Source organism: Nicotiana sylvestris, chromosome 9, assembly GCF_000393655.2.
Source record: "Nicotiana sylvestris chromosome 9, ASM39365v2, whole genome shotgun sequence".
Lineage (NCBI taxonomy): Eukaryota > Viridiplantae > Streptophyta > Magnoliopsida > Solanales > Solanaceae > Nicotiana > Nicotiana sylvestris.
In genome coordinates, this window is record NC_091065.1 from 184,944,831 (window position 1) to 185,016,919 (window position 72,089).

The 72,089-nt window shown below is 36.9% G+C and overlaps 2 protein-coding genes and 1 long non-coding RNA gene across 8 annotated transcripts; all 3 read right to left on the reverse strand.

Annotated features, from left to right (window-relative positions):
• Positions 1-19,968: 19,968 nt before the first annotated feature.
• On the reverse strand, positions 19,969-21,403 carry LOC104219022 (uncharacterized). The gene is made up of 2 exons (XR_709143.2): positions 20,914-21,403; positions 19,969-20,120 (listed from the first exon to the last, which is right to left on the reverse strand). It is a non-coding gene; the product is annotated as an uncharacterized lncRNA (long non-coding RNA).
• Positions 21,404-24,091: 2,688 nt separating this feature from the next.
• Positions 24,092-27,422, reverse strand: LOC104219024 (dormancy-associated protein 1-like). Of its 2 annotated transcripts, none has more exons than XM_009769655.2 (3): positions 27,289-27,422; positions 25,389-25,629; positions 24,092-24,433 (listed from the first exon to the last, which is right to left on the reverse strand). In XM_009769655.2, exons 1-3 carry the CDS (start codon positions 27,371-27,373, stop codon positions 24,397-24,399), a joined length of 363 nt encoding a protein of 120 aa, XP_009767957.1. In that variant the 5' UTR covers positions 27,374-27,422; the 3' UTR covers positions 24,092-24,396. The 2 variants fall into 2 exon arrangements, with proteins under 2 accessions (XP_009767957.1, XP_009767956.1); XM_009769654.2 differs by lacking the exon at positions 27,289-27,422 and adding an exon at positions 26,461-26,692.
• Positions 27,423-32,477: 5,055 nt separating this feature from the next.
• Positions 32,478-48,776, reverse strand: LOC104219027 (protein FRIGIDA-ESSENTIAL 1-like). Of its 5 annotated transcripts, none has more exons than XM_070156545.1 (8): positions 48,251-48,776; positions 47,388-47,594; positions 39,151-39,318; positions 38,843-39,044; positions 38,473-38,693; positions 37,027-38,366; positions 36,870-36,931; positions 32,478-33,521 (listed from the first exon to the last, which is right to left on the reverse strand). In XM_070156545.1, exons 1-7 carry the CDS (start codon positions 48,609-48,611, stop codon positions 36,902-36,904), a joined length of 2,529 nt encoding a protein of 842 aa, XP_070012646.1. In that variant the 5' UTR covers positions 48,612-48,776; the 3' UTR covers positions 32,478-33,521; positions 36,870-36,901. The 5 variants fall into 5 exon arrangements, with proteins under 5 accessions (XP_070012646.1, XP_070012647.1, XP_070012648.1 ...); XM_070156546.1 differs by having other exon boundaries at positions 32,478-33,527; XM_070156547.1 differs by lacking the exon at positions 32,478-33,521 and adding an exon at positions 34,765-34,975.
• Between the last annotated feature and the right edge of the window lie 23,313 nt (positions 48,777-72,089).

Below are 72,089 nucleotides of genomic sequence, written 5' to 3' on the forward strand. Positions count from 1 at the left end.
AAGGTACTATTTTTTTGTGTTTTTCAAGTTTATGAAAAATACATAAACTAAAAATTTATATATATATTTTTTGTAATTTTCTTTTTGCAACGAAATAAAGCAAAAAATAGTCAAAATAGCTATCCTAAATTACATATTTATGCTAAAAATGTGAAAATTCTCGGGGAGGGTCAAAAATCAGGTGTCTACAGCTGCCCCTCTTTGACTGGAAACACGAAGAGTTTTCCGACAAAGAACGACTAGACATGTTTTTGACCCGACCATTACTTGGATGGACTACACTAAGGAAAGGGAGGGAATGTGACCGAGCCCTGGTATCTGAGCTGCCTACATATCCTTGGTTTTACAGGAATCAGGCCACGTGTAGTTCGGAAATGAGAGAGAGATGGTAGAGTGTACCGAAGTGAAGAGCCGATCGAGGTGCCGTTCCGTTGAGGTTCCGGTCCGCGGTCCTGTCATTACATCAAAATGATAACTGAAAAAGACTAACTAAGCCTATCAGCTACTAGTTACAAGGATTCCTATCTTTAAGTCTTCTGAAACTTGATCTTGACTCTTGAATAGTGCTTCATACAGACTTTGGATTTGAACCTTGATACTTGCTAGTTGTAGGTGCTAGTTCTTGAGCAGACCACATCTGTTCTCCACTTCCGTGCTTTGGATTCGTTTTTTCCTCTCTTTTTTTTCTTTTCTTGTTTTTTTTGTTTTTGTTTTTGTGACCAGCTTTTGTTGACCATCTCAGCTTGTTGACTCGCATTCTTGAGGCGAGCTTCTGCTATTTATAACTTGGTTGAATGCTGGGGATTTTTGTTGTAGCCTTCTGCTTCCCGGTGCTAGGGATCCTTATTGTTTCCTGCTGGGGATTCCTGTTGTAACCTTCTAACTTCCGGTGGGGTTACTGATTTCCAAAATCTGCAGTATAAGACTAAAAAGTATTCCTCTTGTTATACAGGTGGGCGCCTGAAACATGAAATGTAAAGACTGAAATGTATTCCTCTCGTTATACAGGTGGGCGCCTGATTTCAACACTAGAAAGTAAAGACTGAATGTATTCCTCTCGTTATACAGGTGGGCGCCTGGTTTCAACACTTGAAATGAAAAAGACTGAAATGTATTCCTCTCGTTATACAGGTGGGCGCCTGGGATGAAAAAGACTGAAAAGTATTCCTCTCGTTATACAGGTGGGCGCCTGGCTTCAACACTAGAAATCTAAAGACTGAATGTATGCCTCTGTTATCTGGGCGGGCTCCCAACTTCAACTCTGGAAATATAAAGACTGGAATGTATTCCTCTATTATTATGGGCGGGCTCCCAATTTCAACACTTGAAAAGTAAAGATTGGAATGTATTCCTCTCGTTATACAGGTGGGCGCCTGGATTTAACAACAACTTTTAAAATAAACGCCATTCCTCTCTTCAGGCGGGCTCCTGATTTTAACAACAACCTTTAAAATAAACGCCATTCCTCTCTTCAGGCGGGCTCCTAATTTCAACAACTTTTAAAATAAACGCCATTCCTCTCTTCAGGCGGGCTCCTGATTTTAACAACTTTGAAAATAAAATGTCATTCCTCTCTTCAGGCGGGCTCCTGATTTCAACAACAACTTTTAAAATAAACGCCACTCCTCTCTTCAGGCGGGCTCGTGATTTTCACAACAACTTTAAAAATAAACGCCACTCCTCTCTTCAGGCGGGCTCCTGATTTCAACAACTTTGAAAATAAAATGTCATTCCTTTCTTTAGGTTGGCGAGATTTAAACAACTTTAAAAATAAACGCCACTCCTCTCTTCAGGCGGGCTCCTGATTTCAACAACAACTTTTAAAATAAACGCCACTCCTCTCTTCAGGCGGGCTCCTGATTTTCACAACAACTTTAAAAATAAACGTCATTCCTCTCTTCAGGCGGGCTCCTGATTTCAACAACTTTGAAAATAAAATGTCATTCCTTTCTTTAGGTTGGCGAGATTTAAACAACTTTAAAAATAAACGCCATTCCTCTCTTCAGGCGGGCTCCTGATTTCAACAATAACTTTTAAAATAAACGCCACTCCTCTCTTCAGGCGGGCTCCTGATTTCAACAACAACTTTTAAAATAAACGCCACTCCTCTCTTCAGGCGGGCTCCTGATTTTCACAACAACTTTAAAAATAAACGCCACTCCTCTCTTCAGGCGGGCTCCTGATTTCAACAACTTTGAAAATAAAATGCCATTCCTTTCTTTAGGTTGGCGAGATTTAAACAACTTTAAAAATAAACGTCACTCCTCTCTTCAGGCGGGCTCCTGATTTCAACAACTTTTAAAATAAACGACACTCCTCTCTTCAGGCGGGCTCCTGATTTCAACAACAACTTTTAAAATAAACGCCACTCCTCTCTTCAGGCGGGCTCCTGATTTCAACAACTTTGAAAATAAAATGTCATTCCTCTCTTCAGACGGGCTCCTGATTTCAACAACAACTTTTAAAATAAACGCCACTCCTCTCTTCAGGCGGGCTCCTGATTTTCACAACAACTTTAAAAATAAACGCCACTCCTCTCTTCAGGCGGGCTCCTGATTTCAACAACTTTGAAAATAAAATGTCATTCCTTTCTTTAGGTTGGAGAGATTTAAACAACTTTAAAAATAAACGCCACTCCTCTCTTCAGGCGGGCTCCTGATTTCAACAACAACTTTTAAAATAAACGTCATTCCTTTCTTCAAGCGGGCTCCTGATTTCAACAACAACTTTAAAAATAAACGTCACTCCTCTCTTCAGGCGGGCTCCTGATTTCAACAATTTTAAAAATAAAATGCCATTCCTCTTTTTAGGCGGGCTCCTGATTTCAACTTAGGAGGAAATGCCTCTCCTATGGGTAAAACTAAACTTAGGAGGAAATGCGTCTCCTATGGGTAAAATAGACTTTAGGAGGAAGTGCGTCTCCTATGGGTAAAATAGACTTTAGGAGGAAATGCGTCTCCTATGGGTGAAACTAACTTAGGAAGTGCGTTTCCTATTGGCAAAACTAGACTTAGGAAGTGCGTCTCCTATTGGTAAAACTAGACTTAGGAAGTGCGTCTCTTATTGGTAAAACTAGACTTAGGAAGTGCGTCTCCTATTGGAAAAGACGTGAAATGTATTCCTTTGTTATACAGGTGGGCGCCTAAAATGTGAAATGAACAGACAAAAAGTATTCCTCTGGTTATTCAGGTGGGCGCTTGTCTTCAACAACAATTTAGAAAATAATATCCTATTCGAGGGCGGATGAACCCAAAATATCCTATTCGAGGGCGGATGAACCCAAAATATCCTATTCGAGGGCGGATGAACCCAAAATATCCTATTCGAGGGCGGATGAACCCAAAATATCCTATTCGAGGGCGGATGAACCCAAAATATCCTATTCGAGGGCGGATGAACCCAAAATATCCCATTCGAGGGCGGATGAACCCAAACTATCCCATTCGAGGGCGGATGAACCCAAAATATCCTATTCGAGGGCGGATGAACCCAAAATATCCTATTCGAGGGCGGATGAACCCAAAATATCCTATTCGAGGGCGGATGAACCCAAAATATCCTATTCGAGGGCGGATGAACCCAACATATCCTATTCGAGGGCGGATGAACCCAAAATATCCTATTTCGAGGGCGGATGAACCCAAAATATCCTTAAGACTTGAAAATGTCTTACCTGGAAAACTTGGTGGGGATTATTTACTTACCTGTTGGGGGGTAAAATGTTATCAGCTGGGGGTACCTGACTTCCAGAAAATTTTCTAAATGGAAGGAAAATTTTCTGCCCCAGTTTGATAATATCCCTTGTGGCATGCGTTTCTGCATCAATGCCATTTCCTTTACCTGTTTCAAATCAAACAAAATTGTTAGTTTAAAACATGGTGGTTGGTTGTGATACTCCCAACGGGATGGCTTTTCCTTTTTTCCTTCCTTGCTTTGCGTTGCACAACTTGTTGGGGACGATTTTATTTGCTGGGTACAATCCCTTTCTGCTGGGGATATCCCTCTTCTTTTGTGGCATAGCTCGAAAACTGGCATTTCCCGACCTTTTAGTCTAGTATGGATTTCGCCAAATCATGCTCACTGCTTTCCTTGCTTTGTTCATGGGCCTTGGCCTTGAGGTTTATAACTTTTGATAAAGGCAACGGTATCCCTCTTGACGCTTGTCAATCCTTCTGTCAATTCCCTTTTGCTGGGGATATCTTTTTGACACTGGCCTCGCGTTTGTTCCCTGCTGACTATACCACTTGGATGTACTAGTCAGATCTCATTTTGGAAAGCTGATGGCCTATTTTGAAGTCAATTCACACTTGTTCTGACCAAACAGACTCTATTGGGGATTTTTCTATGAAAGGAAAAAAGATAAAAGGGAACAAAATAAAAGGACAAAAGGAAAAAGATGACCTTTTAACAAAAGAAACTATAAATAAAAATCTATCAAACGCAGATACCGACTCTAATGGTCATGACATGCATATGTGGCCTATCCTCCGCCGTTAGTCATCTTTCGAGACCTTAAATTGGCCATTCCCCATCTGATTCCCAATCCTATTCGACTTGTAGTGCCCGCAGGGTTTTCACTATCAAGCCTCTCTCATTTTTGGGTTTTCTCTCAGCTTTCATCGCCTTATGGTGCCTGTGAAGGTTTTCACCGATAAGACTCTCTCATTTGTATCACTTTCCAGCTGGGGATTTGGAGTGTCGCCGGTATGACTCTTTCTGCTGGAGATTAGAGTCCTTTCTGCTGTGGAACAGAATGTTATGTTCGCCGGTAAGACTCTTCATTTGTCTGACTTGGCATCTTTTGAAGACTGATCGGAAGGTCTTTCTTTGGACCGTAATGTGGGTTTTGGATAGGGCTAGAAAGAAAGGGTATTAAAGGCTCAAAAAATGCATTAATTTTGGGTTATTAGTTACAACCTTCGAAATTAGATTTATTCACAATAAACGCAACCTTTGCCCCAGTTTCTTGCTTGGGGATATCCTAACTGATTTTTTTCATTTTTCAAAACTATGACCGAGCCGTGAAGCGCCTACGTATCCTCTTTGAGGAATCAGGTCAAACGTAAATTTCCAATTCCTCTTTTTCATTTGACTTTCTTTTTTTTCTTTGTTATCATTTTCTTTTCTTTTTTTTTCTTTTGCTTTTTTTTTCTTGCTTTTTTTTTTGTTTGTTGTTGTTTTGCTATTCTTTTTTTTTATCTTCCATGTTCGCATCTTCTAGTCGTTGCTACTGATTCCGAACGAGGGGTATGAAAGAAAAGTAAGTAAGGCTCAAAAGGGGTAACGAAGGATAAAGTGTTTAGGTAGCGGAACAAAATGCCTTCGTCATTCTAGTTTTCAAAACAAACCAAGTGCAAACAACACAATTTAAATTTATAGTCTCTTCTGATGGTGCTTGACTCGACAACTATATTCAACATTTGTTTGTTCATTTGTCACTTCTAAAGCACCGTTGGGCGACACTCTCATTCTCATTATTATGAACGACCCTCATGCCAATTTGGCGAATCTTTGCTTTTTAACGGTTTTCTTTGTGTTTAACTTGCCCCAGTTCCATATGACTCGAGCTCTGAATAATCTCAACCGTCCTTATTTCCTTTAAATGCTTTGATCACCTTCCCAGGGTTTCATGATTAACTTTTAAGATTAGACCCGAAGTGTGTGCATGTCAGGTCACTAGAATCGGTAGTGAACAAAAATGATAAAATGACTAAACAAAAAGATGGCTGGGAATAATCAAAGACCGGATTTTGCATTAGACTACCGGCGAAATGGTTTGAATAAAAAACAAAACAAACCGGAATAAAATCCTAAACAACCTGGACAAAACTTGAACAAACCGCTATGACGAAAAAATGGAAAGATAAGAAGGTTTGACACAGGACAAAATCCGAATTACAATCCTAATAATCCGAACAACAGAAATGACAACCAAATAAGCCACCAAATGCCTCTTTCTTGCTAACCAAGGAACGGAGCGTCCTCCCACTTTATCAAAACTGGCATCTTAGCCACTAAGCTTTGCATTAGTATTGTCAAGACCATTGCCAACTTCAATATCATTACCCTTAGTCAACAGGTTCCCAATAGGACTCGAATGCTTCTGTCACCAGGCCTGATCCCCGCAGAGTGTGCATCATGAGGTGCAAGTAAAGGATTCCAGGTGTCATTGTCCGGCTTACCACAAACCAACCACCTTAACTTATTTGCAAAACAAACAGGTTAGAATGGACTCAGTCGGTCCTCATTATTGACAACATCTTTTCTTTTTCTTTTTTTTTCATTCTTCTTTTTTTCCTTTTCATTTTTCATTTTTTTCATTTCGTTTTTTTTTCATTCTTTTTTTCCATTCTCTTTTTTTCATTTTTTTTTGCTTTTCTTTTTGTTGTGGTCGAATCTTATGGAGATTGCCTACGTATCATGACCCCGCATGAATCAGACCTTGCGTAGTTCGGGCCGATAAAAGATAAACAACAATGAACATTTTTCAATTTTCATATTAAAACAAACTGGGTTTCGAGGATTTAAAGATGACCCACAAACTTGAAAATCAAACAACCCGCATATTCTAATCAAAAGATTTATGAAATCAAAAAACAAAAGGCTAGCTCCCTATGTTCGACAAATGCAACCAAATGGTTATTTTTTTGCAAATGTGGCCCCTTCTAAATTTCACATGAATTTTTGAGGCTGGTGAGGATTATTTTATGACACTTTACACACTTGTCCATTCTTTTACGAAAATAACCTTTCGACAACTGAAAGATACTCTAAGGCTATTTCGGCAAGAACGGTTTAAGATGCGGCCGAAGCTGGCTCGGCTTATTATGACAAAATTCATACGGTATTCACCTGACCGCCGACTCTTTGTTTTTTTCAAATTATAATAAAATCTGGTGTTGCAAACACGGCCCTTCAGCGCTTCGGGGACGAAGGTTATAAGGCTGTGTGGGTCCACTGGACCAAATCATAAAAATGACCCGAAGGTGGCTGTTTATGCAAAGTCAGCCTTCCGGCGTCCCTTTCGGGAACATTCGGCTATTTATGACAAAACAGCATCACGTGACTTCTTTATTAAAACTTGACATATATATTTTCCGTTATTTATTTGTTTTTGGTTATTTTAGCAAAATGGTGGGGTTGGACCCGATGAGGGTTGCCTACGTATCTCACATCCGGTGAGAATCAAACCCGCGTAGTTCGGGCCAATAAAAGATAAACAATAATAAACATTTTTTCAATTTTCATATTAGAACAAACTGGGTTTCAAAGGTTTGAAGATGACCTACAAACTCGAAAATCAAACAACCCGCATATTCTAATCAAAAGATTTACAAACTTAAAAACAAACGGCCAGCTTCCTTTCCCCGTTTGTCAAATGCAACCAAATGGCTATTCTTGCAAATGTGGCCCCTCCCAATTCTCACATGAATTTTGAGGCCGGGGAGGATTATTTTATGACACTTTACCAACTTGTTCATTCTTTTACGAAAATAACCTTTCGACAACTGAAAGATACTCTAAGGCTATTTCGGCAAGAACGGTTTAAGACGCGGCCGAAGCTGGCTCGGCTTATTATGACAAAACTCAAACGGTATTCACCTGACTGCCGACTCTTTGTTTTTTTCTTTCCTTTCAAATTATAATAAAAACTTGGTGTTGCAAACACGGCCCTTCAGCGCCTCGGGGACGAAGATTTTTAAGGCTGTGTGGGTCAACTGGACAAAAATCCTAAACATGACCCAAAAGGTGGCTGTTTATGCAAAGTCAGCCTTCCGGCGTCCCTTTCGGGAACATTCGGCTATTTATGACAAAACAGCATCACCTGACTTATTTATAACTCTTTTTTATCGTTTTTCAAATTAGAAAAGTCAATATTGCAAACACGGCCTTTCAACGTCTCGGGGACGAAGATTTTTAGGCTGTGGGGGTCAACTGGACCAAGTCTTAAAAAATGACCCAAAGGTGGCTGTTTATGCAAAGTCAGCCTTCCGGCGTCCCTTTCGGGAATATTCGGCTATGTCTTGATAAAACAGCGGCACCCGACTTCTTTATGACAATTAAAATTTGACATATTTGTTTTTACTATTTTTTTGTAAAAGGGGGAAGTTACATCACTAGACTTATTTACGACAAAATTAAAAATCTTTGACATGTTTTTTTTTTTGTTTTGTTTTTTTTATATTTGTTTTTGGCTTTTTAGCAAAAGGTGGGGTTGGACCCGATGAGGGTTGCCTACGTATCTCACATCCGGTGAGAATCAAACACGCGTAGTTCGGGCAAACAAACTATTTTTGAGAAGACCCTTTTCCATTTTCTATTTTTTTTATATATATAACAAACAAACTATTATTTTTCATTCATAACAAACAAACTAACTAACGTAAAACATAAAACATTCCTTCCTTTTTTCATTTGTTTTTCTTATTCTAAAGAAAAAAAGAAAATGTTTTTTTTTTCGGAATTTTTACCTTTAACAAAAGAAATGCTTAAAAAATATTTTTTTTGAATTTTGAATTTTTAAAGAAGAATCAAAATATTTTTTAAAAAAAAATATTTCTTGAATTTTGAATTTTCTTTTGAATTTTTCTTGAATTATATATATATTTATTTTGGAACAAATAATAAAATCACGTTCAACTCCCGATTCTTTTTATATTTTATTTTTTTATTTTTGGCATTTTCATAGACAAGCAAAATAAAATAAAATAAACATTTTAAAAACCAGACTCTTTTTCATTTTCATTTAATGGCAAAACAAACTATTTTCTTTTCAATAAAAAAAACAAGACAGAACAATGATGATTCTCTTCTATTTTTCCTTTGCTACTAATAAGACATTTTTTCTCATTTTCTCAAAATTTCGGCAGAGTTTCGATACTACTCGGACATTGGTTTCTTTTTTCTAACAATAAGTAGCCACATCTCTACATTGTTATTTTCTCCTCTTTTCCACTATTTTCTAATTTGTGGATGATGAAAACATACACAATCTTTTTTTTTGAATTTCCAATGTTTCTTTCTATATATATACATATATATTTTATTTTTTATATTTATTATATTTTCAAAAATGTGGCATGGGAGACATAATGATTTCCAAGACTTCTTGGATTCCGCAAATGCTCCCCATGCGCTTTTCCCAACATATGAAGCGTGGGGGACATATGGGAATTCCAAGACTTCTTGGATTCCACAAATGTTCCCCATGTGCTTTCCCAAAAAGCAAGCGTGGGGGACATAGGGAATTCCAAGGCTTCTTGGATTCCACAAATGTTCCCCATGCTTTGATTAAAATAACACCATGCTGGAAATGACCAAATGACCCATTCGCCCTTGACTAAATACAACATGTAGCACATAGGATGCCGAAAGATGGTCTATTATTTTCAGGTTGCTTGTCCTAGACGGACCCAACCCCTATGTTGAGTCCCCTAAGTCAAATGCACATGATGCAAATAAACGTTCCTACTAGGGATCCGGCATGTGGCTTTGTTATACTAGGTTCAAAAACCTGGGTCGGTGTTCTAGACAGTGTACCCGAGCGGACAACTCGAGCTGAGGAAGGAGCTCCTTTCCGGGAACCAAAAGGCCAGCCGGCTTAGAAACTTTCCGAGCCTCTTTTATTTAGGGTACGACACTAACAGAATAGGGAGTCTCAACCAGTAAGCACATCCCCAGAGGTAAGAAGAGAAGGGTTTCGGCACAGTTTATATACAGTTCAAATAATATCAAAGCGGTAAAAGTAGCATTTTGCACATTTAGGCTAAAACAAATAATAATAAAATAAAACCAAATATAACAATTTATCTAAGCTCGAATTTCAAACCCTGAACCAGTGGTTCTGGGTCTTATCCCCAGCAGAGTCGCCAGAGCTGTCACACCTCCTTTTTACGCACCCGCGAGGGCGCAAGAGAGTTTTTCCAATTAAAGGACAATCGAAACGGGATTTGTTTATTTATTTCAGAGTCGCCACTTGGGAGATTTAGGGTGTCCCAAGTCACCAATTTTAATCCCGAATCGAGGAAAAGAATGACTCCATATTACAGTCTGCGTACCAGAAATCCGGATAAGGAATTCTGTTAACCCGGGAGAAGGTGTTAGGCATTCCCGAGTTCCGTGGTTCTAGCACGGTCGCTCAACTGTCATATTCGGCTTATTTATCTGATTTTAAATACAATTATGAACCAATGTGCCAATTTTAACTTTTAACCGCTTTATTATTATTGTTTTTTACAAAAATATGAACATCACTTAAAACACGTCTTTGGACTGCGTCACATGAAATACACCCACAATCCGGAACGCATTTTATTTGATGTTTTGAGATTTGGATTTGGGTCGCATGAAATGCACACCCAAGCTTAAGAAAGTAAATTATTGAACACGCGCCTAAAGAGACTATCGCGTTGTTATTTTGGGGAGGCCGTGAAATTCGCTTAACGACCCTCCTGAGTTCTAAGTAATTTTAAACAAGTATTTACTGAGGGCCCCGCAATTTGTATTTTTATTCGGCGAGGCTCATCTCATTCTTGTTTTTTTAAAGGAATTTGCAACGTTGTGGAAATGCATCTCCGACCACGTCACAATCAATGTACCCGGGATTAGAGACACATTTCGACTTCATTGAGATTTGGATTTGGGTCACATAAATGTGCACCCGAGTTAAGGGAGATAACATTATTAAAGGCGCGCCTAAAGCAACTAGCGCATTATTATTTTTTGGTAGGGCCGTGAAATTTGCTAAATGGCCCGTCCCGGAATCTAAGTATTTTAATATATACATTTTTGTGAAGGCTCCGCAATATGTACATTTTTATTTTTGCGAAGCTTGCCTCGTTTTTCTTTTATTATTATTATTTTTATTTTAAAAGGATGTCATTTTTACGCCTTTAACAATACTAAACCTTACGGCTTCTTTACAACTAAAATCTCATAACTTGTCAAGATTTAATAAAATGAGTCTACTGAATGGGTGTTTCGGAAGTGGTAACAACAAGTACTAATGCTAATTTTGTCCGAACGAACTAAGCAAAGGACCACGAACAAATTAACGTTAAACTTGTGTCATAGAACAACTAGCCCAACTTAATTAAATGACATCAAATAAACAAAAATAACATAACGCAAAATGAACAAAATGCATACGGTGAAAACATAAACAGAGAATTATCATACGAATTTCTATATTACATCTTCGAATATTTAACGTAACGTTTCTTTATCTAATACATTGAGGCTTACTAACCTGAACAAACTGAAACGGATAGAGCCATAGACCAACCCTCAATATCGACCTCAACGGATAACCTCGAACGGGAACCCATGGAAACAGTCACCAAAGCTCAGACGGAATAGCTCGCGCCGGAAACTCGAACACAAACGGACTGAAAATGAGTCACGACTGCTACTGGTTTTTCTAGGTGGTCATTTGGACGCTCGTCACCTTTAAAGGCTGGGTTCGACGGGGTGTGACGGGTGAAGCATGAGGTTGTCGGGTTGGTATGCTGGTGGGTTTGGACGTGGGGGAGCAGCTGTGGGGGGGGTCGTTTGAGCAGTTGACGGAGTGGTGCGACTGGGTTTATCGTCGAAAGTTGGTGGTTATGGCGTTTGGGTTTTCTAGTTTTGTTTGGTGATCGTGAGGCAGCTGGTGGGTGGTTTAGTTGACGAGGAGGGTGAGGCTGGTTATGGCGATGCAGCAGCACGTCGGTTAGTGAGGGAGGAAGCAACAATGTTCGTCGGTTTTGATGGAGGAAGAAGGCGATGGGGAAGGTGAGGGAGTTTGTGTCGCGACTGGCTTTATGGAGCTAGTAAGGGTCTGTTGGGTGGTGGTGTTGAGGCGATGGTCGTTTGGTCGTTGGTTGGACAATGACGACGAGGGGGGGAGCTGGAGGTTGACGGTGGTTTTGGGGTTGTTGGTTATGGCGTTTGGACGGTGGTGACGAGCAGCGGTCGACGAGCATGTTTGGTTGTTTGACGGAGGTGGCGAGACGGAGAGGGACTGGTTGGTTGCTGCGAGGAAGATGAAGCAGGAAGGGGTCGTTTGGATACGAGGGAGTGGTGGTTTTAGTTGCTAGGGTTTTTTGCAGTAGGTTTTTCGTTTCTTCCTTCAGGAGGAAAGAGATGAATAGTCTCCTTTTCCTTTTCAAAAATTTCCAAATCCTCGTTGGTTTTTGGTTCTTCTTCCTAAAAGGAAGAAGATGAACAGTCGTTTGTTCAAAAAAATTTCCCCCCTGTTCGTTGGTTCTCTTCTTCTTTTGAAGAAGAAAGATGAACAGTGCATGTGGGTTTTTTTTCCAAAATTTTTTCAAAGTCCCGTCCCCTTTGCCTTGTGTTTGCCCGTGCATTTGTAGCACTTGCCAAGGAAAATGAGCCCCACGCGTGGTGGGGTTCGAGACTTGTGTCCCCCACACGTGGTGGGGTTCCCCGTGCGTTGTGTTTCGTCCGTGTTCCCCACGCGTGGTGGACTCGGATTATTATGGGCTAGGTCCGAAAACTAGGCCTAAAAGCGGGTAATTTGAACCCGAATATTATTCTTTTGCCCGGACCCGAGATTAAGAACACGACGTTGCTCGACTAATTATGTGAGCAAAATAGCTACTAAAATAAGACTAATTATTTAAAACAAAACTATATTATTAATTAATTTTTAATATTTTTCCGAGATTAAAATTGCTACAAAACATTAATAAAACTATTTTTGTAATTTTCGTTTTTTATATAAAGATAAAATATAGAGTAATATTTTTTGTATTTTTTTCAAAATGACTACAAAACATTAATAGAACTATATTTTTTGGTAATTTTCGAAATTATGTAAAGTACAAAATAAGGTACTATTTTTTTGTGTTTTTCAAGTTTATGAAAAATACATAAACTAAACATTTATATATATATTTTTTGTAATTTTCTTTTTGCAACGAAATAAAGCAAAAAATAGTCAAAATAGCTATATTAGACCTAAATTACATATTTATGCTAAAAATGTGAAAATTCTCGGGGAGGGTCAAAAATCAGGTGTCTACAATGGGATGACGCGTGTTCGGGGATACTAAATGCGGAGAGATGTGCGTTTAATCAACCGTCAAAAGCTTTTCGGAGGAGGTCAGATATTTCCCGCCAAAAAGGGTGTTTCTACCAACTTCCCGGTGACACAAAGTTATGCCACCCGAAAGCAGGGGGCTATCTGTCTAGGGTAAAAAATGTTTATATTAAATGATAGCATGAGAATGTGACACGTGGAGCCGAAGACAGAAGATAGTTAAATCTGGACCAACGATCCCGTCTGTTACCAGAGAGAATGATATTCATAAAGATGAAATAAATATCTGTCACCTCGTAGTATTTAATAAGGAATATTCTACAACATTAAGTACATGGCCCGTTATAAGGAATTTGGCATTCACTGCCTGTCGTTACACGTTCTTCAATGGCCCTCATAATTATCATTAAAGAGGAGCATGATCTTAGGACCATGTTCCCTAGGTGCGGCTATAAATAGGGAGATCTATTAAAATATAATATATTTTAACACGAATTTTCTGACAAGCATACAATATATGCTATTAAAAGATCAATAACATTTACTTTTTTGCTTATTTATACTGTTTTTACTGTCCCAGAAGCTCTGCGCCCGGGATCAAGATATCTGTTATATCATTTCAATCTCAACGCTACGTCTTACATATTTGTCTAATCCATCTATTATTTTAGGATCAAATTAATTTATTTTACTATAAATTACATATAAATTCAAATATACCGTTTTACGGGTAAACATGACTATAAAATAATACTTATAATAGGCACCATTTATAAGAGATGGTGGCTGTTATAGTAATAAAAGAAAAGAAATAAAGAAAGAAAGAGTTGTCTTGGGTCCAATTTTACCATCTTTTCTTCCTAAAACATCTTTCTAGCAATTTTTAAGAGATGATGACACTCGAAATCTGATCCTAATAAGCCACCGTTTATAAGAAATGAAAAAGAATTAAACAATCATTTTTTAGTTCAACTTGTACCAAGAGATGTAGTGTGCTATTAACTAAAATCAAGTGGCTTTTCTTTTTAAGTGAATATAATCATTATTACAACATGATCTACTAAAAGGAGTACTCTTATTTGGACAATTATGTAAACAAAGACTGATCACACATCAATGTCGGGTCACATAACAAACGAATATTCCTCGATTAAGCTAGTTTGATAATAAGAGCATAGTAAATATGGCTTTATTAAGCTGTATTAACGAGATAAGATCAATTCAGTGGCCGATACTACGGATTTACTAGAATCCAGTAACTTTTGTCTAGATTTTGTATATGTATTAAAAAATTCAATAACTATCTATAAATATTTTATTGTAAATTCAGTTATTATTGTAGTATATTAATTTAAGGTTATTATAGGAACCTATAAACTTCAAATCTTGGATCTGTCAAGATCATACCATATATTCGAAAAGAAAAAGAGCATAACACTGGTCAAGTCAAAAGTATGGAAGTTGGGTCAGGCATAACTCACAACTCATTCATTGACAACCATGCCTAAAGAGCGGATCTATTATTTATTGCAATTTTAATAGATATTTATTTATAAATTTATATTGTGTGTCGAAATATTAAGTTCAGATAAACCCGATAACATAAAGCTACTCTGCCCCTGCATGCCCACCCCACACTACCAAGGGACAGTTTTTTAAAAAAATTCAAAAAACAAAGTTTGCAAAAAGAAGGAAATTGAGTATTTGCGGTGCTACTCTGTTGTCTGAGTTGGTTTTGCAAAAAGAAAAGAAAAATAATAACATTTCTTAAAGATATCCAAACTCAGTTTTCCAAAACTAATAACTAGGTCGTATGCAGGAGTTTTTTTAGTCTTATTGGAAATTTTTATATAATAAAAAAATATAAAAAAGTTCTAGCGCTTTCATAATTTATTTTAGTATGACATTCGTTTAAGATGAATTTAAATGCAGGACATATAACTTACCACAACTTGTTCGGATCGATGTGCTTAGAAAGGTCTTTAATACCTGTGTACTTGTACTAGAAACTTAAAAGTAATTTCGTAAATCCAAATTTTCAAAATTGCCTAAGATAAATATATATTTTTAGCCTCTTTAAAAAATAATAGCTGACAAAATATATATGTTTTATATATATATGTGTATTATATACAATAAAATATTATTTTTTTTTTTACTTTTTCCTACTAGCGAATGCAATCAACTTTAATTGATTGACCATTTTTATATTTTGCCCTAAGAGATTCAAAAGTGGAGAGCGCCCATCGCGCACGTTAAAGGGAAGTTGGCTGTAGGGACTGAATATGTAGCCACTTCGGACAGAGATAAGAAAGATAGGAGAAAATTTTAAAAAATAAAATTTGAGGGACCAAAAGCATCAAATCCAAGCTTACTATATCCATCATAAAGTGGCTGACCCCAAACAGCTGGAGACAAAGATTTCTACCCAACTTGTTTGTTTTTTTATACCCTTTTAGTCCTCCTATGCCAATACCATTTTGCTCGCTCTTATTTGTTTGATAATTACATCCACACACACCAGTCATGTCCAAATAATTGTGATTAAAGAACTAACATGGGTTGCGGTGGGCTAGGATCTCTTCGTCTTTAACCAAAGGTCTTCGGTTTGAGTCTTGGATATGGAAAAAATCCTATTAGGGAGTGTTTTCTCCTTATATGGGCCTTATGCGGCGCAAATCCAGATATAGTCGGATTTCAGTGCAAATACCGCACACCGGGTGGAAAATAAAAAAAATGGTAAAAATAGCACGGGCTAGCCAGTTTTCGGACTGATCATTCAAAAATAGCCAGCGTTCACAAAGTCATTGAAAAATAGCCACTATTTTGCTGCAACACGGAAAGTTCCAGTATAACATACTGGAGATCAGTGCACCTGTATATGAATTTCTAGCATATTATGCTGGAACTCCAACACGCGGAAAGTTCCAGTATAATATGTGCTCCAATCTCCAAAATATTATGTTGGACCGGTATATTATACTAGAATTCCAGTATAATATACTGGAGGTCCAATATATTATACTGGAATTCCAATATATTATAATGGAGTATTTTTCCGAATTTTGAACAGTGTTTCGTTCAGATTTATCTTTACATGAAAAGTGGCTAAATTTCGATTAATTTTGAAACTGAAATTATTTTTAAATGACCATTTGTAAATCAGGCTATTTTTGAATTTTTCCCCAAAAAATGTGATTAAAGAATGTTTTAGAGGGAGGTTGAACCAAGCACGAATCGACAAAACCAGAATTCATAATGTTTGATTTTCTTTTCTTAGTTAAACTGACAACAAATATTTTCCCATTTCTTGTATGATAATATTTTGTTAATAGCATCCAGTTTCGATTGCTTAAAAAAGCTTACAATTATTCTCTCTTTTTCTAAATTCTCTATATCTTTTATTTCAGGTAAAAGAAATTCCAAAATTGCATGTTTCCTTTTTATTTTTGGTTCCTCTTGTCCAAGTCATTCCTTTTATGACAAATTAAATACGCTTTAGTTCCTTGTCTAATTCACTTCTGTTTTCTCTTTTCAACCTTTAGCTGCTGGATTAACTTATTTTAGAGTAGCTCTTCCAATTATTGTCATGAGTTAGTTTTGGGTCTAAGTTCACTTTAAAGTTATACTTTACGAGTTCATTTGGTATTGATGGATAAGCAAAAATAATTATGGGATAAATATTTAATATCGTCTTATTCTTTATTTGGTTAGTAATCTTGGAATGAGTCATTCCGGGATTAAAAATGGTACCGGGATAATTAATACCTACCAGAGAGTGAAATAGTAATCCCAGGATCAAGCAGTAAAATTGATAATCCTAGAATTAATACAACATATCAAACAGTCAATATGAAATAAAACCAAGATAATGAATCCCAACATAACTAATTAACCCTAGCATAACTTGTCTTCAAATGAAACGACCCCCACGGTTGAAATATACAAATATACCTCAAATCGGCGGATCTTTAATATTTGTCTCCGCTTGCGTCATGGACGGAATTTCAAGTTTAACAAGTGCAGCCAATGGCAGAATCAGGATTTCCGTCAAGGGGATTAAAAAAAGAAAACAATTAAAGAAAATTACAAGAGATTGTAGCGAATGGGTATTGAACTAGTGAACTTCTACAAAGGTTTTGAATCCCCTTAAACACTGAGTTATGCTTTTGGTCTGTGTTAAGGAGATTCAAAATATAATATATAAATGTAAAAAACAGATTTTGCCTTAATACACGGTGTAATTTTTCGACGAATGAGATTCAGATGAATCCTCTTTCGCCCTCCTAAATCCTAAATCCGCTCGTGAATATTGTCTATTACTTTTTTAACTTTTGATCTTGAAATTCTGCCAGAAGGGGATGAGGGGAGGACAAAAGTTAAAGATGACACCAAAAAAGTGTTATATTTCCACAATATTTTGATACGTTACACTTTTCACTGATGTCCATCGAAATCTCAACCTTATTAATTAAATTAATATTAATAAGCTAGCAAGCAAAGAATTTTGTTCTGACATACTTAATTCATTCACTGTCCTATCCAAATCTGGACAAGTTGTTATGGGTATCTATCCAATTCGCTCTCTCCTTACTGTAAACGTCAATTATCAATTACTTTAATCCAAAAAAAATTGTCCCTGCGCTATAGATTAATGGTTCTGATAGAGTAGTATGTACAGTAATATACATATTATATATAAATTATATGTATAGTTAATTCTTCAAATGCTTTTTTCATTGAATACAATTTATAAGTTGTATTTATTGCATGCAATTTATGCAATTTATAAATATGATTTATAGGTTATATATGTCGAACTGAATTTATAAATTGCATTTTGCTGAATACAATTTATAAGTTGTATTTATTGCATGCAATTTATGCAATTCTCGATTCCCATTTGGATCCTTTTTCGTTACGTATTGGCTTTCTTTTTATCTCTTCATTTATAATTATAATTCTCCGATACATAGTGCAACACATATTTATTAAATGCCTAAAAAATTAACTGATAAAGAACTATTGAGTTCACATAGGGGCATTTGCATCTATACCCGTTTTTTGGGTCACGTTTTAACTTGTGCCCGCTCTGCAAAAAAAAAAAATTGCAAGCGTACCCACTTTTTCGCGTAACTTCAGCATACGGGGCTGAAGTAACAAAGGCAATCACGCAAAACTTCAGCATTTTAGTAGACGGGACTGAAGTAGCAAGTGTGCTGAAGTTTTTGTTTGTAATTGCTGAAGTTTTGTTTTTGTAACTAGCGAACTTCAGCTCTAGAGCTGAAGTTTTTGTTTTGTAACTGGCGAACTTCAGATCTAGAGCTGAAGTTTTTGTTTTGCAACTGGCGAACTTCAGATCTAGAGCTGAAGTTTTTGTTTTGCAAGAACTTCAGCTCTAGAGCTGAAGTTTTTGTTTGTAACTGGCGAACTTCAGCTCTAGAGTCTTCTTCCCTTCATAATAATACTGTCACGAAAATATAAAAATAGCTGGTTTACTGTCACATAAAGCATTCAATAGCAAGGATACCTCATCTTATAACTTTCTAATCGGACCAATTATTTAGATGATTAGTTCAACAACTAAACTATCCAAAGGAACTGTTAATCGATATTTGATAAAGCAAGAAACTTTTTAACAATTTACATAAACCAATATGTTGCTGCTAATGCCATGCATTATCAAATAGGATATGTAGCTTCGTTATTTAACAGATCATATATTGCCACCATTCAATCAAATAAGGACCTTTAGTCACGAACTTCAGAAAGAGGTTGAGGGCGAATATAACTTTGAGGAGGAGAATGAGGAGGAGAAAGGGGGCTGAAGTTGTTTAAAAAGTGGGTACAAGTTAAAAGTTTTTTAAAAAATGGGTATAGCTTTAATGGGGGCTGTCACACCCCTTTTTACCCCTCCAAGAGATAAGTGTAAAATATTATGGATTGTGGGTTAAAGAGCTTTTCCAATTAAAGTGACAAATTTGAAGTAGGGATTATTTTATTTACAGAGTCGCCACTTGGAATTGATTCTACTGGTGTTCCAAGTCACCTTTTATTTGAATCCCTATTCAAAGGAAGGTTTGACTCTATTATTACTGATCTGCGAAAATAAAGTTCGGATAAGGAATTCTGTTGACCGGGGAGAAGGTGTAAGGCATTCCCTGAGTCCCGTGGTTCTAGCACGGTCGCTTTATTGACTACATTTGGCTTGAATTAAACTGGGATAAACTGTGGTTTATTTGATTTTTATGCTTTTCTTATGTCCGTTTTTATTTATTTAAAAAAAATTAAAGAAAAGATTTGAATAATAATCTACAACTTAACTAATGAGAGAAAATTATTGTTATGAGTACTAATTTAAAAGATGAGAGTAATGAGAGAAAATTATCAATTGACATTGCTTAAAACTAGTAAGATGTGGGCTTGTCTTGATATTGAATGAGGCAGCCCACTATTGGGTTGATGGAGTCAAATGGGCTCATGTCCAAGACAAAATCCAAAAGCTCATATGCTTTTGGACTTTAAATCTGCAGATGTGGCCTTTAAAAGCTATGTTACAGATTTGGTCATATCTTGCTATTTGCAATCTGTAGCCAACTATTTACAAAAATAAGTTTATAGATTGTCTTTCTAATCTACAACTTAACTACCTTACTAAATAAGTATTTTTTAAGAGATAAAAAAAGATTATTGGGACTCTAAAATATAATAATAATAATAATAATAATAATAATAATAATAATAATAATAATAATAATAATAATAATAATAAAATAATAAAAACTTAGCTTGGTGACAACAAAGGGACAAACATGGCTACAAGGGTTCAAATTTTAATATATATGCTCCTTTCAGATAACTAAATGCCTGTGGAATTATATCTAATGCTTTGCAAAGATAAAAATAATTAAAGATGCTTAACACAATTTAATTAACTAACATATCGTTATAACATTATCAAACATTCAAGAGCATATAAAAATGAATTACAATAGAAGGATAAAGCTACTAATATTTTCCAACTTCATTATCTTTCATTCCAACTCGATTTTATGAGTTTACATGGTCCGAAAATTACCTGGACAGCAGAAAGAAGAACAAATACAGCAGAGTCAGCTCTTTCCGAAATCAACAGCAAAACAATTAAACGGGCAGCAACAACAGCAAAAGACAACGACAACCGACAGATTCAAACCCAAGAAAATAAACTAAAAATACCCCAGCAAAACAGTACAATTATGTAACTCCAGAAAAATCTTTCAAGACTACTCTATTTTCCTTAAACAAGTTTTTCACTTAAGAATCAACTCACAAAAGCTGCTAAGGGATATTATAGCTACTGATTTTTTCTCTTTTTTGTTTTTCTAGAGCTCCCTCAGTAAGATGGAGTGTCCTCCTTTTATATCAAAACAATCAGCTATTTTAAAAAAAAATAAAAATCAATCTTTTTGACAGATTTTTCTACAAAATCTGCTCTTAAATTCAAAATGCCAGACTTTCTGGTTCAAATCTTGTCAAGTATTTCAAACAAAATCTGCTCTCCACTATTCAAAGACAGACTTTTATTCAAACACTGTCCAAAGGTCTACATTTTCTTACCAAACAATTTGACTTTTGAGTGTTGTACTCAAAGAGTCTTGAAGTAGTAAATAAACAATCAAACAAGTACCATATACTCTTAAGTATTTTTCACTACCTCACTTTTATCAACACAAAACTATTTTACTACTTCAACAAGTGCAAAAACAGAAAATTTGACATTTCAAACTTCAAAAACTAATGCTAAAATAATTAATAATAGACAAAAATAAGATCTGAAAAAAATAAAAATAAAATAAAAAATCAGCCACGAAAAATAATAGGATTTTTACCATTTTATAATTCAAGTGGCCGAAAAAATGGTGGTATGCCAAAAGAGGGTGTTCGGGGAGGTCGCTGGAATTTGGCCGGATTTTGATCGCCGGATTTTCATGGTGAAATTGGCATCAATAGCTAGGTCTTGAGGAGCTCTATCCATTGATGTAAGTATTGTGGGGTGGTAGTGGTTGGAGCTTCAAGAATTTGGGCAAAAAAGTGACGGGAAAGTTTCCTAGATCTAAGATTCAAGGAGTTTGAGGGATTTTTGAAGGATTTGGTTTGGAGATATGGAAGGAGGAAGTTGTGGAGATTACATGGTGTGAATTTGGAGGTGTTTGGAGGTGGTCCGCCGACGACGGCGATTTCCGGTCAGCGGCGGTGGGCGGAGCTAGGGCGGCGTAGAGAGAGTGAAGAGAGAGAGAAGAGAGAAGAAGGAGAAAAGAATTATGGGTGAAAATGAGGACAATTTTCAGATTTTTGAGGCTTTAAATACCTAAGCCAAGAGTGAATGAGATCCATTGGATCAAGATGGAATGGATGGGTATGATTTGATCTTGTTTCATTTAGTGAAACGACGTAGTTTTGAGGCAAAACTACGTAGTTTCAGACCCTTTCAATGGCAGCCCTTTATCTTGCACTCTTGGACACTTTTTCTTTCAAATTTGGCCAAATTTCTTCCTTAATCCTACTTATTAAACTAATTTTACACAAATAAATTAATTAAATAACTTATTCTAATGATCAATTAACTAGATTAATTCACCAACTGAACAGCTAGTTAATTCTTAAAATGCACAAATGAAGAAAGAACTATCTTTTTAGTATTTTATGATAGGAAATATGCAATTAAAATCACAAAAATTGAGAAAGATAATTAAAATAACAAAACACTAATAACTTTAGGAGGTGTTAAATAGTGCAAAAATTAGGTGTTCACAGGGGCGACCAAATAAAGTGCCCCGTGCAATTTTTACGTTCACATATGTATCAGTAAAATACCTTTTATTATAAGCAATTCTCTATCGGATCGGAGAATTATAAACAAAGAGTTAAAAAACTTAAATGAAAACTTATGTGTAATTATATATTAGGAAATCCAAAATGGTAACCCAAATGGGGAAAAACAGAAGTATTGAAACATATACATGTACATCGCATTAACTAAATGTGACTTATAAATAACATTAGGCGAACGACTTATAAATGCGACTTATAATTGCATTTGACAAATGCGATTTATAAATTACTTTAGACGAACCACTTATAATTGGCCTTAGGAATGCGACTTATGGATCGAGACTTATAAATAGCATTTGACAAGAGCACATAAATCGCATTTTGCAAAAGCGCCTTATAAATTGCATTGTATAATTGCAACTTATAAATCGTATTTCAGCTATAAATTGCTTTCACACCTCAGCTTATCACAATTTATTTCTGTTATGGGTTTGTACGAATCTATATTTATTATAATTATTTAGTCCCTCACCGGCGAAAACTGTTTCGTTTTTTTTTTTCAATTTATTTCGATTTTGATAAATTCTTGTTTACTTGATAGTTGATAATCTATAAATTTTGACGAGTTGAAAGAAAGGCTGCCCGGAGTCGTGTCAGCACTCAATTGAACCCAATATTTTTCATGCATCGTATATTACTCCATTTCTCCCAATTTATGTGATGTTATTTGATATTTAATACGTCCCAAAAAATAATAATTTAACTTTAGACTTCTCATTTTATCCTTAATGAGATGATTTGTAGTCAAACAAATATTTATAGTTTCTTTTAACCATAAATTTCAAAATTCTTTCTTAACTTTGTGCACCGTCAAAACAACTTGACATAAATTGGGTTCAATTTTAAAATTTTTAAAGGTGGAATCCATTAGGTTCAAATTCTGAATTCGCCTTTGCTCATAGCATTATTCTTGGTTGGTTGATTCTTGATCGTCTTTTTGATACTTGATTGTTGTTTTCTTTCTTCTGTACTCACAGAATCATGGCTTAGAATTTGAAAGAAAGAGAACATGTAAAACATCCTAAAATTATGCATCTTTCTCCTCGTGCCAAAAAATAACTAGTTATACATAAATTATGTATTAATTATACATAGTTACATATATATTAATCATATGTATATTATACAAATCACCGGCTACTGTTAATTTAAGCACTTGAATAGACAGCTATTTAGAATAATTCTTCTAATTTGTTAGGAACCTCAATGAAGACCTTTGATCCCTTTTGCTTCTCCTCCGGGTGAAGTACACAAGTGGCCATCAATGTGAACGACCTTGAATTTTTATACTCAAGTTTAATAAGTGTTGCCCTCGACCCATAGGCAACACTTTTAACATTTGACCTTGAAATTTTTTCCATGAAAAAAGTGGGAGTCAAAAATTAAGAATCACCCCAAAAAGTTATTATATTTCTGTAGTTTTTTGGTGATTTCCCTGGCCTAATACTTGCAATCTCAGATGGCCCAACATCTTTCTCGAGCGGTCTCTGTTGCAGCAAAATAGCAGCTATTTTTCATTGACTTCGTAAACGCTGGCTATTTTAGAATAACCAGTCCGAAAACTGACTATACCATGCTATTTTTACCAAAAAATGGATATCAAAGAGTAGCATAGGAATGACACCAGGTAGTCATTTTAAAGGACTGTTATTTAGTAATTAGTCAATGCGCCCTGAATTTCAAATTTTTAGGATAAAAATATCCTGAATTGTCCTGAAGTTATTTTTAGTTTAAAATTTCAGGACAAATATGTACTGATTAATCTCTAAATAGCATCTATGAGAATGATTATACGTGTACTTACCCCAAGAGGGAACAATAATTGTGGATCGAAAATAGATAATAATAGATGACTTTGATTTGTGATAAGAGCGCATCACGTTGAATTAAGGAAAAACTATACTTTATAGACGCTCCCAAAAATAATAGCAGATAAAATATTTTTTTATATATATATTATATATAATCAGTGTATATTTTTTATATATTTAGCTAACATATACACATATTTAGCTAAAATATACAATTATTTTGGTCGACCGGCCAAATGCATAAATTGCCCTTGAATTAATCCATAAAGTCGAAATCTGCGACGAACAAACTTACAAAAGTCTTATATTTACCTCGAGATCTTCCAAATATAAAATAAAATAAAAAATTGCTTGACCATGAAAATAACAAAAACACAAGAAGCTTCTTATTCCAAAATACATAGCAAAAGAACATTACATTACTAATCTACTACTAATTGATATATTAGTAGTAGTTGGAAAGCAACTGAAGCTCAAGTTAGCTTTCAAAACCTAATTACACATAACTAGTTAGTACGTAATAAATACTTATAAATACTAAGCAGAAAACATAATACTGAAATTCACTATTCCATATTCCTGTGGCAAAACAACTCTTCCCACAGGTAAAGGAAAGGAAACTAAAGGAAAATACGTTATTCACTATTCCATATAACTTCTCTTTACTTCTCACTGATGCTTGGATCTAGTCTCCCCACTGTAAAGCCTACAAATTAAAATTAAAATTAAATTTAAATAGGGTATTATCACTTTTAGCTGTTAGAAACTATTTATATTTGGTAGCCGAAAAAGTGTATAAAACTTGTATAATTTTTGTATATAACATATATAATGTATATATATATACAAAAATATATACAAATTTTATACATTTTTTCGGCTATTACTTTTACAATGGCTATACAGTGTCATTTTTCCAATTTAAATCACACTTTAGCCAAATAACTCGTATCTATTATAATCACAACGCCAGAAATCATGCTTAAAATTATAAATCTCACTATAACAACCTCTACTGTTCCGACATTTTCTATAAAAAGAAAAGATCTACAATTGAACCTTTCTACAACCACTTAATTTGTTCCGATATTTTTTGGCTGCTACAGTAAAGTATTTTTATATATAACATATATTATTAACATAGGGTAGCCTGGTGCACTAAGCTCCAGCTATGCGTGGAGTCCAGGAAAAGGCCGGACTTCAAGGGTCTATTGGACGCAGCCTTAGACTGCATTTCTGCAAGAGGCTGTTTCCACGGGGTGAACCAGTGACCTCCTGGTGACATAGCAGCAACTTTACCAGTTATGTCAAGGCGATCCCCTTCAACATATACTATTAACATAACCTAAAAAATTGGTTCCAACGAAAATTTGACTAGTATAGAGAAATCTGACTGCAGTAGTATGACTAAAAAAGGAAAAAAAATATCTTTTTTTATTTGTATATGGGGATCAGGGTGAAATTACGATGAAAATTGAATCCACACCTATTGTAGAAAAACTCTCATCGATATCACTAGACTATGAATCTGAGTGATAATAATATCATTTTATGATTGAATTATATACGTCGAGATTATTAAATAATTTTACACTAACAGTATAATTTAAATTATTTTGACATATTATTACTCTATTTTTCTAATTAACTATCAGACTTACCAGTCATAAACAGTGGGAGAATTGGGGTGAGAGGGTTTGTCAAAGACTTCAGCACCAATTCTCTTGGTAGCAATATTACTTCCAGGGTTGAATACACTCCTCCACACATTCTCTTTCTTCGCCGCCGCCGCCGTTGGCGACGGAGTAGTCGGTGTCACCGGAGTTCCCGGCGTCGTTGGGCTCCCCGACACCGACAATGACCTTTGGTAGTACTTGCTTGATCCTTCTCCTCCTTCCCCACCTAAAACAATTACCCAAATAGAAATAACACCATATAATTAAGAAAATAAACAACTTAAGTATATGGTTTTTTCATGCAAACACATGTGCTTTGTCGATGGACATAATTAAATAGATAAAAGTATTTTCTCTATTATGCTTAATTTTTTAAATAAGATGGTCACACTTCGACATAGTATCATAACAAATAAAAAATTTGAATTCAGATCTCACTGTCATCCATTAGCAAAAAGAAAAAAAAAAAAACTCAAATGCTTGGCGCATGAAAAAAGAATCAAGCCGCACGTAAAGATTGACATAATTAAATAAATAAAAATATATTTTTCCTAATAACTTAAGCTTTTATATAAGAGGGTCGGTCATTCCAACAGATCCAACCAACACGTTTAAATTCTAGATCTGTCACACATAAGTTTAAATCAATACGTCTAAATTTTAGATCCGTCACTATTTTCACATGCAGACACCTTTACTAGCAGACATCATGAGCGGCAGATCCAACTTAGTAGGCGAGGTTCCGATGAATTCAGTAGCTTTTGTAAATTTATTCTCTATATATACTAAAAAATTCATTAAAATATACATAAATATTTGATTGTGAATTCAATTACGTATTATATATTTACTTGAGGTCGCTCTAGGAAACTATAAACTTCAAATCTTGAATCATATACGGTACAAAACGTAAAGAAAAGTTTAAAGCAAAGGAGTAATAAAGAACTCTGATTAATTCATGAATTTAACAAAAAGGATCATATTATATACTCCCCGTCCCTTAGTATTTAAACGTATTTGACTGGACACAAAATTTAAGAAAAAACCGATAAGGTACCAGTAGTTTGGACAGATATGTATTTTCGGAGTTTGCCGAGGCCTTTATCTGGCTGAGGTCCGGCCATAACATCATCCCACAGCTTTTCAATTAACACCATTTTCTTTCCTATACTCTTTTTCTCTCTTTTTAACTGTGTATTTTTTAGTGTAAATGAGAAATGGCTGCCTGAGTAGAATAAATAGAGAGTTTGGCACTGAAATATCTTTTTGTTTTTTCTGATTTCTTCTTTTCTTTTTAAATGGATGTTTCCAGATAGATTATTTCTATTTCCATTTTGGAAGTTTTGCCTGTCTGAATCTAACTCGTCAATGTAAATGTCTTTACTTTGTCATCGAGTTCAATTATACATAATTAAATATTTTTAATTAAAATTATTTATTTATACCAAAAATCACATTCGTTTCTACAAAAAAATATTTATATTAATGTTGTGCATCTTTGGTCTTAAAATTCTAAATTTGCATTTATAAAAATTAGTACCAAGGATATGAATATGAGATTTGCAATCTGTGCTGATGCAAGCATTAATGGTTGATTGTACGTTCACCATTTATATTTCTTTGGTAAAAAGAAAAAATTGGCCATGAAAACCTCTATATTATATATTCTTTTTACGTACTATTATGATTTCACATAATCCATTACGACCAAAGGATCTTTAATATGTATATTATAATATTTACTATCACGATTCAAAATTGACTTTCTCTAGATTCTGAATCTAACTCAAAGTTTATGTACATAAAAATATATCAAATATATAATCAAATTGTTGATAAAAAAGACGCTTTATGATAATAAAGATGATCTGTAAAAATTTCTTACCCGAAGTGTTGATAGAGAGACCCTTACGGGTTCTCGTAGTAGGGTGGGGCCCAGCCATTACTTCATCCCAACCATCTAGCACCATATTTCTTTTTCTTCTTCAAAATATTCAACTCTCTTAATTACAAGATATGAAAAAAATGAATATGCCCACTGCCTAGAATTTATAGAGCTTTGGTGCTAATATAGCGCCTAATTTTTAGTTTTTTCTTCTTTTTCAGTTACAATTTTTCAACATATTTTTCATTTCCTATTTCAAGATTTGGTCTATGTGAAGAAAAAGGTTCCTAATGTAATATAAATAATGTTTTACTTTGTCAAAGGAAAAAAAAAACGATTGTACTCCTACCCGGAAAGTAAGTAATTTATTTGCTATAAGAGTTTGTTTGATCATGAATTTTTTTTTATTTTTTTTCAAAATGGGTGTTTGGCCATCAAATTTTAAATTTTTACTTAAAGATGAATTTTGGAATTTTTTGAAAATTTTAAAAACTTCAAAAAACTGTTTTTCAAAATTTTCACTCAAATCACTCACAAAAATTCAAAAACTAGCCAAAATTATATTCATGTCCAAACACAACTCTAATTTTCAAATATCATTTTCACTTGAAAAAAAATTCACTTTTATCGAAATTTTATAATTCTTATGTCCAAACGCCCACTAATTTTCTCAATTACTTTAAGAATATTGTCAGTATAAAAGTATGATTTACATTACTTAAAATTAATTTTAAAATTATTTTAAAAACTAAATTCACTGTCTATAATTTATATGAGTAACTTTAAAGAAAATAGAATTTATTTTTGGGAAAAAACAAATAGATATAAAAAAGGAGGTTGGGAGAGAGCAAATTTGAGAGTGGAAAGAGTAAAGCAAAGTGGATAAGGATGAGGACTGAGTAAATGTGGGACCCACAGGGATGAGTAAGTTGTGGGTTACTAAACAAGTGTCAGTTGTCAGATTAATTATTTGTCCTATTCTTTAGGTTGAAAATGAAAATTATTTAGGGGTCAATTTGAGCTTATAATAATGACTAACACTTGGCTTAATTTATAGGGTTTGGTTTGGTATCCGATTCTCTAAACGTAGATCATCATAGGAATAGCATTATCATCATTTGATTATAATTTGATTTTCTCCAAAATTTTATAGTATTCTCAAACACTCTCAATTCAAGAATACCACCGATACGATTAATTTGTCTGTGCGCCTCTCTTATTACTTTTTTGTATCCCCTGTTCTTCGGATACAATTCGATCCTTCTACGGCCAAATCTCAATTTATAGAAAGCACTAAGGGATCATTTGGTAGGGTATATAAGAATAGTACTAAATCAAATATATTAGTAATATCGGAATTAATAATGTTAGGATTAATTATGTCGGATTTTATTATTTATCGACTGTTTGGTTTGGTGGGTTAAAGGTTTTGAAAAGACAGTTTTGTCTTTATATATACTTATCCATATATTAAAAATTATGATATTACTAATGTCATATTTTGTTACGTATAATGTTGAAATCCAGTGTATAACTACATAAGTTGAAAAACACTCCAAATAAAGGGATTATTAATAACAACTAGTAATACATAACACTTTGCTGCATATTTTAGGTTAGGTTTGGTATACGATTCTCTAAATCATAGGAATAGCACTATCATCATTTGTTTTGTAATTTGATTTTCTCCAAATTTTGTATAGTAATCTGAAAGACTAATGTCGTTTGATACGTTGGATAAGAGATAATAATTCTGGAATTAGATGCGGAATTATTTATACCGCATTAATTTGAATTTTTGAATTCGGAATTAGCAATCCAGAGATTAATTAATCCCATAATTAAGTATTATTTCATCCCACATTGAGGGGAGATAATAATTCCGGAATTAATTAATCCCAAAATAAACGCTAAAATGACAAAGATGTCGTTCTCCAAGGCACTTCGTTTAAACAATCTAAGGTTAAAATTGGAGCTAAAGGTTTATCCTAACTTATTTAGTATATATCAAACACATATTTATATTATGCCATGTATGAATGTATATCGTATTTTTAGTCCAATGAACCAAACATCTTCCAATAAAAATATATTCACTAAATAATCTCATTATTATTTAATTTCCGTATTATAATCCTATCGTTATAATCCCGGAATAACTTATTTTCCTACCAAACGACCCTAAGGGTTTTAAGGTTGTGACTTTCACGTGATAGAGGATATTGTTGTCCTGAAAGATATAGTAAAAGCTACCAAGATCTTATTTCTATATTTTATATAAATACTATTCGTATAAATTGTGTCTAAGCATCTGAGCTTAGCCACTTGAGCCAAAGAGAACTTATAACAATACTGAGTTCAGATGAAATCGAATTGAGCCTAATCGAAATTTGTTACAGTATATAATTGATCTTAAGACAAACCAAGTTCAAATCGACTCTTAATATTTACCTATGCACGTAATCCTATGCATTTATGAGAAACTAAACTCATTATAAATGATTGATTTATATATATATATATATATGCGTTTTATTTTAGAACGATAATAACTAAATGCAATGCAATTAAACGATATAAATAGTTAGTTTATGTACTTGTTATATTCTATTACATCTCAAAATTGAATGGGTTTACCTTAATATTGAACATAGATATAACTTTAGAGCCAAAAAAGATAAATTAGCAGTAAATAAAATCTTTTTACTAAATTAAATTTCATTAATTCTTACATTCTTAATTCTAAAATTTAATTTTATTTCACTTCGCCCATAAAGTAATTTTAAGTTAAGATGCGATTAAATTTTTTATTTACATTGAATAAATAGCTAAACCTCTAAATTTGAGCACCTATAAGACTTTAAGCTTATTGATTTAAAATCGTTATAGTTGTTCTTGGTACCTATTTATGTGAAATCTTCTATCGAAATCCTACCACAAAAATCCTTACCTGATATAATAACTAGATTAAGTTCAAGAAATATCATATAACTGAACATTAAAAATGTTCTAAGCAAACATAATACATAATAAAATAGATATTTACATACAAAGTCCACACCATCGTATAGATGTATTGATACTCTGTACCCACGAACTTCAAATTCTGGATACCATTGCTATCTACGTATCTCAACCTGAGAAGGGGAGAGCAGCCAGAAACAGAATAAAAAAAAGAGCAATAAAATATGACTATACTCATTGACTATGTTGCTCGTATCTTTAAAAACTTATGCCATTTTTAAGGATCCAACGGTATTCTGGAGGACCCGAACAACATAGCTCTATGTAATGATGGCAACAACAAGCAACAACAACAACAACCCAGTAATAATCTCACTAATAGAATCTGGAAAGAGTAGAGTGTACGCAGACCTTACCCCTACCCCGGAGGAGTAGAGAGACTGTTTCCAAGAGACCCTCGACTCAGAGGCAAATATCTGTAACAACAACAGCTCTATATAGTGATGGCAAAATGGATAAGAGAAAACAGTTATCCAATTATGGATTCACTTAGAAAATGGATAATCAACGAATAACTAACAGGTTACAAAAGAAAAGAAAAAAAAAAGGAAAAAGAAAAAGAAAAAAAACTAATGGGTTTAACTTTTACATTTGTAAAGTCTCGAATTAAGAGTTCCTCAAGTTTGGGATACTAGGAATTCTCCTGAAAGTGATCATACTCAAGAAGCCATGGATAATATGGATATCCATATTATTCGCCGGTTTACCTATATTTTATCCATATTGAATATGGGTCGGATCGGATTAATTGCCTTTCGACAGTAAAAATAGCACGGTATAGCCAGATTTCGGACTGGTCATTCGAAAATAGACAGCATTTACAAAGTTAATGAAAAATAACCACTATTTTGCTGCAACAGAGACCTGTCCAGCATAATATACTGGAGTTCGGTGCACCTGTGTATGAACTCCAACATATTATGCTGGACTGGTATACTTTGCTGACTCCAATATAATATACTGGAGACTGGAGCACTGGTGCTCCAAATTCCAGTATATTATACTAGACAATTATATTTGCTGGAACTCCAATATATTATGCTGGAGTTCTAGTGTACTTATGCTGGAACTCCATCATATTATGCTGGAGTTCCAGCATACTTATCCTGGAACTCCAATATAATATGCTGGGATTCAAGCATACTTATGCTGGAACTCCAGTATAATATACTGACGTATTTTCCGGGTTTTGAACAGTATTTTCACTCAAATTTATTTTTACATGAAAAGTGGCTAAATTTCAATTACTTTTGAAACTAAACTATTTTGAACGATCAGTTGCAAATCTGGCTATTTTTGAATTTCTCCCCTTTCGACACGTTCCATATCTGACCCGTCCATTTGTCAACCCTAGCTCTATGACACCGTCGTGTATAAAAGGACTGACAACGAATTACGGAACTTGCTTTAATTAGGTGCAGCAAGCGACAGTAAAGGGATGTAGAGTTAGGAGGAAGAACATACAGCAAAATGATTAGATCTCTGAAGACAAATCAAGAAGTTCGTTCTCTTTCAAAATATAAGATAGCAATTAACAACTCTGAAAAACACTAGAACAACCTTCAAAAGCTCAAAAACTAGACATAAATCCCTAATATGCTAATGCTATGCCTCTTAGAACCAACAAAACTGCTGCCATGCATTCGAGTTGCAACAAATAACAGAATCGACGAATTAACAACAGAACTAAAGAAATGTAACTACTCCCTGCATAAGTAGCAACTCAGATTCATGAAACTAACATTTCTTCGCGACGCAGACATTCTGGCGTCAAGAGACCCACCGTTTGATCCAAGAGGGTGAACCTACACTTGTATGTGTATACTAAGGTAGACAAGGACAAAATTTATTGCACAACAAGGATGTTCGACATATGACAGTACTGTTTCTTCACACCCCACTTCATAGACCAACCTGCTGTGTTAATTCCACAAGCGCGAGCAGAGAAAGATTAGCAAACAAATAAAGTATATATTACTGGAAAAGGGTGCACGCCCTTTCCAGATTTGCCAACTGAAAAGTCAGAGATAGCACATAGTACTCACTTACCCAGACAATAGATTACATCATCTAACATCCTATAGAAATTCAGGAGCTCATACAACAAAAACACTATGTTGCTAATAATAGAGTAACATGCACGAAGGACCTCCAAACTCACACCATAATCCAAAGTATGCCACCATTTCACTCTTTCCGGACACCTCACACACTACATATATTAATGTAAAGTAAATATCTTAAACTTACACCATAAAGATAAGATGGTCCTACTACAATGCAACAATCTAAATTGTAGCAACCTACAGAATCTCACCAATCTTTCAAGGTATCGATGTCGTTGAACACATCATCTGCATTCCAGAGAAGCTACAAGATCTTTCAAGGTCTTAGTATCGTACAACATATCAATCTGCACTTGAGAGAAATTACAAGACTCCAACTAGAGAAGCTATTTTCACCCTGGATATACACATCAAAAGAAAAAACTATTTCGCTCTGATATACACATTAAGATCCTATTTAAGATTTGCGTCCACATAGCCACGTAAGTAGTACCAAGCCATTGTCACCTCACGATGCTCTTGTAACTCGTCTGTGGAATTTCCTACCAACAGCCACATATCTCATCCCAATGGGAACTTCATATATGAACTCTTTCTACATAAACAGCTCCTCTCATTTGCAATTAACGACTGTGGTTTGGCTCAAGGCCATTTTTCTTTGGGATAAGTTTTGCTCAACTCCAGTTTATAAAAAATGCAACTTGGTTTTTGCTTTTGCTATATAAAAACATTGAGAAGAGGGGAAAAGGCGAAGGAGAATAATCAAAATCATAGAGCTTTTTAGCTTTGCTTTCATAGAAGAAAGAATTATGCTTCATTCAACTACAGCAAAATTGAGGCAGCTCTGGGATCTTGCACAATAAGACCCTCATGCTCAAGATCCTTACCACCAAAGCAAAGTACAAGCAGAAAAACAAACAGTTAGCTTCCTCAGGCTATAATGGCAATCAAGAAGGGAATTGCACAGTTTACCAAAGTGAAACTCTGGTCAATAGCATACTTCTTCTAAACATATGGCAAACATATGGCAAATTTGCCAGCTTCCATTTCCAATCAGGAGCTTCATTCATTCTAGCGCTTAAAGTTTCAAAATCGCCAGCTAGACAATAGATTCCATCAGGTAAGTTCTATGTCTCGGGCATCCTGTAACTGTTATAAAGTTAACAACTGAAAGAAAAGATTTCTAAAATTGAGCATTCGCACATATAGAATAAAACAGATGAAGAAGCAGAAGATTCAAGAGGAGACTAGAGAATAGAACATATGTGATGTGCAAACAGATAAAGAGAAAAACAAGAGCACAGGTGACATAGAAGAACAGATTCACGAGGAATAGGAGCAGCAAACCAGAAGAAGAAGGACTAAAGGAGCAGCAGAGACACTGAAAAGCAGAAGTAGACAGAGAGTACTTACTGTGATACACTGGAGCACTTCACAACCCTCAATGTTTCCTATTACCCCAACTAACTGTTTACGCGATGAAGAGAGATACAAGCAGAAGATAGAGAAGACTGGTATTCTTATTTGTTCTTTTTTACCGTTACCTTCTTATTTTGAAAGAATATGCATGGTGGTTGCTAATGGTGGCAATTGTGGTGGAGGGGGAGAGGTGCTATTGGTGGAAGAGGAAGTGGGGGGAGGGGGTAACCACGTTGGGACAGTGAGGTGGCAAGCCACGTGGTGTCAACCTCATTACAATGTCAGTGACACGTGAGATTGGGTATCCACCTTGGACAGCCCCAAGGAGAAGGGGTATGTTTGAGCCACTTGGCCAACAACGGTAGTTTTTAGTACTAAAAGTATAATGGAGAGTAAACTTGATCCTTATCGTATAGTAGAGGGGCAATTTGACCCTTTTTGCTTTTATATATATTAGTGTTCTACAGATAGGATCCTTACATACTTTGTTTGATATACGCTTTTTTTAATAAGGTAATTTAGTTAATGAATAGGACCAAGGAGGTACTACACAAGTACAAAAGATCCAACAAGACGATATTCAACAATTACAGTATCAAAGCTTCCAAACATTCCAAAAGAAAAGACGGATTTTCCTGCGTATTTAGCCCTATACCACAAGTCTAAGTTCTGTATACAGCTATACTTCACATATGAGATATGTCTGGTTTTTCCCCTCAAAATATCTATTGTTCCTTTCTAGCCAAATAGTCCACATGATGCAAAGTGGGATGGTCCTCCAAGTTGATTTCAAACTTCTTTAGTCTTTTTATTCTGCTTCTGCCAGCAAGTTAACAAGCCGTTCACATCTTGAGGCATCTCCCAACACACACAAAAATACTCGAGAACCAAATTTTCCAAGACAAGTTAAAATGCCAAAAAATAAAGATGTTAGATTGCATGGATTCTTCACATAAAAAAACATCTATTTCCGAGAGAGAAGCCTCTTTTTTGTAACAGATCTTGAGTCAAACAAACTTCCATTGCAGTTGTCCAACCAAAGCAAGCTGTTTTAGGGGGGCTTTTGTTTCCCAAAGCATCTTCCATGGTCAAACATTCACCCATCTATCTGCTTCTTTATGCAGCAAATTGTAACGCCTTTTGATTGTGAAGACAACATTGCTGCTGACCGACCACACCTGTGAGCCACTCCTGCCTTCGTCAGTTGATATTCGTTTTAGTAGAGCTAAGAGTCCACTGATACTATCAATTTTACAGTCGTTAAGGTTTCTTCTGAAGTGTAATTGACGCTGAATTTGTAAAATACTCTGCAATCAACGTATTTTTATTTAGGGCTATACTATAAAATTCAAGGAGCATTTCATTCAAAATCCCAAAGTCCTGCCACTTATCAGACCAAAATTTAATAAACCTCCCATTCCCCACTTTCAATTTTATATGTTTTTGTAATTCTTCCAAGTACATACTGATGAACTTCCAAACAGCAACACTGTGGGTTTCTGCACAAACTTCCCCTTTCTTGCACACTTGACTTGATGGATAATATTTGAAAAAATTGATATCTCTCTTGTTCTTTTTCTCTCAATTTCTCTCTGTCTCTATCTTTTTATTTGTCTATTTCCCCAGGTATTCCTCGCTCTCCTTTCTCCTTTTTGTCTCTCTTTCTACCCTTTCTCATTTTTCCCCGCGATGTTTCTCCTTATTCCCTTTTGGCACTGCATCACAGATAATTCCCAAATTCAACAAGTCAATGCCTAAGCATATGGCTATGTCCAACAGATCCTTCACTCGACCATGTAAGAACACCTAGCCAATTGCTAAAGGATCCGTCAATTTGCATCTACATACTTATGCATACAAATACCTAAAGCCAAAATGTCAAAACACTTCAGACTCAATATCAACCATGGATGTTATCATAGCTCAGCAGAGGCTCCTTTAAGCCTTGAAGATTGAGCACTATTTGGGCTCCAACAAGGCAACAAATTACAGTGTCTATTTTTTCGCTTTTAGCCTTGGGTAATGCTAACATACAAAAAATTGTCCACTTTTTTAAGGTAAGATTTTATTGAAAAAGGTACCAAGATGGTACGAGTTACAACCGCCAACATCTGCCACTATCATAGCAACTACAAATCTCCCAACTCCTCTAAAAAGTCCAAGTATTGCTCCATATTTACAATAATACTTCTATTACACCAAAAATACAAGTTGAAGAGACAGCTATTCTAAATTATGAAAACATGTTGGCTTCTCCCTTCAAATTATGCCCTCTACGCTAAGATATTACCGATTTATATGTACAACCAAATTCAATTAACCATTTCACTGTCCCAATTCACCATCAGAGAGCTACTTAGAGCTTCTCATAACATCCTATATGTGAAAATTGATTAGCACCACAGGCAAAAGGGTAAGTGTGTTTTAACATATTTAAGTCTATTTTATTAGGTTGAACCATCTCAAAGTAAAAGCCATAAGCCAATGGAATAGATCATGATACCCTTGTGTAACAGAAGGATGAAGAAGAAGTTATTGCAGCCTATGTGATCAGAGAATAAGATAAAGAGGAGAGGGTATTAGTTTGATCAATATATAACACACCTAATTATAGGTGCCTAACACATACATTTATCATATTTGTCCAACGTGGGACAATATCTAGCTCAATACCTTAACAATTTTAACATTCTAAACTAATACAAAATCCTCTTAACAACCTGAACCAGCAAGACCCTATTTAGAAACTGCCATTACTATAAGCCCAATGAGCACTTATGACTATAGCTGACTTCGCTTAAGGACACAAGTGCACATATTTGCAAATTCTGCTGAAATTATAACTCAGTAAACACAAGGGAAAAATTCTTCAGCCCATAAAGGTAGAAGAAAGGTTCCTACCTAAAAAGACAAAATCCATACCAAAAATTAATGTTTTCCAAGTCCTCATTCTAACCCCTAGAAGTAGAAATTAGGCTCACAAACATGTGTTTCACCAATTCGCTATTGTTGGCAATATGCTGAGCAGAACTCATTTAATAATTTCAAGATTTTCCATATATATCCACGTACCCCTTATTCTGAGCAAAGCTCATTTGATATTTTCAAGATTTTCCATATTTATCCACGTACGCCTGCAAAAGCAAATTACTTGTCAAATTTAGGGACGAATAGACTTCACAGACTGTACTCTCTACATCATCAGTAATATTTTCGAAGCATGACTCACCTCAATGAGCTTAGCAAGTTTTGGCTGAGATACAGAAAGATACTGTCTGATTGATTCAGCCGTACCAGGAACCTGATGGGGATGCAAAGAGTTGACAACTTTATCAGCTGTCTTCTTGACTATTATCTTGTAAGCATCCTTACTCATGAGACCCTCACTCCAAGTTGGCTTTAGTAGTTCTTTAATAAATTCCACAAGAGCAGCATGAAAATGCTTCAAAATTCTTGACTCTTTGTTCACAGATCTATCTGTTTTCCAGTCAATATCAATTTCATTTCCATGTCCGAGCCTCTCAAATTCTGATTTTGTCTTTTTCCGGAGCCTGGTGTGTAGTAGTTCAGTAGATAAATTTAGTTTATCTGCTTTTGAAGAGGTATTTACGTGTTCCTGATGAGCAACTGCCGTATCTGCTGTATCTGCTTCATTATTAGACAATTCTTTCTCAGACAAGTTGTCAGGCAATATATCCCTATGGTAGACATGACCAGAAATTGGATGTTTATTGGAGCTCTGTTCTGGACCCAAGGTTCCTGGTGAAACTGGATCATCATTTTCCTGCGTACATTTGGTGAATACAGGCCCTCCTTTTCCAGAGGAAGAGAACTTTGAGGGACCATCTCCTACATTACTTTGCTCAATACTATCACGAAGAGGATCATATAGACTTTCAGGACATCCAATGATTTGACTAAGAAAGGATGATGGTCGAAAAGGAACAGATGGCTCCCAATTGTCAGAAGACACCTTAGTTTTATAATCAGATGATTGTCGTGTGTCCCGTGATAATTCAACCCGAGAAAGTTCAGCTTCAGAACTAGGAAAAGCCGAAGACTTCTGCTGCAAAGAGGTGGATTTAGAAGAAGAATATTCTTGGCTACTATCCAAAAGCTTCTGATCATCAAGGGCATCTATGTTCCGCGAAGACGAACAACGATGAGACAACCTATCTGCAGAGTCATTCAAGACTTGCAAACCATGATTGTCGTGCACAGACCGGCTCCTCTTATAATTCACATTGTTCAAACCTGAGGCATAAGAGGAAACTACAGTATTTTGGTAACTATCAGATAACAAGACTGAGCTACGCTTTCCACCATGGAGGCTATTTTTATGTACAGAACCATCTTTGAGTAATGGAGAAGAAGAGGTGCTATAACCAGCCAAGTATGGTTTACATCCAAGAGACTCTCTTCTAACCTCTGGGATGGACGAAGGACCATCCATAAGCATATGTGATTCCTCGTCACTTCTCAATTGTATATTTTCTCCAGATTGAACTGCTGATGGTACTGAATCAGAAGAACCATCCAGCACCGATCTCTTGCCATTCTCTTCCAAACCTATAGGGAATAACGCACCTCATCCTGATTAGCTATGCAAGGCGCTGCCATATCAAATTAAAGCATGGTAACACATTATTATAAAACGATTAAGGTTCAGGATTACCTTTGCCATTTGCAAGTTTGCCTTTTATCATAGCCTCATCTAGAATGACATCCTTATCATAGCTCGTTACATGATCCTTTATGTGAAGAAATCTACAAGAGTTCCCTTTGATGCACCAACCCCTGGAAAAAAACTCACATCTCATTGCTAATCTTTTGCTTCCACCCCTAGAATCAGCAGCAGGGGACGAACTTCTTTCCCTTGTCTTGAGAACTTCCAACCTGGAAAGACTAGATACCATCAAACTTTGTTCTACTTAAACTATAAGCAAAAGAACGTCCAGTAAGAGACATCGAAAAGCAGCATAAGACCCAACTTCCAACTACAAGAAAAAAAAAATTGAACAACGCCTCAGCAGTATAACTAAAACCTTGGTGATGTTTGCTTTAAATCGTCCACAGCTTCTTGATCACCTCCTTCAGTAAATTGAACACCAATAGCCACCTTGCCAGAAACATCAGTCAATATTTCGGCATCCACTGCTTGACCAAAAGGCTGGATTCTCTTTCTATTTGTTTCACCATCCTCAAATCCAGAAGCTTGGACATCAGACTCTATGTGGGTTCTTTCTCCTGCAAAAGCTCCAAAGAATCTCTGTGAGTCCACAGAATACCATATACAAGTATCTTTCCTTCAACATTAACCAGTGTTCCCATATGATATACTAAGAGTTCTCACCGCCCTTCCTCTCTCTTGCTTCATCTGAATTAGAAATTCTGCAACCATCATTACTACCTTCGATCAAAGGGATCTGTGGTGGTAAATTTGCTACAGGTTCTTGTTGTGTAGAAATGCCTGATCTTAAGTGCTGTTCAAGCCCCAAAGGCTCCAGCACTTGGCTACCATCTACAAGAAAGAAATATAACAATAAGAACTCTTGCCAATGTAAATGTCTCCACCATCAAACACAAGCAAGCTCTTTGTGGCAGAACCTTTATGATGATTTACCTAGAAAGTCGGTCTAAACAGAAAAGGAGGTTGTGTATTCTGTGGTATAATCCTAACAGACCGACTAAACACACAGGAAACTTAGTGCATCCCAAAACTAGAACATCAGCACATAACACAATAGAAGGCACTTCAAGAAGATACTACACTCCTTTTCCTGGACTTGGATCAACCCTTCATCTTGAAATTTAGACTGTGTTTAATACACATGTAAACTTGAATGGACAATCTATTAGAGACTCTACGAGTGATATTAATACCATGTTAAAAACAATTGAAATTGACCTTTAATATAAAAAGACACCACATATATATGCATGTATTTGGATTGTATGGTATACCATACAATCCAAATACATCACACATGAGGACACGTCAGACACCATCATGTACCTTTTTTACTTTTGATGAAGATCCCGTTTTTTCCTCAGACTTGTATCCTCAAATTATACACCAGCCATCCTGGATTCATACAAAATATTCAAATTTTTCCTATATTAAATTATTTGGTAGCCCTCAAATAATTATGAAAACATACCATCTGATAACTTTGTTTTGATAACCGAGAAATTCACGAGGGCCACTAGCGCACGGTTCGAAACTCAATGAGCAATGGGTTCATCTCTCTACCCTTCTCCACTTAAATACCAGGCTTTTCTCTGTGGCAGGGTTTTATACCATCTGATAACATTGCTAGGATGAAATATTTTTTTCATTATTTGTCATTTTATAAATATCAATTTCGAACTATACATTAAATTAAACAAAAACATGAATTATATAGTACTAATGGTGTCATGTTCCCTGATGTTTTAGAATTTGTGTTTTTTCTCTCAAATTTTGAGTCATGCAGGATCATGTTTGTCCATGCCTTAGAGTCCTTTCTTATATTGTAAATTTTTTTTATAAACTAATAATTTTAGTGATGTCATGTGAAGAAACAAGGTATACAAGTAGTAAGAGTTAAGAACCAACATTAATTTTTTTTTAAAAAAGAAAGGTTCTCAACGAGTGATATGTGATGGTGACCTCGTGTGTACAACGATCACCGAGATCTAAAGCACTTTGACAGAGCAAATTCATTTTCCACCCTTGTTTGTAAGTGCTCTCTTATCTTCAATCTCCAAAGTACTCACATGGGTCAAAGGAGATGCATCCCTAATTTAGCATCTTCTTCTCTTTCTTCTGAGAGTTAAGTTGCGCATTACGTCCTTAACAATAGTAGGCATTAATTACGGTATACCAAAGAGGTTCAGTATAGTCCACCAGTACCACAACACTCGCAACAGGCAATGCTCTAATTCTCGTCAATCGTTTGCGTATAAAGCACTAGTAACATAAGTTAACCTTTTTTTTTCTAAACTTTTCAGTGGATTAGAATACCCTCCTTACTACCAATCAGAGGAACAAAGATACCTCCCTTATCACTGTAGAAATCCAAAATGAGAGCAATGGCACAATGTGTCCTCTCCTTTAGCTAACTTGTGGTAGGGCTGTGCATGGATCGGATCGGATCGGATCGGATTTAGCACATTTCGGATTGAAATTTCGGATTTCGGATTCCACAAAATGCAATCCGAATCCGATCCGAATTATATCGGATTGGATCGGATTGCATAATTTCGGATCGGTTTGGTGATCGGATTTTCGGATCAAATTCAACAGTTCATAACAGAACAAAATACCTTGAAGTAGAATTTACATGCATCTTTATGCCCTTACTTGTTTAGCAAACTGCAGTTGATGTTTAGCTCCTCGTGATTTTGGCCATTACCCTGTTGGTCCTTATAATCTTCTCTTATTAGAAGTTATCAAGTACTACCCATTGTTTTCATTTGCGATTTGGCCGTACGAGTTAGTATATGCTGGATTCTTGTTTAAAATTCTCTTAGCCTTTAATGGCTCTGCCCATTTTTTATTATCTATAATTTGGTGGGATGAGTTAAGTATGCTGGGTTCTTGTTTAAGAATTTCTCATAGTCCTTTAATCACTTGTCGAGCAGGATTCTAACAGCATGGTATTCCAGCATTAAAACTTCTGACTCGAGAGAGAATGAGTGATTCTTAGTGTCTTACCAGTTACCAGTGCGGTCGCCGGAAGGCCCGGAACACAGAGAAGAGATAGAGGAAGCGACGAGCAGGAGGGAGCAGCTTGAGGCGTGAGCCGTGAAGACTGAAGTGAGCACTGAGGCCTGAGCAGCAGTCTTCTGGGTGTGACACTCACTGTGACTTGTGAGGACTGAGGAGCGAGGCCGTGAGAGTGAAGGCGTGGACTGTGAGTGAAGGTGAAGTGGTGAGGCGTGAGCAGCAGAAGCTGCAGAATGAAATAAGACCTAACCTAACCCTAAAAAATAAAATTGGTATTTATTATTCTCTTAACAAATTCGGATTTCGGATCGGATCGGGTTCAAACTATACAAATCCGAATCCAATCCGAAAATCCGAATTTTTAATAATTCAAATCCGAATCCGATCCAAATATCCGAAATCCGAAATCCGAATTGGAGCGGATCGGATCGGATTTCGGATATCCGATCCAAATGCACAACCCTAACTTGTGGTACTAGGAATTTACCAAGAACAATCCCATTCCCCTTCCATCCCATTTCCAATTGCCTTATTACAACTATGCGATGATTTGTGAATTAAAAACTTTCATCAAGTTTTGGAATTTATCTCTCCCACTCTTGTAGATCTTTTTTGAACTTCAATTCTTCATGAGTCTGCCACCATGTGTCCTCTAAACTTGACGAGTCGTGATATCCTTTTGCCCAAAATGTTTTCAATAGTCGCAAAGGTAATTCTCAAAACATCATCACACAACATATTCTCCCAAAATGTAATCCTATTTTCATTCCCAACTTTGAAAGAGATATTGTCGCTAAACTTATTATCCCTTCATGATATATCCCTATAGTCCACATTCATAGGATAATAAAAAATTTCTAGTCCACCTCTATTCCAATACGTCGTCTGCTATCACTAATCTCCACGAAGCCTACATCCAATAGTCAAACCACCAAAACCACTTTTTCCCCGATCTTTCACTCGAGTCCACCATACCTTTTTGGAGATGTAATACCACCTCCTATTTCATTCCATGTAACATTTTATGTCCATTTTTGTATCTCAGAAGAGGTCCTTTTGTGGCCTCTTCAACTTTTTGATACCACTAGTGTGCGTGCATGAGACATGAAATATGTAAGTGCTTGATAGAGTGCTCTAAATCAATACTCATTGCCTCATTTTCGTAAGTAACTATATTGTCACCTTAATAGCTTCTTGTCAACTTTTCCAACCACTGAATTCTAGACGAAGAATTCCACTTGTGATGTTCCGAGCATTAATCCTAGATAAGTCGTCAAAAGCGTCTCAAGTTTCTGCAATTAAACATTTATGCTACTGAATTTGTTCACCTCCACCATCAAGGTGACCATGCACTTTAAGTCGAATATGAGAAGCTTTTCCACATATCTCAATATGGATCCATAGGATACTGAGAAAGGTGTGCTTTTTCGCTTGGTTAGCTGAAATGGAGTGATCTTGACAACAAAGAATTTAAGGAAAGAGGAAGATTACTTGTGTCAATTGGTGTTTCATGCGTAACTAAGGAGAAGATGTGAACCACCTCCTCTACATTGCCGGATAGCACCTTGCTTGTGGTGGAAAATTCTGACATGTTTCAAAATTAAGCATGTGACGCCGGGCACGATGAAAGAAATAATGTTTATTTGAAATTTTAGAAGACGGAGGAGAAGAAGCAGGGCATGGAATATTGCTCCTCTAGCACTTACATGGACCATACATGGAGAAATATGAGAGATTTTGATAGAGTACATAAGGATTTTGTACACTTGAGAAATAGGCTTTTCTTTATCTCTTTTTGGAGCACCCACAAGGTTCTAGAAGATTTGGTGCCTTTCATAGAAAACCATTTCTTTTTGTCAGGCTTTCTACGTTTTCGGTATACTTGTAGACATGCTTCTTTCTTGCCCTTTTTAAATATAATTTTGTTACTTGATTCAAAAAAAAAAAGTTGATCCTCAAGCCGGAAGCTCTAGACAAAGACATCATGCTATTCTGGACCCCGCTCTCGATCTCCAAATAAAGGAATGAGACTTGGGACATATTAATTGAAATGCCTCCACATCACGAAACATAAGATGTCATCTGCAAATAGAGATATATACTTATATTTGTTTTACGAGATGATATATGGAAAAGAGATATTTGCCTTCATTGAATATGTCATCTTAATCATCAAAGCTAAATAAAGTCATAATAGAGTTATGTTTTGCTCCTACTAGTTAGAGTAAAAGTTTGAAATTGAAAGAACATTAGCCTTGAATACTCCAAAGTGAAAATTTGGGAGAATGCAATCTCGGTCCTCTATATGAATAACCTTTGATGTGCCTGCTGCAAGAAGCTTCGTCGTACCTAGAAGCAGTGCTAAAAGCTCCATGGCAAACGACAAAGTTCTCAGTGGAATAGAGGACTTTAAAGTGAAACATAATGAACTTATGCGCATACGATTCATCTCATTATGGAAAATGGAAGGTTGAGATCGCTCCTTGATTGATTAAAGAAGTCTAGAAGGTATATCCAAGAGGATATACTTTGGACAAGGGAAATTACTGCACGTATGGAGCACAAGATTGCTGGTGGATGAAATACTCACAACAAAAATGCAAATAGATTGTTGGTGCACAAAAAGAGATACAGAGCCTCGCTGGTGTATACTATGGAGATGTATAAGAAGTTTGTGACAGATTTTTAAGCATATAGACCCGATGGTTGGAGATGCACAAAAAGATTCTAGAAGGAAGTTTTTATTGGGTCAAAGTTATCTGGAAGACGATAATCCAACTATATCTAATTGGCTACCTAATCGGAAGCGGATACAGCTCAATATAGGTCAGAAAAAAAAATTAATTGTCACAAGTATTTTATTGAGTGTTGTGGGAATATTATAGGTCTGACAAAAATTAAAACATAATTCTTAGAAAGAATTGCTAAGATTGAGCGTTAAAGTCTTTTACAACTGATGACTGGACTGGAAGAACTAACATGGATATTAGAAGAGAAATACTATTTAAGATGGTCTCATGACAGCAGGGGTTGAATACCATAAGAAACAAGACTAAAAAATTGTCTACACCGGTAATACTAAGTAGCCTCGGAAAATGGTTTGGAAAATAAAGGCACCTTGAGATTTCCTATTTTGGTTGGATTTCTAAAAGAAGCATGCTTAAAGTAATCTTACGAGAAGATGGCTAATATCGTGCTATAGCTGCTTTGTGAGAAAGGATTGAAGAATGTCAACCACTTATTACAAGCCATTTGTAGTTGAAAAGGAATGAGTATGAAATAGGAAGTCAGAGACATGGAATTCCATTCATATAGGTATCATAAGGGGTATTTGGAGAGAAAAGCAGTGCTCTACTTAAAATGCTCGTCTTCCCTTTTAATATTTATGGTGCCAAGTGAATATTGCTCAAAACCATACTCCATAACTATTGAAGGTTGAAACGAATGAGATGAAATAAGAAGTCAGATTATATGGGAAACCATTCATGTATAGTGTCTTCACTTTCTCATAACATGATAGTCTTCATTATCTTCCTTCACAACCAAAACATATGTTTTTTTTGTAATTTTGCAAAGCTTGTAAAAGATTTCTATGTAAGTGTAAGGATGAGTGAGATTTAGAAGATCTCTAGTTTACGGAAACCCTAATTTGTCTTTTTAAGATAAATTATTAAATGTTAGAACATAGTCTAACAAGTTCGGAACTGAGGCATAACTGTTGTTGTTTGTAAAGGAAGCAAGTTCTTCGTGTTTTAGTTGAATAAAACTGAGCTTTCTCAAAAGAAAATCTACTGGTACCTATTCCTCGACAAAACTGGTAAGATACATCTTCTTATGCTTCAATTGCCTCTGATTAAAATATTTCTACATGACCAATTATTCACACAACTAGTTGATATAACTATTCTACAATTATGTCTCAATTTCATGACCGTTGAGGTTGGAGTCTTGATACCATATGAAACCAATGTGTTCTTAGCTCGCGTAGTCTAATTCAAATTGGATTAAAATCCTCTGAAATTTGAAAAAAACCACGTTTAGCATCAAAACTGCAAAAGTAATTAAATTAGAATCATCATCGTGTGTAAATCAAATCAACACGTACATGGGACCAATCTTCCAATGTCAAAATAAATTTGGAAGGCTATTTAACCATATCCTTCTGCTCATTTTTCACTTTCTTCGTATTGTTCGGGCCAACTTTTGCAGTCTTGACCAATTCAATTAGTGTTATCTCTCTCTAGCACAAATATCGAGTTACTCTATCCATTGAGGAATAGACAAATGGAAAGAATTCACATACGGCCATCTTTCTGGGATCAGAATTTTGATGTCCCAAGGTGTTACTCCAACTTTTTGACTATTAGGCCACTGCACATCTTCCACCTTCGACCGTAAATACAAGAACTAGCATACAACTGCCAATTAGAATAGATGTACAAAGAAGACCATTTATTTAAGTGTCTGTAATCAAGAAGACAACAATGATGCCAAGCAGCATTGGGGGCATGGAAAGGGAGAACCCTCAGTCGAGCAGAGGAGCTACTTGAGAGACCATGCACTTACACTGTCATTCACTAGCTATCACTATAGGAACCTGATCATTGTATTGATACCACTGTATCAACGTAGATACCACTATCACAACTCAATAACTCAGAAGATCTCACTTTTACTTGCAAAAAGCCAGCATCTCGAATCTCAACTCTTTCACATAGTATCAAATTGTGCTAGTAATAGCTTTTGATCTTCTCCGCTCAGCCACAACAGCAAACGTAACAGAGAACTAGCTAGTTAGCAGCCTCACAGTAGCAATCTTCATGCCAGCTTCCTTCATGGCCAACAAGCTGCTTACGGTTTTGGAAATTGGATGGCATCCTCCGCTTCATGCTTCAAGGTAGCAAGATAAGTTCTGGCCAAAAATTAAATGTCAAACTTTTCTTTCCCCTGCAACTCCAACTCAGGAAGAAATCTCCTTTCAACTCTCTTCATTTATTTCTTTCTTTTTCTTTTTTCCTTTTTTGATAAGTAAGAGTTTCCTTTCAACTCTCTTATATTTTCTTCATAAACCAAACAATGGAATGGAAAAGAAATTTTTCTCTTCTATTGCTCCAATTTCTACTTTCCCTTCTTTTCCTTCCCATCCCAACTATCCAAGCAAAGGGCAAGACATTCTAACCAAATACATCACATGATTGCCAAGGTTGCAGTGATCAGCAAAAACACTTGTCCTCTGTAACATCAAAAGCGTGATGTTTCATTATGAAAGAAGTGACTCAAGCCACTTGCATGGCCACATGAAGGCTCTTCTTTTTCCCTCCTCTTGCATAGCATCTAGAGTGACAAACTTATCAAGTTTTAGCCCAACTAAGCATGGTTAGCTCAAGTAATGTTGAAATGTCATTTTATAAGTACGTTGTTGATGAACTTCATTCAAAACAATTTTAGGTTAAAGATAGGCTGTAAGAGTTGTAACGTTTTTCTTATAACTAACATCAATTTTAGCAGATAAAAGCCAGAATACGACAAGAATGAACATTAAAAACTAAGTATCTTTAAAAACTATTAATACAATCTCATTTTATGTCTAAAGTATCCATTACGAAAAGGATATCCCACCACCAATCTTCTAACAAGATCCAGTACAAGCCTTAACGCATTGCTTCTCCTATTACTCTCCATAAGCCATATACTCGGCATAAGCGCCAATGTATTAGACAATTTCCCAACTTCTACATGTTATCTCTAACGAAATCCAGATACTCAACGAGATAGAAGGCAAGCAAAGGAACGATACAAACAAACAATTAGAAATTCAAACGATAATGATTAGACAACATAAATATCAGCATAATGTAGTTGATAACACAAAGACTAACCTTTTTTATGATCTACATTTAGTGGAATTGATCCTTCACCTTTTTCTTCTTCTTCTGCTTCTTCTTCTTCCTCCTCTTCTACCTCTTCTTCTTCTTCTACCTCTATTTCTTCTTCCTCATCTTCTTCTTCTTCTACCTCTATTTCTTCTTCCTCTTCTACCTCTATTTCTTCTTCTACCTCTATTTCTTCTTCCTCGACTTCTTCTTCTGACAATGTAAAGATTTTTTTTTCTATCAGTGAATTTTAACACGTGGTAGTGATCAGTTAGCATTATTACCAAATTACCAATTAATGTTTATCAAGAGATTTACCAATAATTACCTAATAAGTGACCAAATTGTGTAAATACTTTTTACAATTATTAGTGCATAAAACTTAAAGTCAGAGTTATTGTAGCAGAATCGGCCTTTTTTCTCTAAGGAAAGCAATGTTCCGCTTCTTTTTTCTTCTTTTTTAGGACAATGGTGTCTAGACCAATTTGCTACTTCCCACCGGCACAGGTACCGGATAACTGTGTCCCCAAAAGGATTTGAACATGAGACTTCATGGTTCTCCTTTAACTTTATTAACCAATAGGCCACATTCTTAGGTAGGAATGTTCCACTTCTTCTCACAAAATTACCAATTAATGTTTATCCAAAGAATTACCTAATAACTGAATTGATAGTGTAAATACTTTTTGTATCGTACATAAAACTTAAACTCACAAGGATTTTAAAGATTCTTTTTATAACTTTTTCCCTAAGGAAAGAAATCTTCCACTTGTTATCACAAAGCAACGAGACATACAGGCAACTTCAGAAAATAATGATTAAACAAGTTAAATATCAGCATACTGGAGTTGATAACACAAAGAACTAACCTTTCTGATCATCCACATTGAGTGGAACTGATGCTTGATCTTTTTCTTCATTTTTTTCTTCTTCACCTTTTCCTTCTTCTTCCTCATCCTCTTCTACCTCTTCTTCTACTTCTATTTCTTCTTCTTCCTCTATTTCTTCTTCTACCTCTTCTTCTTCTTCTTCTTCTTCTTCTTCTTCTTCTTCTTCTTCTTCTTCTTCTTCTTCTTCCTCCTCTTCCTCTTCCTCTTCCTCTTCCTCTTCCTCTTCCTCTTCCTCTTCTACTTCTATTTCTTCTTCGACCTCAATTTCCTCGTATTCTTCGTCGTCCTCATCCAATTCCACATCGGCTTTAGGATCAACCGCCGCAACCGGGGATGGCATTGAGGTAAGGGCGATCGGTTCGGGGCGGAGGGCAGCGGAACGATGACGCTGATGAGTGATGGATTTAAAGATGATTTTAATCAGTCGTCACTTTCGCAAATGTTTTTGTCGTCGTCGGAAGGAATTTAGGGATTGTATCGTTCATACATAGATTTTACAAATATTTATCGTACAGTAAAACAAATTTTTCATCTTAATATAATTTGTTTTTTGTTTTTGTTTTTGTTTTTGTACTTTCAAAATAGATTTTGTTTATAACAAAAAATTAAAGCAAAAATCGACACGGTGGGTTTATCCCAAGTTCTAGTTTTATATATTTATTTTTCGACAAAAAGAAATATTATCAAAGGAGTTAGATGTCAGGAATAATGTTCATACACGAAATTTAGTGTTAGATCCAACAATTCAATATTCCAGTATTTCTTCTCTGATTTATTAATGCTTAATTATTTGTAACAAAAAACAAACTCGAAATGCACAAGTGAAGTATTAGACAATCTATAGAATAGTGGTGGACTCACTATTTTTTAGTCAAAAATAATTAGTAAAATCATGGTACAACTATAGTAAAGTCCACATCGTGCACCATCTTTTAGCCTTTTCCCCTTCTTTTTTTAGCACTTCGACAAAGGTATATCAATGTTAATGTCATCGCTTAAGAAAAGAGAATTATAAATTATCAAATTTAAATTTTATCAAAAATAATTACATTTTGATAAATTTTACTTTCAAATATATACTCTTAATTTTTTTTTTCAATTTGTTAAACTCTAACATACTTTAAAAAATCTAATAATTTCTTAAAGGAAATAACAAAAGTAAATTATATACATATAAATAATGAACTAATAAAGTAACTAAAAAGAAAAGAGGACTACAACGTAAACAAAACTAACAGAGTGTAATAGAAGGAAGAAAGTTGTATAGCAATCACATAATTTTACTGTAGCATAAATAAAATTAAATATAAATAACAAATGTGTTTCAGCAAATTCTGCTGCAAAACAAAATCAACAAATTCTTATGAAATATATACCATATTATCGAATTAGTAATCCACATATGTGGGCTTTTTTTTTTGTTTGCTCAAATAAATAAAAAATAAATTTTTTTAGGTTAACATCTTATTTATTTTAAATAAATACCATTTAAAAAAATTATATTTTATAGATATTTTTTAAGGTTTATAGCAAAATATTTAATTTTGGTTACCTCCTAGCCCTAAGACACTAAATATTTAATCAGTTACACTATTTTCTTTCTCTCTCTACTTTGATATATCTCATTCTTTTCTCTCATCCCATTAAAATTTTCGATCTCCTCCTCCTTTCACCGAATTTGTGCAAAGCCCACTTCAGAAATTGCTCCGGCTCCCGCATCTCCAATAGGCTATTTGGGAACAAAAATAGTCCTGCTGATGTTGATTTTGAATTTGATTCTCACTGTTGGCCCCGGAACATGGGCATACTACATAGGCTAATTCTTATGATTTTTTTATTTTATTTTTTTTATGAAAAAATAGGGTCAATATAATGTTTTAACAATTAACGTTGATATAGCTTTGGCAACATAGCCTACATATACGAGATTGGCTAATTCTTCTGGTGCTTTCTGAAATTTTTGGGTCAATAATGTATTGCCAATTAGCTACAACGTTCAATAAGACTTGTTATGATTTTGCTCTTTTGGGTAGAGTATTTCAATGTATTCTCGACGTATTTCTATGTATTTTATTGTATTCACTATTTTTTTTTTTCATTGTAATTCAATTTATCTTGTTGTATTTCATTGTATTCAGTGTCCTTTTTCTCATTGTATTTCAATGTATCTTGTTGTATTTCATTGTATTCAGTGTCCTTTTTTCTCATTGTATTTCAATGTATCTCTCTGTATTCTATTTCATTGTATTCATTGTCTCGCTATATGCCATGAATGTATTCATATGTTTTTTTTAATTAATGTAATTTATGTATTCAGATGTATTATATAATTTCTCTGAAGATTGCTATGTTTTTGGGGTATTTTACGGTTGAGAATCTTTTTTATAACAAAAAATACAAAATTTGTTATAATTGAGTTTGTTGAGTTATATTAGGAGTCTATTATGTTAATTGATTCACTTTCCGTTTTAAAAACAGTGTAATCCCCTATTTCACGCGGTGAATACAGTCGAATACAATAATTTGTCCAACTGCAATCCCATGTTTCACTCCATAAATACAGTCGAATACACTCTAATACAACAACTGATTAGCTGGACTTCCCTGATTCACGCATATTTTTGCTATTGTATTCATGAATACGATAGCTTAAATACATCAAATACATCTTATAACCACAGAAAAGGTATATATATTCCGTAATATAGCAAATGGTATCTATAGATGGCTAATTACTACCAAAAGATAGTGCTTTATGAAAATTTCTCATAAAAAATCAAACTTCACAGGGAACTTCTTGGACTTATTGAACCCGTTTGACCATTGCTCCACAACCTTCGGGTTTGTCAAGTGGGTTCATTTGCAACAATATAACAAGAAATTTATCTTTTTTCAATATAATTTATATACATAAACAGTATATTTTTTCGCGAAGCAAATTCACCCAAGCTTCAACGTGGGTCCGCCTCTACTATAGAAAGAGTTGCAGAATATTTTTGATTTTGTGGATAGAGTTGCATAAAGAACACTAGTGTCATGCCTTAATCTATGAACGGATACGATCAACACATGATACGCTATTCACACTGAGTGAACCAACCCATATAATATGCCCCAACTATATGCATCAAAAACCAAAATAAATCATTTTCAAAATCATGCATGAAATATTTAATTTTTGGCTCGTTCAACCCATTTCACTACAAAAAAGTAGACATACGATGACATTTTATAAATGTCGTATTAAGCTACATAAATGTTACAAAATTATTAATGTAAGATAATTAATTTGTAGTCATAGCAGAGATTAAGACACAATTACGCAATCAATCTAGAGTTAGAGTCTAAGGAAGCGTACCGTTAAACTCCATGGATTCAGCAGCGACAGCAAACGGCGATTAAGCCTGAGACCAGCTTCCACAATCCACTAGTTACGCGCTCTCACATCCCGGAGAACTTGATTGATGGGACGTCTACCGTTACCACGTATTCAAGAGGTAGAATACGCTCGGGTTTTCTAATGGCTAGGGAAAGGGGGTTGGCCTCTATTTATAAAGAGTGTCTACCCATCACAGGCCAATAGCTATTGGGCCTCACTTATTCACACACATAATATTTAATATTAGGCCTTTTATTTATTCACCACTTGGGCCACGTCACTATCCTTTCAGGCTATAACCAATTAACGTAAGTCCAAATTCCAACATTCTCCCACTTGGACGCCAACGTTAATTGAGGACAAGAAAACAATTTTAAATATTTGAGTTTTTAAAAAAAAATTGAAAAAGTACTTTAGACTCTACGGTGGCCACACTACTCACATAGCCAAGGATAGAATGACCCATATAATAATCCATTCAGTCTCAATAGAAAAGACTAACAATGAATCATAGCAGGCATCACACCATTTTAAGGTATGAATTCTATCTACGACCACATATGCTAGAATTTCCATCAACATGGATCAAACATGTGTGCTAAGCATTTTATCTTTCTAATCAAGGTGAATAGATTCACACCTCTTAGAAAGAAATAATCCTCCAAGTGATATTATAACCATATCACCTCAGGAGCCTCCAAGTGACACAAAATTGTATCACCTCAGGAGGATTCCATTATGCCTTACCCGGGATGATCAAGGCAACAAGCCGCAAGACTCAAAGATATCATGAGTTTATGCAATATCCAATTGGAAATAAAAATAAATAAATTATCATGTTAGTCATAAGCATAACAGATATCAAATAACACAAACTTGCATAAAACTAGAATTTATTAAAAGGAATATCTCAGTCAGCAATTACAAAGTAACTCCCACTGATTAAAGCACATCAAAAGACTCTAAAATACCCATATTTTTAGCATGTTCATTAAACACCATAGGCCTAAGACCTTTAGTTAGAGGATCAGCCAACATAGATTCTGTAATATGCTCAATACATATATCACCTTCTTTTACCATGTCTCTAACCTTAAGAAGGCTAACATGCTTAGAGCCTCTTGTTCTCTTGTTATTCTTGGAGAAGAACACAGCTGCACTGTTGTCACAAAAAATAGTCACCGGCTTAGATATAAAATTCACAATTTGCAATTTCGTAAGAAAATTCTTCATCCACACATCATATGAAGCAGTCTCAAAACAAGCAATAAACTCAGCTTCTGTTGTAGATGTATTTGCTTCTCACTTTTCCAAGAAATAGCACCTCCACCCAACATAAAAATATACCCAGAAGTTAATTTCATAGTGTCTTGACAACCTGCAAAATCAGAATCTGAATATACTGGAAGATCCAGATCATCAACCTTTTTGTATACAAGCATGAAATCTTTGGTGCGTTGTAGATATCTCATCACTTTTTTTGCAGCCACCCAAGGTGCCCACCCAGGATTAAAAGAAAATCTTCCCAACATGTTAAAAGCAAATGCAATATCAGTACAAACATGTATGTACATCAAACAACCAACAACACTTGCATATGACACATCTTTCATAGTTCTCATTGTGAGCACGTGATTTTTGCCCTACAAGAACTACTCCCAAAAATTCAAAATAAAAGAGTTTTGTGTTGCTTGTGATTTATTTGTATTTGTCTGTGCATGTTTATTTTTACTTTAATTAAGAAAAAATACAAAATATGTGTTGCATGTGCATTTAGGATTTAATTTTACAATTAGGAACTTGGCATTTTTTAGCATTTAATCTCCAACTGTGTGATTTTATTGTGTGTGATAATTGTTATTAGGAATTAATTAGTATTTTTAATTTGGTTTATAATTTAATTTAGAATTTTAGTTTTATTAATTAGAAAATAAAAGAAAAGAAGGAAAAGGAACAAAATGGAAACCGGACTGGGCCAAATTGGCCACACCCCAATTCTTACCCAAAAATCAGCCCAATACTCGCCCCAATCCAGTCCACCCCCAGCATCGAAGAAACGACACTGTTTCAAGCCTGTCGATTCAGGCCGTTCATTTCATTTAATCCAAAGGCCGCAAATCGCCCCCATGACCCGACCCATTCCTATCCAAAGACCGATCCGATGTCGAGGTGAACGAAACGACACCGTCTCTTTAAGTGAGTTGATCCAAGCCGTCGATCTCAATTGATCTAACGGCTATGATCAAATCACTTCCCCTATATAAGCCCAAACCATACCCCGCCCCCAAGCCAACCCCCCCTCACCTCTTCGTCTCTAAGCCTTAGAGACCAAACAAACCCTCCGCCCCTTACCACCGTGCTCCGCCCACCGGAAATCGCCTCACGGCGGTTCCGGTGGCCCAAACGACCCCATCTTTACACTACTGATTCCCCTCGACCTCCCCATTCCGAATCCTTAACCCTTATCCCTCGAATCCTGATCAGGGCCTTCGAATCTTCAATCAAAGATCGACCAAAAAACCCTAACTTATCCAATCGATTCCAAGCTAACACCCAACGTCCACTTGACTTCCCTCGTCCCTAAACCACCCCTAGTTCCCCTCGAATCAAAACGAAGTTTGTCGAATCTCAATTCGAATGAACGAACGCTGAGTTTTCAAGTCAAGAGCCTGTATTGAAGATTTGAGGCCGAAATAGGTTTTATTCGTGTGTTCTCGTTTGAGAACTCGTGATTAAGACCTATTCCGACCAAAATTGAAAGATGCTGAATTTTGTTCAAGCCGAGCTAGTCGTTCATTTTAGGTATTTCTATTCTCTGTTTCATCTCGTTTTTAGGCTTCATTCGATATGTGTCTTTTCGGATTAATTTCCTGTCACGTCAATTTGTTTTGGTTTGGTAATTGGTGTTGACTCGTTAATTTTAGTCAATTGTTAAAGCTAGTCAGTTTGTCGATTTATTAGAACATTTTTCGATTTTGCAATCGATAAATTAAGGAGTAGTTCATCACAATGTTTGAATCGCTTAGTCGGTTGTCACATTGTTTTGAATTGCTTGGTCAGTTGAAATGCTTTGAAAATACATGAACTGTTGTTTTGGTTGTCACCTGAACCTACTGTGTCATTCCCTGTAAGGGTGTTCTGAATCATTAAAATCTTTGGCCTTTATTTTGTTGCTATTTGATTTAACCTAGTTCAAGCTTAAGCTGTTATTGAGTTTGATGAATTGAATCCTACTGTTTAGGGTCTGAAATGAATCTGACATTGGTTTGAATTCAGTGTTGGTATGATAATGTTCATTAGATAGTAGTGAGTTATAAGGTTGCATTCAGAACTTAGGAGAATTGGTTATAGCTGCAGTCACAAGGTCTTCAGGGGTATTTTGGGGGTTTAAAAGTTTGACAAATGGTCTTGCTAAGTGGGCTGTCAGTAAAGTACTTAATTAACCATTAATCTAATGTGTTAGTGGGGAACAAAACATAATGGTATGGGGAGGTTTAAAAGGCATTGATTAAAATATGTTGCTCATACCTGCTTGAACTTTAAATAAAGAAAAGACAAGGGTTAATGGGGGACAAAACATACTTAGTGGAGTTCTAAAGAATATTATGGGCAGAATTAGTTTCTTAATTCTGCCTGAGTGTTCTTACGAACTGGCAGGGTCAGTGTTTGGATATAAAGAGGGGGATTTTGGGAGAGAAGGGGGGTCTTTGGATCAGTGTAGAGAGTTTCAGAGTTTTGAGAGTTCTTTTAGAAAAAAGTCCTAGACAGCATTTTAAAAGGAAGACATTCAGTTTTTTAGAGTTCTGGAGAGTTTAATAACAGAAAATCAAAAACATATTGTTTCATTGCATTCATAGGTGTAATTCGAATTCTGGACAGTGATTCTCATTGCTGAAGTGGTTCAGTAGTCTACTGATTAAGTTTTGGTTTAATTCAAACTCTATTGAGCCTGTTTGTTTTGGTATTTGCTGTTGCTATTGGTTTTACAACTTGTTTTGGGCCGTGGTCGAGTTGATTCTGTTTTAAAAAAATTGGTCTCAAACTGTGATGGCTGCTGTTTGGATTCCTGGTTGCTGTTGTCCGCTCTTCTGTTGCTAACTTTTCCTTCTACTCGATTATATTTCCAGGTACCTTGTTGTCTCTAATTCTTTGAAGTTTCATTCGATGTGTCTGAACGATTATGAAATTATATGGCGAGGCATTGCTATCATATGAATTTGCTTCTGTATTTCTCTATTAGTATAGCTTGTAGTTATAGATTTTAAATACACATTAGTATCAATATGAATTTCTGAAACTTGTTTTGTACTTAAACTAGAGAGACTTTGGATTATCGTTTATATCTGTACTGGACTGTATGGAGTTACTCAAATTTGCTATAGTTAATTTAGTTAACTGTGACGTTAATGTGAAGGTGGATTTGGATCGTAATAGCCGATTACTATAGCTTCCATGTTTAGGGTGTTGGGATCACAAACGGGTATAAAATTAGACATGACTAATTGTACGAATAACATGGTATAGTAGCTAATCACCTCAACAAGTTAAGCTTTTCCATGATTGTCCGTGTTAATTCCTAACATGAACAACAGCTTTAAATCTGATAGATACATGAACTCGAGTTGGTAATTTTGGTTAGCATAAGGGCTGGAGTAAAGAATCAGAATAATTGTTAGTTTCGTTGAGTTAGTTCATTAAACTTGATGGTTTAAAACTTTCAGTGAACACTTGTGCACATTGAATTGAAGCATTGTTCAATTTAACGGCTGGGGCTCGACAGCCCCTTTGCATAAAATGTAAGCTTCAGGGCCGAAATAAATGGCCCAGGCCTGGGTCTGACATGCATATCCGTTTGGGGCCTGGACCCATGTCTGCGATTGGTCCAGTTTGTGCTGGGCCTGGATTATGATTTCCTCACGTAGACTATTAGGAATTTGCAGGTCTACATGTAGTATTTCTTAAAAGATAATAATTAGTTAGGTTTTATTTTTATTATTAGAGACGAGTTAAGAAGAAAATTATAGCTTGCTTTAGGATACCCTTTTAAAACAAATGAGATGAGCCTCGCCAAATAAAATGCCTAACTTGTGAGGCCTTCTTTCAAGGTTCGTATTAAAATACTTAGATTCGAGACCGGCCGTTTAGCGAATTTCACGGCCTTCCCCAAAATAATAACGCGTTAGTCTTTTTAGGCGCGTATTTTAATAGCATTACCTTCCTAAACTCGGGTGCACATTTATGTGACCCAAATCCGAATCTCAACGATGTTAAAATATATCAAAAACCACGGGTGCATTTATGTGACGTGGTTCAAGACTTGTTTTAATGACGTTGCAATTTTCCTTTAAAATAAATAAAAAGCGGTTGAAGTTAAAATTTGCACATAGGTTCAACATGTATTAAAATCAGATAAATAAGCCGAATATGACAGTTGAGAGACCGTGCTAGAACCACGGAACTCGGGAATGCCTAACGCCTTCTCCCGGGTTAACAGAATTCCTTATCCGGATTTCTGGTTCGCGGACTGTAATACAGAGTCAATCTTTTCCTCGATTCGGGATTCAACCGGTGACTTGGGACACCATAAATCTCCCAAGTGGCGACTCTGAATTAAATAATAAATCCCGTTTCGATTGTCCTTTAATTGGAAAAACTCCCCTTACGCCCTTGCGGGTGTAGGAAAAAGGAGGTGTGACAGCTCGGGCGACTCTGCTGGGGATAACACCCAGAATCTCTGGTTCAGGGTTCAGAATTTGAGCTTAGATAAATTGTTATATTTGGCTTTATCTGATTTTGTTACATGTTTGGGCCTAATGTGCTAAGTGATGCTTTTACCGCTTTGATATTATCTGAATTGTATATAAACTATTACGAAACCCTTCTCTTCTCATCTTCGGGGATGTGCTCGCTGGTCGGGACTCCCTATTCTGTTAGTGTCATACCTTGAAATAAGAAAGAGGCTCGAACAAGTTACTAAGCCGGATGACCTTTTTGTTCCCGGTACGTAGCCCCCTCCTCTACTCGAGTTGTCCGCTCGGGTACACAGTCTAGAACAAATACCCAGGTTATGAACCTAGAATAACTCAGCTTCATACCGGATCCCTAGTAGGAACGTTTGTTTGCATCACGTGCATTTGACTTTGGAGGCTCAACACAGGGGTTGGGTCTGTCTAGGTCAAGTGTACCAAAAATGACAAAAGACCATCCTGATGCATTTTACTTGCTACTTGTGCATTTGTTTGCTTCGGACTTGCATGCTGACCGACTTTTGAATATTTCGTGGAAAGAGAGATAGAGGTACGAGGGTTAAAGAGAGTTAATCGCCTGTTTTGAAAAATCAATGTCCAAATAGTGTCGAAACTCTGCCGAATTTTTGAGAAAATGAAAAAAAAAGAAAAGAAAAAAAGAGAAAAAAAAAAAGGTTTTGTTTATGAAAAATAGTTTTATTTGCCAATGAAAAGAGTCTTGTTTTCAAAAGAAGTTTGTTTTATCGGCCCGAACTATGCCAGTTTGATTCTCACAAGGTGTGAGATACGTAGGCAACCCCCATCGGGTCCAACTTCACTTTTTGCAAAATTAGCCAAAAGAACAAAAAATTTATTTGAAAACAATTAAGGTGATGTCATTCTTGCTAGGAATAGCCGAATGTCCCTAAAAGGGCGCCGGAAGGCTATTTTTGCAAAAAACAACCGCCTGTGGTCATTTTTTTAGGCTTTCACCGGTTAGCCGACACAGCCTTAAAATCTTCAACCCCGAGGTGGTGAAAGGTCGTATTGGCAAAACCGGGTTTTATATTAAATGAAAAAAAGAGAGAAAAGTGTCCATGTGATCTTTGAGTCAATTGAATCGTGATTTTTTGCTTAACCACACTAATAAATGTGCAGAATGAGCACAAGTTAGAATTTACACGTAATAATTGTGAACAAGATCCCTTTGGAGTTGCACATGTGGTGGGATGACTTGGGCGAATCAGGGCGCGACACAGTCAATCTATACTTGGGAGGCCTAATTGGTTTGCTAAAGATTAATCCTAGGGGGGATATCATAAAGGCCTTGGTCGCATTCTGGGACCCGGCTCAGAACGTATTTCACTTCTCGAATTTTGAACTTACCCCAATATTGGAAGAAATAGCCGGATACATCGGGAGTCCCAAAATTCCTCTGAGACACCAGTACCTGATTGCTCTGAGGGCCGTAGCCATACACAGGTTCCTAGACTCTTTGAAAATAAGCAGGGGGGTCCAAAACCCAGACTTGGCAGCTGGATTTTGTACTTTGAAGTTTATATACAATAGATATGGTCACATAGGGGGTTCAACAAGCCAGAGAACAAAATCTGTAGCAAAGGAAACCACCTTAAGTGGGAAGAACATAGGTGTTTTGCATTCATGGTAGCCTTTTTGGGACTCATGGTGTTTCCAAGAAAAGACGGGAACATTGACATACGAGTATCTGGGATTGTCAGCACTTTACTTACTCAGGCCAACAACACCCTCGCACACATGATAGTAGCTGCAGTCTTCCGCGCTCTCACAACCTGCAAAGCCGGGAGAAACTTTTTTGAGGGGTGCAATGTGTTGCTGCAGATGTGGATGATTAAACACTTATGTCGTCGTCCTCAATTTATGAGATATGGGTCGACAGAGAAAACATGTATAGAGGAATTTTCTACGAGGATTGACGGAATCAGCTTACCAGAAGGGGTCACAGAATGGATAGCACGCCTCCGTTCCGTCACTGCAAGCCAAATAGAGTGGACATTTGGATGGCTACCTGTGGATGTAATCATATATATGCCAGCCACTGGACCCCATTTCCTTTTGATGGGGCTTAGGAGTATCCAGCCCTATGCCCCTTATCGAGTTTTGAGGCAGTTAGGGAGATGCCAAATAGTTCCGAAAGATGAAGATCTTAGTGGCCAAGTAGTCAAGATCGGCCCCAACGGACAATTTCATGAAGCAACAGTCCGACAAATTTGGAGCGAGTGTCAATACTTAACAGCAAATACATGTGTATGTGATCGTTCCAAAGGTGAAGTTTCGTCGGGATACCTTGCTTGGTTTAGGAGAGAAATCGAGTTTGGGAGACCGGCCAAAACACCCCATCTCCAGGAGTTCGTCCAGGCGTCGCAAGAACAGTGGGATTGGTTGGCTAAAGAAGAGAGTTACAGGGCAGAAATAGGCAAGCTGAAGCAACAGATTAGAGACCTTGAATTTGAAAATAGTCCGCAAGTTGACGCCGATCAGGGAGAAAAGAACAAATTGGCCCAAGAAAATGAGGCGCTGAAAGCCCAAATCCGACAAATGAGGATAGATGCTGACAACCAACAAAGGAGTCGATCGGATGAGCGGTTAATAAAAGGGTTGAAAAAAGAAATTAGTGAGTGCCGGAATGATTTGAAGAAATCTGAGGGTACCATAGCACAACTCCAGGCACAATGGGCAAAAAGAACAAAAGAGCGCATACAGTACTTACAGCAGGCAAGGAAAGATTATGAAAAGACCATTGTCAGTCTAAAAAGGAAGGTGACCACCCTAGAGAGCAAGGCGGCTAAACAAACCAAGGCTTTTGAAACCGAAAGTAAACACTGCTATAATTTAATGGCCTCGATGGAAAATGAAATACAGCAGTTACAGAAACAACATCTGCATGATTCTCGGGTTTTGAAGGCTAGAGGGGATCAGATAGAACGCCTACTCCTAGAGAAAGACCGAACCAGGGACAAGATTTTGACTATTGCTCATGCTATTACCAGGAAATGTCGGGTGTGTGAAAACATGACCCGCACTACTTTCTTATCGGCGGTGATAATATTTGTGAAGAAAATCATGTATGAATTGGAACAGCTGGAAAGGGGCCTTACACCTAAGCCCGCGGCTAGGCCGAATGACGACCCCCGGGCACCCAAATTTAAAACTTTAATGTGTTCATAGTTCGAGTCTGCATTTTCTTTTTCCTTAGAGTCTGTTGTCTGTTAGATTCTGTTTTTCCTTTTGCATCAGAGTCTGTCAGAAGTTATTGAGTTCGTACTTGGTTTGGTTTCGAGTCTGTTATTTTCCTTTCCAAAAGTGTCTGGTTTGTAATAGAATGTTTATTAATGAAAAATCGAAAATTTCGAAAAATTGTCTCTTTGCTTTTCGCACTTATAAGACAGAACTATGCACGGTCTGATTCATGCGGGAACATGATACGTAGGCAATCTCTATAAGATTCGACCACCACTAAAAGGGAAAAGGAAAAATAAAGAAGGATAGAATAAAGAAAGTTTAAAAGAAGAGGCACAATTGAGAGGCCGGAATGACGCACACAACCAAGGCAAATGCATGATAGAAAATGGTTAATTGCCTAGGTGCATTGCATCCCAACGTGTAATTGCATATGTGTTAAACTCTAAAAACCAACAAGTTGTTGTTGTCCAGAGAATTCAAGCAGTCAGTTTATTTAGAGGATGCTGACACATTATCATTACCAAACCAGATTAAAGGGACCAATACCAGAAATCATGTCTATCCCGGAGGTCGACACTAGTGTTGAGGTAGAGGAGTTGGACGTCAATAAAATGAAAGAGGAGATGTTCAAGCTTAAGCAACAGATGGCCGAAATGTACCAGGCCTGGTCCCAAGGGCAATCACCACCGTCTTACCCAGCCAACCCGGCTTTTACCCCACCATTAGCTCAGTCTTAGGATCATCCCGCCACCAATCCAGGTTTCCCCATTTATCAACACTACCATGGCACTACTTCTCATATGCCGCAAGCTCCACCACTAAAATTGATTCCATGCCCTCCTCCGCCAATCACCCCTATCTTTGTGACATCTCCACCAGTTGCACTCTATAGATCCCTGAGTGAACCCATTTTCCAAGCTCAGGACAACCAATATTATCCCCCGGAACCCACCTTCAAAGCTCCCAAAACTTACCCTTACGATCCACGTTCTGATCCCCTGAGAGAAGCTGAGAGACCAGCCAAAAATCCCGAACATGAGGAGATGTTCAGGAAAATGAAAAGCATAGAACAATCCTTCAGGGATATGAGAGGGCTAGGAGGTCAGGTAAGCTTGGCTTACAAAGATCTGTGTTTATTCCCAAATGTACAACTACCAGCAGGGTTCAAAATGCCCAAATTCGACTTGTACAACGGGCACAGTGATTCGGTGGCTCATTTGAGAGGTTTTTGCAGTAAGATGAGGGGAGCCGGAGGAAAGGATGAATTGCTAATGGCTTACTTCAGTCAGAGTTTGAGCGGAGCAGCATTGGAGTGGTACACCCGCCAAGATCACGGAAGATGGTACACATGGGATGATCTGGCACAAGCATTCGCTTGTCACTTTCAGTATAATCTTGAGATCATTCCAGACCGACTATCTTTGACTAAACTAGAGAAGAAGCACAGTGAAAGCTTTAGAGAATATGGTTTCCGGTGGAGGGAGCAAGCAGCAAGGGTAGATCCCCCAATGAAAGAGAGCGAGATGGTCGATTACTTTTTGCAGGCTTTGGAGCCAACTTACTTTGGTCATTTGATGTCCGCAATTGGCAAGTCTTTTAATGAGGTTGTAAAAATGGGAGGCATGGTCGAGGAGGGGCTTAAGTCCAACAAAATCATGAGTTATTCAGCGATCAAGGCGACCACTCAGGCCATCCAAAGCGGCACTGAGGGTGTACTTGGGAAGAAGAAGAAAGAAAATGTCATGACTGTTCAGTTCGGAGCCTGGTTCGGATCTAAAGGCCTGTCACCCTACTATAGCCAACCACGACCCTACCACCAAAATTACCCCCACACTCCATATAGCCCTCCACAACATTACTACCCACCGCCAGATCCCCATTTTTCCGTCCATCATGCACAAGCCTATACCCAAACCCCGACACACGCACAATGGCGTGCATCAGCTCCACAAAATCCATACCCAGCTCCACAAAACACATATCCACCCCCAAGGGCCTACAAAAATCCCTCCGGGACAGGTTTCCGACCAAACCAAGCCCTCAAGAATGAGAGGTCACAGAAGCAAAAAACTTTCACTCCACTGGGGGAATCATATACCAGTCTTTTCCACAGATTGAGGCAGTTGGGCATGTTGAATCCAATTGAGCCTAATGCCAAATCCCCCTAGAAATCGTGACCACTCAGTGAGTTGTGAGTACTGTTCAAGGGTCCCTGGGCATGATACAGAGAAGTGTGGAAACTAAAAACAGCTGTGCAAGAGCTTATTGATACTCATCGGATCGAGGTTCAAGCCCCAGAAGCACCAAATATCAATCAGAATCCACTGCCAACTCACCAGGAGACACATATGATTGAGTTGATACACAAAGAGGGGGAGCCTAGGAAGCCCTCGCAGATGGTAATGATGATCCGTTCCAGCGAAACCAGCTCAAAGGAAAAAGTAACCAGTGGGAAATTAGTGGCCCAATTGATAGGGGTAGATGATAAGCCAGCTGTGATAGCCGAGAGAGGGTCGTCAAGCATTGTTGTAGTAAAACCAGAGGAAGCTAAAGTGGTAGTGCCAAGGGTTGCAAGTAAACCTGTTGTGGTCGTGAAGGGTGTTCGCACAGAGCCTGTTATTATAAAACCAGTAACTCAGCTTCCAGTAATCAACAACAAGGCTGTTCCTTGGAATTATGAATGAGTGACGGTGATTTACAAGGGGAAAGAAGTCAAAGAAGAAGTTTGTGAAGCACAAGGTTTGACTCGCTCAGGAAGGTGTTTTACTCCTGAGGAATTAAGAAGATCTAAAGATAATTCAACGCCTGTAAAGAAAGCTGTAACTAAAGAAGAGGCAGAGGAATTTTTGAGGAAAATGAAAGTGCATGACTATTCTGTTGTAGAACAGTTGAGGAAAATGCCCGCTCAGATCTCATTACTCTCGTTGCTAATCCATTCAGATGAGCACCGCCAGTCACTGATGAAGATCCTGAATGAGGCCCATGTTCCCGACAAGATCTCGGTAAACCATCTGGAAAAGATAGCCAACAAGATTTTTGAAGTAAACAGAGTCACTTTTTCCGATGACGAATTACCGGTAGAGGGTACTGAGCATAACAAAGCCCTTTACCTGACAGTGAAATGCGAGGACGTAGTGGTTACCCGGGTATTGGTTGACAATGGTTCAAGTGCAAACATATGTCCTCTCTCCACTCTAAGCAAGCTGAAAGTAGAAGAGGAGAGGATCCATAAGAACAATATCTGTGTGTGGGGATTTGACGGCGCGGGCAAAGACTCAGTCGGGGACATAATGTTGGAGCTGACCATAGGTCCAGTAGAATTCACAATGGAATTCCAAGTGCTGGATATAGCTGTTTCCTACAATTTGCTATTAGGGCGACCGTGGATTCACGCCGCTAAAGCAGTGCCATCAACACTCCATCAGATGGTCAAGTTTGAATGGGACAGACAGGAAATAGTGGTGCACGGCGAAGATAATTTGTGCGCTCACAACAACACCATTGTGCCATTCATTGAAGTGGAAGATGATAAGGGACCATGGGTCTACCAAGTTTCTGGCGCAATGTCAGTCGAGAAAGTTCCAGAGGGGAAATGTATCCCGAATCTAAAGATAAATGCTGCCTCAGTCATGGTAGCATATGAAATGTTGAGAAATGGTTTTGTACCAGGAAAGGGTTTGGGATCAGCGTTGCAAGGCATCATACAGCCCGTATTTCTTCCTAAAAACTTGAGAACATTTGGTCTAGGATTCAAGCCCACAGCCGCAGATATAAAAAGAGCCAGGAAATTGAAACAGAGGGCATGGGTCCTTCCAAAGCCGGTCCCACGTCTTTCCAGATCGTTTGTCAAGTCCAGTACGAGGAGTCGCTCAGTGACAGCAATTCCCAGTTCTATGATTAATCCTGACAAGGAGTTGATTGAAAGATTTGAGAAGTTGTTCGATAGTGTGAACATGGTGGAAATTTGAGAGGGTTCTAGCAACACGGAAGTGCAATTTGTTGGGCCAAAAATAAAGCTTAATAATTGGAAGGCTACTCCTCTCCCTATTCGGAAGGAGTCTTGGTTGTTCGCTTTGATTTTCCTTTAAGTTTGTATGGATTATTCCAGGGTTGTAATCCAGATTTCATTTTTTCAGTCTGTTTGAGTGTGAAAACCTTGTTATTTTTTATCAATCAATGAAATATAATTTCCCTTTCTTCATCATTCCTGATGGTTTTCCTTTTGTTTTGTTTTCTTTTCTATACAATTCTTTTTACGCTGGTTCTAATGACATGGCGTGCATAAGGAATCCTCAGCCCAGTCTTAAAAATCAATCTGATTCCGAAATGTTAGTTCAAGAAGTAGATTGTGGTTACGAATCAGAATATGATGATGAGGATGAAGCCTTCGAAGAGATTAGCAAGGAGTTAATTCACTTCGAAGAAAAACCCAAACCCAATTTGAATGACACAGAAGCCGTCAATTTAGGGGACGCAGACAATGTCCGAGAGACTAAAATAAGTGTCCACCTCGAGCCAAAAATCCGGGAGGAGTTAATCAAAGCACTCATCGAGTACAAAGATGTTTTGCGTGGTCATATGACGACATACCGGGTTTAAGCACTGATTTAGTGGTCCACAGATTGCCCACTGATCCGGCATTCCCCTCCGTCAAACAAAAGCTGAGTAAATTCAAAATTGATATGAGTGTGAATATTAAAGAAGAAGTTACCAAGCAGTTGGACGCAAAGGTTATTCGGGTCACCCGATATCCTGTTTGGTTGGCTAATATCGTGCCCGTACCGAAGAAGGATGGCAAGATCAGAGTATGCGTCGATTACCGCAATCACAACAAAGCAAGTCCGATGGATAACTTCCCACTACCCAATATCCACATTTTGATCGATAATTGTGCCAAGCGCAAGATTGGATCTTTTGTGGATTGCTATGCCGGGTATCATCAGATTCTAATGGATGAAGAAGATGCAGAAAAGACGGCGTTCATCACGCCATGGGGAACTTATTACTACCGGGTAATGCCATTTGGTTTGAAGAATGCTGGGGCAACTTATATGAGGGCGATGACTAGTGTATTTCATGATATGATACACAAGGAGATTGAGGTATACGTAGATGATGTGATCATAAAATCAAAGCATCAAGCCGACCACGTCGAGGATCTGAGGAAATTCTTCCAGAGGCTTCGTAGGTACAACTCAAGCTTAACCCGCCAAGTGTGCATTTGGTGTTCCATCTGGAAAACTGTTAGGATTCATAGTCAGTCGGCGAGGCATCCAGTTGGACCCATCAAAGATCAAAGCCATACAAGAATTGCCCCCTCCTAGGAATAAGACTGAAGTGATGAGTCTGTTAGGAAGGTTGAACTACATCAGCAGGTTTATTGCTCAGCTCACGACAACTTGTGAGCCTATTTTCAGGTTGTTGAAGAAGGACGTCGCGATCAAGTGGACTGATGAGTGTCAAAAAGCGTTTGATAAGATAAAAGGTTACTTGACAAACCCACCTGTGCTGGTTCCGCCAGAACCAGGGAGACCTTTGATTCTTTACTTGACAGTCTTGGAAAATTCATTTGGTTGTGTACTGGGGCAGCATGACGTCACCGGCAGGAAAGAACAAGCCATTTATTATCTTAGCAAAAAGTTCACAGCTTATGAGGTTAAGTACACTCACCTGGAAAGGACATGTTGCGCCCTAACTTGGGTGGCACAAAAATTGAAACATTATTTGTCATCCCACACTACCTACCTCATTTCGTGTTTGGATTCGTTGAAGTATATCTTTCAAAAGCCTATGCCTATAGGAAGACTTGCAAAATGGCAGATTTTGCTCACAGAGTTTGACATAATCTATGTGACTCGGACTGCGATGAAAGCCAAAGCATTGATCGATTATTTGGCCGAGAACCCGGTCGATGAAGAGTATGAGCCACTGAGGACTTATTTTCCTGATGAAGAGGTGATGCATATTGATGAACTAAAACATGCCGAAAAATCAGGTTGGAAACTTTTCTTTGATGGGGCTGCTAACATGAAAGGAGTCAGAATAGGAGCTGTGATTATTTCTGAAACAGGGCATCACTATCCTATTACGGCTCAGCTTCGGTTTTATTGCACCAACAATATGGCTGAATACGAGGCATGCATTTTGTATTTGAGGCTAGTTGCAGACATGAATGTCCGGGAAGTTCTGGTCTTGGGAGACTCGGATCTTCTGGTGCACCAAATTCAAGGAGAATGGGAAACACGAGATCTGAAGCTCATACCATACCGACAGTGCTTGCATGATCTTTGCCAACAGTTTAGATCAGTGGAGTTCAGGCATATTCCAAGGGTCCATAATGAGGTCGCCGATGCTTTGGCTACCCTAGCGTCAATGCTGCACCATCCGAACAAGCCTATGTCAATCCTTTGCACATTCAAGTACGAGATCATCATGCTTACTGCAACATGATTGAAGAAGAATTGGATGGCGAACCGTGGTTCCATGATATCAAGGAATACATCAGAATGGGAATATACCCAGTGCAAGCCACGGGGGATCAAAAGAGAACAATTCGACGGTTGGCAAGCGGATTTTTCTTGAGTGGAGGAGTTTGTACAAAAGAACACCAGACCTGGGATTGTTAAGATGCATAGATGCTAGACAAGATACGTCTGTCATGTCCGAAGTACATTCAGGAGTCTGCGGACCACATATGAGCGGATATGTGTTGGCAAAGAAAATTCTCCGAGCAGGTTATTATTGGCTCACCGTGGAGCAAGATTGTATTAGTTTTGTGCGCAAATGTCATCAGTGCCAGATACACGGAGATTTGATTCATCCTCCGCCATCGGAATTACACACAATGTCAGCGCTATAGCCCTTCGTCGCTTAGGGCATGAATATTATTGGACCAATTGAGCCAGAAGCATCCAATGGGCATAGGTTCATTCTGGTGGTCATTGATTATTTTACCAAATGGGTTAAGGCCAAAACTTTCAAGTCTGTGACCAAGAAATCAGTGGTCGATTTTGTTCACTCACATATCATCTGTCGATTTGGAATCCCGAAGGTGATCATCACAGATAACGGTGCTAATCTTAACAACAATTTGATGAAAGAGGTATGTCAACAGTTTAAGATTACACACCGCAATTCCACCCCATATCGTCCCAAGGCGAATGGAGTAGTTGAGGTAGCCAACAAAAACATAAAGAAGATACTTCGGAAAATGGTAGAAGGTTCTAGGCAGTGGGATGAAAAATTACCATTTGCGTTGTTGGGTTATCGCACTACTGTCCGTACTTCAGTAGGGGAAACTCCTTATTTGTTGGTATATGGAACTGAAGCCATAATACCTGTAGAAGTTGAAATCCCATCCCTTCGGATTGTCGCTGAGGCTGAGATTGATGATGATGAGTGGGTCAAAACCCGTCTAGAGCAGTTGAACTTGATTGATGAAAAAAGATTGGCAGTTGTGTGTCATGGCCAGTTATATCAAAAGAGAATGGCAAGAGCATACAACAAAAAGGTGCGTCCCCGGAAGTTTGAGGTGGGACAGCAAGTGCTGAAACGCATCCTTCCACATAAGGCCGAAGCAAAAGACAAGTTCGCCCCGAATTGGCAAGGGTCATTCATTGTAACCAGAGTATTGTCCAATGGTGCTTTATGTTTAACAAATATCGAAGGAAAATGCATAGACATGGCTATCAATTCTGATACAGTAAAAAGATATTATGTATTATTTCTTTGGTATAATTGTTGATTGTTTGTATTTGGCATTATTTCGAAGATTGAAATGACGAAGACAATTTATTCTACCATCTAAACACTTTACCCTTTGTTCCCCTTTTTTTTAGCCTTATTTATTTCTTTCATACCCCTCTTTTGGAATCAATAACGAAAAAGAGAGAAAAAGAAAGAAAAGAAAAAGAGAAAAGAAAAGAAGTGAAAAATATAACAACAAGGAAATTCAGATGTGAACTACGTTTGACCTGATCCCTGTTAAGGGTACGTGGGCAGCTTTACGGCTCCGTCAAAGTGAAATAAAATATCCAAAGATCCCCAAACAAGAAACTGGGGCAGAGGTTGTATTTGTAATAAGAAATGTGATTCCAAAAGTTGTAATTTTTAAACCCATGTCAAATTATTTTGGGCCTTTGATACCCTTTCTTTCTAATCCCATCCAAAAGCCCACATTATGGTCCAAAGAAAGGCCTTCTGATCAGTTTTTGAGAGATGACAAGTCGAGCAAATAGAGTGATTCATATCAGGGTAATACTCCGGTCCAAGCGAGGAAATTAATGAAAATGAGAGAGTCTTATTGGTGAAAACCTTCACAGGCACCCTAAGGCGACGAAAGTTGAGAGAAATAAAATGAGAGAGTCTTATCGGTGAAAACCGTCACAGGCACCCTAAGGCGACAGGAGTTGAGAGAGTCTTATTAGTGAAAACCCCTCGAAGGGAACTATAAGGCGACAAGGAATTAAAAGGGGGCAAAAAAGATAAGCTTGATGAGATCCGTCGAGACATCAAGCAGAATAAAGATGTTGTTTTGGCAAAAGAGATGGGTTTCGGGACCTTTGAAATACAAAGTAGGGACATCAGAAAGATTAATTGATGTGAATAGACTGGGTTGATTAATCCAAAAATGCACGACATGACCATTGGGATCGGTTATACCATTTAGATAAGTTATTTTCTCTTCAAACAATTGTTCAGAAAGATTTTTCTTGTTCTATATTTCGAAGTCATCGTTTTCCATTTCTTTTTGATCAATAGTAGTTTGTTTTTAAGAAGGATTTTCAGAGCTAACTACCAGTTGCCAACATGGTGCAAGGTAAATGGGGATAAGACATGCGAGGATAATGTGGTGGGACGAGAAAGACGCCGTTGTAAGACCAAATGATGAATTTGTCTAAGTTTTCGGGGACAGTATGGAGCAAAGGTGGAAAACAACGGTTGAGAAGTTGGTGAATACAGAATCATCAAGAAGGTCGAAAGTTATTGGCCAAGTTTCAAGATGGTCGAACGATGCAGAGCATGGAAAAAAGCTAAAGGGAAAACCGTCCCCAGCAGGAGCATCCCCGCGTTTTAAACTAACAAATTCTTTTTGATTTTAAGCAGGGACAGGAAATGTTATTGAGGACAGAAAGACAGGCCACAAGAAAGATCGTCAAACTGGGGCAGAAATTTTCTTTCATTTTTGAAAATTTTCTGGAAGTCAGGTACCCACTTGGGGAAGAAGGAAGATAACACAAGTTTGGTGAAAAGCGGTATCGCCAGCAGTTTTCGGAAGAAGGCAAAACAAGTTTTAAAGAAAGCAATTTCAGGAGGAAGATAACACAAGTCTTAAGAGAAGTAGTTCCAAAGGAAGGAAAACACCAGCTTTAAGGGAAGTAGTCTTTGAAGGAGGAAAATAACATATTTTTGAATGAAACATCGGTGTTATCCCCAGCAGTTTTCAGAAGTCCTGGAGAATAGAGGTGTTATATTTTTAAGTCATTGACGAAGTCAAGAGCCCGCCGGAGAATGGAGGTTGTTATCCTTTAAGTTGTAGTTGAGGTCAGAAGCCCGCCTGGAGAATGGAGGTTGTTATATTTTTAAGAAGTTGTTATATTCAGGAGCCCACCTGGAGAATGGAGATGTTATATGTTTAAGTCGTTGACGAAGTCAGGAGCCCGCCTGGAGAATGGAGGTTGTTATCCTTTACGTTGTAGTTGAGGTTAGGAGCCCGCCTGGAGAATGGACGTTGTTATATTTTTAAGAAGTTGTTATATTCAGGAGCCCGCCTGGAGAATGGAGGTGTTATATTTTTAAGTCATTGACAAAGTCAGGAGCCCGCCTGGAGAATGGAGGTTGTTATCCTTTAAGTTATAGTTGAGGTCAGGAGCCCGCCTGGAGAATGGAGGTTGTTATATTTTTAAGAAGTTGTTGAAGTCAGGAGCCCGCCTGGAGAATGGAGGTGTTATATTTTTAAGTCGTTGACGAAGTCAGGAGCCCGCCTGGAGAATGGAGGTGTTATATTTTTAAGAAGTTGTTGAAGTCAGGAGCCCACCTGGAGAATGGAGGTGTTGTATTTTTAAGAAGTTGTTGAAGTCTGGAGCCCGCCTGGAGAATGGAGGTTGTTATATTTTTAAGAAGTTGTTGAAGTCAGGAGCCCGCCTGGAGAATGGAGGTTGTTATATTTTCAAGTTGTAGTCGAAGTCAGGAGACCGCCTGGAGAATGGAGTCGTAGTAGAAGTCAGGAGCCCGCCCGGAGAGCGAAGGGTTACAACAAAGATCCTCAGCATAAATTAAAGTTCAGAAGTCGGAAGGAAGGCAACACTAGTCAGAAGAAGGCGGTTCAAGCTTCGAAGGAAAAATAATTCGAAGCTCACAAGAAGGAAATAGGCAGTTCAAATTCGGCAATCAAGATAAGACTACGAGTCAAGACAGAAAGAAAGAAACATCAGAGGAAACACCAGTCACCAAGACGTCAAAGCAACAAGAGACATAAGAGCACGGCTGAAGATCTAGATAAGATTTTGTAATTCATAGACTATAGTTTAGTCTAGCTTCTTGTTTTCTTTTCGCATGGTGTAATAAGGAGGTTAGTAAGTAGCGGCAGCAGCAGCAACAACAGTAACAGTAAAACCACAGCTCCGTGGTAGTCCCAGCTACCAAAACTTTCCAAACTACATTGACCTGATTCCCTTTTGGCTAGGGATATGTAGGAAACCTTTGAAGCAGAGGTTCGGTCAAATCTTTCAAAAATGCTTCACATGGAGTAGCCGAACGGGCAAAAATCGCTCGTATCCGCTCACTTTATCTTTGCACGAAAACTCTTAATGTTTCCAGACAAAGAGGGGCAACTGTGAGCATGTGATTTTTGCCCTACAAGAACTACTCCCAAAAATTCAAAATAAAATAGTTTTGTGTTGCTTGTAATTTATTTGTATGTGTCTGTGCATGTTTATTTTTACTTTAATTAAGAAAAAATACAAAATATGTGTTGCATGTGCATTTAGGATTTAATTTTACAATTAGGAATTAATTAAACAATATTTGGATTTGCGAGAATGAAAATCACAAAAATATGTACTTGGCATTTTTTAGCATTTAATCTCCAATTGTGTGATTTTATTGTGTGTGAAAATTATTATTAGGAATTAATTAGTATTTTTAATTTGGTTTATAATTTAATTTGGAATTTTAGTTTTATTAATTAGGAAATAAAAGAAAAGAAGGAAAAGGAACAAAATGGAAACCGGACTGGGCCAAATTGGCCACAGCCCAATTCTTACCCAAAAATCAGCCCAATACTCATCCCAATCCAGTCCACCCCCAGCATCGAAGAAACGACGTTGTTTCAAGCCTGTTGATTCAGGCCGTTCATTTTATTTAATCCAACGGCCGCAAATCGCCCCCATGCCCCGACCCATTCCCATCCAAAGACCGATCCGGTCTCGAGGTGAACGAAATGACACCGTCTCTTTAAGTGAGTTGATCCAAGCCGTCGATCTCAATTGAT

What these genes read in the sequence shown, in the direction of transcription:
- LOC104219024 (XM_009769654.2), bottom strand. Translation starts at nt 26,560, where the DNA reads ATGGTGTTAATTGAAAAGCTGTGGGATGATGTTATGGCCGGACCTCAG. An exon ending in CATATCTGTCCAAACTACTG is followed by an intron (nt 25,630 to 26,460) that starts GTACCTTATCGG and finishes TAATTGTTTTAG; the next exon opens with GTGGGGAAGGAGGAGAAGGA. An exon ending in TCTCCCACTGTTTATGACTG is followed by an intron (nt 24,434 to 25,388) that starts GTAAGTCTGATA and finishes TTTAATTTGTAG; the next exon opens with GCTTTACAGTGGGGAGACTA.
- LOC104219027 (XM_070156545.1), bottom strand. Translation starts at nt 48,611, where the DNA reads ATGCCATCCCCGGTTGCGGCGGTTGATCCTAAAGCCGATGTGGAATTG. An exon ending in CAATGTGGATGATCAGAAAG is followed by an intron (nt 47,595 to 48,250) that starts GTTAGTTCTTTG and finishes TTACATTGTCAG; the next exon opens with AAGAAGAAGTCGAGGAAGAA. An exon ending in AAATGTAGATCATAAAAAAG is followed by an intron (nt 39,319 to 47,387) that starts GTTAGTCTTTGT and finishes TCTTTCTTGTAG; the next exon opens with ATGGTAGCCAAGTGCTGGAG.